Source organism: Ictalurus punctatus, chromosome 11 (genome assembly GCF_001660625.3).
Source record: "Ictalurus punctatus breed USDA103 chromosome 11, Coco_2.0, whole genome shotgun sequence".
Classification (NCBI taxonomy): domain Eukaryota; kingdom Metazoa; phylum Chordata; class Actinopteri; order Siluriformes; family Ictaluridae; genus Ictalurus; species Ictalurus punctatus.
Window position 1 is genome coordinate 21892586 of NC_030426.2, and position 72089 is coordinate 21964674.

At 36.5% G+C, this 72089-nt stretch overlaps 2 protein-coding genes across 2 annotated transcripts; both read right to left on the bottom strand.

The window, feature by feature from the left end:
- Nucleotides 1-18810: 18810 nt before the first annotated feature.
- rgs16 (regulator of G protein signaling 16) lies at nucleotides 18811-20552 on the bottom strand. Its single transcript, XM_017479304.3, has 5 exons — nucleotides 20437-20552; nucleotides 20228-20317; nucleotides 20044-20105; nucleotides 19625-19791; nucleotides 18811-19515 (listed from the first exon to the last, which is right to left on the bottom strand). The coding sequence occupies exons 1-5, from the start codon at nucleotides 20535-20537 to the stop codon at nucleotides 19312-19314; spliced, it is 624 nt and encodes a 207-aa protein (XP_017334793.2). The 5' UTR covers nucleotides 20538-20552; the 3' UTR covers nucleotides 18811-19311.
- An 11642-nt stretch (nucleotides 20553-32194) lies between these two features.
- On the bottom strand, nucleotides 32195-56124 carry rgs8 (regulator of G protein signaling 8). Its single transcript, XM_017479391.3, has 5 exons — nucleotides 55892-56124; nucleotides 46443-46553; nucleotides 46264-46325; nucleotides 33469-33635; nucleotides 32195-33211 (listed from the first exon to the last, which is right to left on the bottom strand). Exons 2-5 carry the CDS (start codon nucleotides 46541-46543, stop codon nucleotides 33017-33019), a joined length of 525 nt encoding a protein of 174 aa, XP_017334880.1. The 5' UTR covers nucleotides 46544-46553; nucleotides 55892-56124; the 3' UTR covers nucleotides 32195-33016.
- Between the last annotated feature and the right edge of the window lie 15965 nt (nucleotides 56125-72089).

The window sequence follows — 72089 nt, forward strand, 5'->3', positions numbered from 1 at the left end:
CCGTTTAACGTGCTGTGAAAAATGTCCCGGTGTGAACAGGCCTTAAGACAGTGCTACAGGGAGACAACTGATTGTCCTTGTAGTGTGAAATTACATGTAACCATATGTCCCCCCAGACATTATCGAGAACTTGCAAATGTCTTGGTGGAAGAGTGGAATAACATCTCACAGCAAGAAGTGACAAATCTGGTGCAGTCCATGAGGATGAGATGCACTGTAGTACTTAAAGCAGCTGGAGGCCACCAGATACTGACTGTTACTTTTGATATTGAACTCCCCTTTGTTCAGGGACTCATTATTCCATTTCTGTTCGTCAAATGTCTGTGAAACTCAGTTGTTGAATCTTTTTATGTTATGTTATGTTTGAGTGTAATTTACATTTTTTTTCTATAATAGATTAATATATACTATAGTTTAAGATTAGTTATATAGATTTATTCCTTATTATTTACTATATTACCAAACACAGTCGTGCGTGTTCCCAGGTCACATGTGCAGTTACTTTGACAATACATGTCCTCATAAAACCTGCTACAGATTCAATCTTGTTTGTGTAACTGCAGTGTTGGAACAACCCCAAATATGGTCCTGAGCTGTCAAGACTTTAACTTGTGATTTTAAAACAATGATGTCAATTATTTGCGAAAATGAGTGTGTACCAAAATTACCATCTTGTCTGCAGCTAAATAAAACACAGACCTATCAGATATGATACCAGGCCAGAAAAAGAAGGCTGCCAAAACATTATTCTAATGTGTCTTCAGGAATTCCAGCTTCAGACCATTCCAACAGCTTTACCTCCTTGTTTCATTTGATCCTTTGACCTTATACTTCTTCAGAAACCAAACGTAAACAAAAGTTCTTTGAGTAAAGCCTTGTTATTGTTAAGCCAGAGTTTATTAGCATTAGTTGTAGGAATATATCAAGCATATTTTTAGGATATAAACACAAAGGCTGTCAAACGTAAATTAAAGCCCCAGGCCAGACATCTGACAGGAAAGCTCCAAGAAAGTGGATAGTTGCAAAACCGAGACTAAAGATAGTTGTTTGTTTCAGGAACAAAAAACCCCCAAAACCTATTACTAGTTTTAAAGGATGTTCATATATTATATATGCTAATGTCACTTTTTTGTCTATTTAACTGGCTCCACTTAAATTTGTATCTCTAATTCAAGTATACTTGCACATGAACTATACATATGCAATACATACAGTATATGATGGTCTGGGAAGACCTGTTGGATGTCACTGTGCTGCTTGTTTCTGGCAAGCAGCCAAAAAATTGACACATCAACCAAGTATGATGTGTATATACAAAGTATTATACTTTGTATAAGTATGTGGTATGTTTGAAGAAGCGTTCCAAAAAAAAGTATGAAGTCAGCTTTCTTAAAAATACATTTGGAAGCAAAACATGAAAACCTGGCCATAAAACCAAACAAACAATGTTGTATAAATCAGTGACAGTAGCTGTAAACAAGTAAACAAAAACTTACTCAACACGTAAAAGCAGACATCCCAACCTGCAAAAACTCAATTCAGGGAGGTGGATTCAAACAAACATAGCCACCCAACATATATGAACAAGAACATGACAGTTTATTATGACAGAACACAACTATTTATTTAACAGAATATTGCAACTATTTAGACACACTATTTACACACGCTAATGCTTTTCTGTCTGTTATATACAGAAAATGTGACATTAAAATATGTACTTAAATTGTTTTGTATTATACTATATTATATTACTGTATTATTCAACTCGTGGAGTCATTTTTTTATTCAATTACTACTTTACACATGTCTACAGGGAGTTTGGCCTTATCACCTAGACATCAATACAGTAGCTCCTTATAGCAGATAGTTAAAATAGCTTTAGCTATGCTAATGGACGAATGACACCTATTCAACTCACCTCAACATGTCTTTTACAGTCATCTAACCCACCATGGGCAATTGAGAAATCACTGCCACGAGCTACACTGTCATTGGTTTTTTTTTTTTTTTTTTTACTCCTATAATGCATAGGTACACTTTAGTGTTGTCTGGGGTGAATGCGTTTTTATACTTTTATTTAATTTTATTTGGACACTCTGCAGACACAAAACTGAACTGAACTGATGGGTGAATTAGAGAGAGAAGTTGACTGTAAAGCCTTCTGAGAAAACTGATGAAAACACAAAGATATTGTATACAGTGGGGAAATAAGTATTGAACACGTCAACATTTTTTCCAGTAAATATATTTTCAATGAGGTTATTCACATGAAATTTTCACCAGACATCAGTATTAACTCAAGAAATCCACAAATATAAAGAATTCACAACATTAAAGTCCATAAATAAAGTTATGTGTGATAAAGTGGAATTACACAGCAAAAAAGTATTGAACACGCAAATAAGAAACAGTTCTCCAAGGCAAGGTAGGCAAGGAACCAGCTGAAATCTGTAAGCAGTTAGAAAGTAATTATATAAGTAATGAGTTTGCTACAACTCATTTGGACAAGCCTATGAAATACTGAGAGAGTGTAGTCTGGTCAGACGAGAGCATAATTTAACTTTTATACTATAGCTGTTATACTACACACCACGTTTGGAGAAGAAATGGCACTCCACATCTACCTTAAAACTCTATTCCAACAGTGAAGTTTGGAGGTGGAAGCATCATGGTGTGGGGCTGTTTTTCAACGCATGGTACTGGCAGACTTCATATAATTGAAGGAACGATGAATGGAGCACTTTACAAGGAGATTCTTGAGAAGAATCTACTGCCATCCACCAGGATGATGAAGGTGAGATGTGGATGGACCTTCCAGCAGGACAACGATCCAAAGCATACAGCAAAGGAAACTCTCAATTGGTTTCAGAGAAAAAAAAATCCAGTCAATCACCTGACTCGAACTGAACAAGATTTCAAGACAATATATTTAGAAGAATGGACCAAAATCACACCATTCATACAGGAATTGTCTTAAAGCTGTCATTACAAACAAAGGCTTCTCCACTAAGTATTAAATAAATTTCAGTTAGCGTGTTCAATACTTTTTTCTCCATGTCATCCCACTTTATTACACATAACTGTATTTATGAACTTTAATGTTTGGACTTTTTTTTTTATATGTGTGGATTGAAACTTTCATGTGAATTGCCTCACTGGAAATATATTTACTGAAAAAAAATGTTGCCAGGTACAATATTTATCTCCCTCACTGTATAATTTGCGGGAGTCAGGGAGCCACTATTAAAATGGAGGAGACTCCCAGAACTTCTAGGAGAGTTGGGATGTCTGTAAAAGATCCACTTAATATTATCCTGCTTAGCATCTCCAGGGGGTACTTGAGGCAAATAATTTAGGTAGAAGGTGTTCAGATGGCAAAAAACGGTGGTGAGGAACCCCTGCTGTAACAAATGCCAAAGATTGGAATTGGATTTGGAAATGTATTTTTGTGACTGGAAATGTTTCCATATGAAGAGATATGGCTGTTTCCTTATTTTGTTACAATATTTATTATTGCTACATTATTATAGTTAATATATTTGCAATACATGCGAAGTTTATGTGAAAGAGTTTTACTATGAAATGCTTCAGTTAAAAAAAAACATTTTTAAGCTTAGTAGTTTTTAAAGAAAACAATATTGGATCGGTATCAGCTTATAATTAAGGTTTCAGTATCAATATTAGAAAATAATTAGTGTTATCATGCCATCTCTAAAAAAAAAACAAACAAAAAAAAAAACCACGCACCCACTGGTTTTTTGCTGCATGTGCCATAGACTGTCACGTCAACTTCCCAGAAACCCCTGCTACAAGTGTTATTATCTGATCGGATCTCTTTTACTACTGATCTTGACGCTACAATAGTCTGTTTTTCTGCCCAAATTGCATGATGTTGAGTATTGAGTCAATAGTTTCCGCTCTGTCCTGGCTATATTATTTAGTGCGCACTATCCTGTGTATTTATTGTACTATTGTATATTATTTTGCACTTGTTTCACAATGTCATGTATTTGTATTTTATGTAGTCCTCTGTACTGTGATACTGCGTTGTTATCATCCTGAAGACATGATATTTTGTTCCAATGTATACGGGGATGAATATAAAAAAACCCCCAGAAAATCCAAATGACTTGATTGATCACATGACTCATTAGCTTACTCTTCAATAAACCTGCATTTGCATTCAAACCTTTCTATTCATGTTGGCTCTGCATGTTGCAATGAGGAAATGTGGAATAAATGATTAGGCTCAAGAGCATTTAACTGTGTTTAAGTGAAAATGATGCACTCACTCTGATTCACATTCTTTAAAAGAGGCCTTGTGCTCAGTAAAGCAGCTAAGTGGATATAAAGCGCTGTCATTGAACAGACTGTGATGATCTATCCCCCTTTTCATCATCATAAACTTTATAGAATGAGGGTCCAGATTCACTGCTGGATGTGTTTGAGAACGTCTGTGTTCACAAACACACAAGTCACTTGGAGGAAATTAAAATTATTCTCCCACAGTGCTATTAATTGCCTCCATTTAGTAGTTTATTTGCTATGGCTGTTTTTTGGATCCTATACTAATAAAGAAATAATTGTGTCCATAAATAATTTGTTCTGTATTGAATGGCATTATATAACAATAAATAAATAAATGAAGAGGAAATAAGCTTGGTTCCATTGGATACAGAAACAAATTAATTCCAATGGGGGGGGGGGGGGGGGGGGGGGGGGGGGGGGGGGCACGGCTCACAACGGTTTTTTTTGCTTTTTTTTGTGTGGGTGTGGGTGTGTGTGTGTGATAGCAGCTATAAACAATCATTCTCTCATCAGACTCTCTTATTTTTTCTCTCTCCTGAAGTTAATAACACGAAAAAGAGGTTATTGTCATGTTACTGAGGAACCTGAAACCTTTCAACTGTCCTGTCCAGTTTTCCTCTGTCCTGGAAACTTCCTCATGGCAGAAACCATACATCTTTTACAAAGTCCTGACACTCGAGACTCCTTCTGTAAATGTTATATAAATGTCTCCTAAGGGAAGGCTTATCATATAAATGATGTAATGTTTTCCGTTGTTAAATAACAATGCATATTTTTTAAAATAATTTGCTTAAATTTGCTTATTATTAACTTGATAATATTTGGAGCATCTACCTTTGTACACTGTCACTATAGAAAGAACAATGTATTAGTATTAGAATGAGTTGATTAATATAAATCTGTTGTCAGAGCACATCACAAAGTCGCCCCCGCCCCCCAATCTTCTACTACAATAAGGTTTGCAATTTTAGTTGACATTTACAAAGAATGATACATTCATTCGAACTGTGATTTGAATTACAGCCAACAACATTGTCAGAGCTGATGCTATAGATAAGATAAGACAAGACAAGATACCAATTGATTCCACACTGGGGAAATTCCCTCATTACAGCAGCTCAATTACACAAAAAACAGATAGGAAAGAATACACATTAAATAGGAATGTAATTGAAATAAATTTATATATATATATAGAAAAATAAGAATTCGAGTAGTAAAAAATAATAATAATGGTAATATGTACACTACGGACACCTCAATTTATGTACAGATGAATACAAATTTGAATATATACAGACGTGTAACACCTTGTTTATATACATGAGTGGATAAATGGATTATTGCTAAGGTAACAATAGAGGGGTGAGCAACAAATAATAATAATGTGTGGGTTGATGTTGCAAAAAAACAGCTAGCAGTGTTACATTATGTTGTTGCATTAAAGAGTCTGACTGCTGTAGGGGTGAAGGATCTACGGTAGCAGTCTTTTTTGCACTGAGGGTCTGCTGCTGAAGTAGCTGCTCACGGACCCCAGTATCTCACACAGGGGGTGAGAGGAATTGCTCATGATAGACGCCATCTTAGCGTGCATCCTCCTCTCCCCCACCACCTCTATGCTGTCCAGAGGGTAGACCAGGACAGAGCTAGCCATCTTAACCAGTTTGTTGAGACATTTCCTGTCCCTCTCTGTGCTCCCCAGGAAACTACTGCATATACTGTACGATAGCAGATTCTACCACGGTGTCATAGAAAGTTTTAAGCAGGGTCCTGCACACACCAAAAGACCTCAGTCTCCTCAGCAGGTGGAGACGACTTTGGACCTTTTTGTATAGGTCATCTGTGTTTGTGGACCAGTCCAGTTTATTGTTGAGGTGAACACTCAGGAATTTATACGTCTCTACCCTCTCGATGTACATACCCTGGATGCTTACCGGCGTAGACCGGGTTGGCCTCCTGCGGAGGTCGACTACCATCTCCTTTGTCTTGCTGGCGTTGAGGCAAAGGTATATAGAATAATCAACATATCTATCTATATATATATATATATATATATATATATATATATATATATATATATATATATATATATATATATATATATATATAGACAATTAATCAACACAATTCTTAATTAATCAATTTAATTAATCAACTTAATTAATCAAATTAATCAACACAATTCTTAATTAATTCTGACTAATCAGATTCGAGGGTTAAACAACACAGTGACACAAATAGTTATTAATAATATCATGCATCAATATTATTGTTAGCATCAATTACTGGCATTTATTTCAGAGTATTTAGCATAATCTACTTACATTTTTATATTGTAAAATATGCACCAAATATTACTTGGTGCAGAAATATACAATTTTGAGTAAGTAAAACACTGTTGGCAAATTGCTGTTGAATAAGAGAAATAAAACACTTTGATATATGCTGAAAAATAGTCACTTACAGCAGGGGTTCCCGAACTTTTCCACTGCAAGGCCCCCCAAATGGCATTAACATTTGACCGAGGCCCCCCTTTTGCAAGATGTCTTTAAAACACATTAAAAATACAGACTTCTGAATATATTCCCCTTTTTTTTATTAATAATTAAATTTTACATCTTTACATTAGGAATTGATTGTGTGTGTGTGGTTGTCTGAGACAACAATTTTTCACACCAAATTGTTGAGGCCCCCCGGCAGCCCCAAGGGGACCGCGGCCCTCACTTTGAAAACCACTGACTTACAGCATTGGGGAAAGCAACTTACAAGCAACTCAGCAGTTGAGGGTTAAGGGCCTAGAGCTCAGCAGTGACAACTGGGGGCTGCTGGGATTTGAACTCATGAACTTCTGAGCAGAAAACCAACATCGTAACCACCGAGCTACAACTGTCCTAGAAAACCCTAACTGACTTTATGGTTGTAACAATACAGTACATATGCCATGTCTGCTGTGACATATTTGCCATAACTTGTGGTGCTATTTAACTGTGTTCATGGATACTTTTGGTAATTTGATTGGATCATTGGTTTGTAAATAGATAATAGTGCTCTAGTATGTATGCTCACAATCCAATATTTTGTCAGTCATCATGCTTAAATAAATCTTTAATGGTTTCCAAAGTAAAAGCCTAGACAATGGATTATTAATTTACACCAACGTTAATCCACTAGTATTCATTAGATTGAGTTGATGAAGGCGGAAGTCTTATCTTTGTCCAGCAGCCCTTCTGTGGGAAACATAAAATATCTCTCACCCCATGGACCTAACTAATCTTTAATCTTTGGCTGGAATTGAAGGAAGTGGAGAATAAAAGCAGTGACTCACTTATTTATATATATATATATATATATATATATATATATATATATATATATATATATATATATATATAAAAACACAAAAAGTGTCTCAACTGATTGCATTGTGATTGCCTACAGACACTACACTTTCTTTTCTGCAGCTGTGATGGATCATTATTTTTTATGGACTTTTTAGTGTTCCATTATTTATTCTTAAAATCACAAAGTTATGTACGTGTTGTACTCATATTTTTTTGGAACATTTAAGTACAGTAATAAATATTAACCATGGAACACATTGTTGATTTTGGAAATCATATATCTACTTCTTTGAGGTCAGAGTGGACATAGCTTTATATTGAAACCGGGCCTCTTGATACAGTACCTGAGGCTTAGGAGATACGTGCTTTCTGGACATACATGTGGTTTCACCCTTGTCCTGTACAACCTGAAAACACTCGAGGCCTGCTCATGCTTTTTATAGTAATGAGGCATGCACTCAAAGCCTTTGTTTTTCAATAACATACGTTCTCAATTACACTGCCTGCAACCAGCAGGTCAGACATTCCTCAATGTCAGATCTTTCCTGGATTTTTTCTGAGACCATTTTATCACCATCCAAAATCTAAGATGCTGTTATTTGATTCACTGTGTATACCAGAGTTCGGCATGTCGAATCGGCAATATAAATGTGATGCTCCGTGTTGGCTGTATTCAGCAGAAATCATGGTGTTTTGCATTCATAAGTATAAAGTGTTGTAAGGGAAAATTACAATTTAATTAGCTAGAAGCTGAGGCAATTAGAGAAAAAAATCATTTACAAAAAAGTCTGGAAACATTTAAAATATCAAAGGAATTCATGACAATTATTGATTGAAGCCTGTATACATGTAGGAGACTTTGCAGATGGACTCCAGTGTGCTGAGAAACAATTGCTTTAAAGTTAAATTGCTTTACTCCATCAAGCAGCACTGATTTCTAAAAGGATGTCATCAGCCAGACCAGTCAATAGACACTTCACACATCTTACCACGTTATTACTCAGAATGAGAACCATGCTGTGACAATGTTTGTGACAACTTTTGTGACAATTTTCATTCAACCGTTTTTTAAAAAAAAATGAATCATATCATGTCACGTGACCAGATGCCCCCCTTTTCTGCACATGTCCTCTTTTTGACTATAGACACATGCTCACAATGGCAGTGTGCAGAGATTTGCCTTGAGTTGCTCTTATACATTTTTAGTACTGGTTTATCTCCGTGTCTGAATGGGTGTGTGAACGTGTGTGCTATTATGCCCTGTGATTGGTTGGCTCCCTGTCCAGGGTGTCCCCTGACTTGTGCCCCAAGTTCCCTGGGATAGACTCCAGGCTCCCTGCACCCTGAGTAGGATAAGTGGTATGGAAAATGGATGGAAGGATGGATGGATGGATGGATAGTATTGGGTTGTAAAACCATGACTAGTCTCTATTCCATATTACCCAACGTGAATGACTAAAACCTTGCTCCTATTGGTTGACAGCAAGTTCTGTTAAAATTCCAGCAGATGACGTATCATTTACACTGAAATTAAAGACTCAGGATTACTCAGGCTGTGTAAGTGAACCTTGGCTAAATGTACCATATATATATCTAATGGATGTCTTATATACTTTTTATATATGCTTCAATATTAGTACAGAGATTTTCATGTTTCTGTGTGTATTTCCAGGTTCTTAGGTTTCTTCCTATCTCCCAAAAGCATGCCAGTAGGTGCACTGGCTAAGATAAACTACCACTAGGTGTGAATGATTGTGTATATATACTGCATATAAGAAAGTCTAAAAAAAACAAGGATTGTTATTGCTTTCTTTGGAAAGCCAAAATACGACCACTCAAGAATTCTATGTGTAATTAACTGTTTTCTTTTAGTAATATAAACTTGTAAGTAGGTGCCCTGAGTTAATTTATGTTACAACTTGTGAAGTCTAAAGTGGGATCCTAACATCAAGAAAATGCCAGACCAAAACATGAAACTGAAAATGCTGGTAAAGATTTTTCTTCTTAAATGACAAAACGCTGAGTTTATGAAGAGTTTATTAGCATCACGAGTGAGTTGGAGTGCTGGGATGTTGCCAGAAAGGGTAAAATAAAAAAAATAAAAAAAATAAAATAGTTATTAAACATTAAATAGTCTATAAAAAGCGTATTCAGCCCCTACAAGTGGGCTAATTTACATGGAGAATTTCTTTAGTTAACGGATCACAACTGCACTAGAGGTCAAGATTAGCGGGTTGGTACACATGCAGACAGCAGACGCCCTTTTCCTGTTGACCTTCAACTCTTTAAACACATTCCTTCCAGACAATACAGCCAATCAAACTAACCAAATAGACCATAAATATCAAGAATTGTACTAATACATTGGTTACGCCCTGTTAAGCTTTCAAGCTGTCACTGTGAAGGGTGTAGCCTTCACCTACAGGGGTATAGGAGTGTTCACACATTCATTCAGTTTCTAGCTCATGCTCAGCTTGTATTTTGAATTTTCTTGTGAAGATATTCATGAATACTTCATGAATCATTGGCAACAGCTGATGAATAGGTAAGAATTTCGCTGTCACAAATCCACTACCATCACTCCAAACTCCCAGACGTGAGTGAAAAATCCATACCTTACCACACTGCAGTGGTATATGCTATGACGCTATAAGAGAAGTGACAAATAGAAATTAAGGTTGGAAATGTGACTGCGAACACAGTAATCCACACGAGACCAAGTCTCCAAAGGCCTCAGGATCAGGGTCATTGCATAACACGGTTTTCCTCAATCGCAAGGGACTAACAGTGGGCCTTTTCCCACGCTTCCCAGTGCGGGATACAGTAGACTCTGTCCCCTGTATGCTGCTTTGATTAGATTATAGATTCTCTTGTACCCTTGTTTTGTACACATGATCTCCAAGAGTTGCTTTGCAGATCGGTATGATGATGTGACGTACACTGTAACACACGCTGTTATGGACAGGAGGGTGTGCGCAATCTTAGGAACAAATGTGACATAACAGAGCAGAGAGTGTGCAATTTTTAAGGTCAGGCTGGAATGCTCTTCTTCCTGTGTTAAGGCCATGTTGGATTTTCTTGAACAATTTGTACTTCACAGCTTGCACCCAGGGGTCAATTTAAGGAGTGCTTGCATACATTCATCATCAACCCCTGCTGGACTGCTTCTGTATGACTGATGTTATATTTATGTCTTTGTAGTGTTCTGAATCATTGGTTAGTAATTAAATATGATGGGGAATGCTATTACATGGAAAATAATCAATGAATGGGTGGTGTCAAGTGGCCGAACGCAAAGCAGAGTTAACCACCCAAACTTAATTATTTTCCAATAACTGCACATCCTTCAGTGTTTTATTCCTCTTATACCATAACAATTTGCCAAATTATATTTGTTAATGAACAAAAAGCCATACTTTTAACCATTTCTTTTTACATTTATTGTTGTGGGACATCCACTTAACAAGTTAGTTCCTGTTATCACTCATGTTATAGCAGGTATAAACAGTCGTTTCCTCACAATTTTCCCCCTTTTGAAGTTACTAAAACAAACAAACAAACAAACAAACAAAAAGACAGCTTATCGTGTTACCAAGATACTGTAACAGAGAAAGTTCTCAGTCCTGAAGACTCTCCAGTGCTTGCAAACATGCTGACACTGGAGACTCCTTCCATAAATATTAAATAAACCTCACCAAATCAACAATTATATGTTTTTCTTTGTTAAAGGAAAATAAACACATTTTTAATCTGTTCATAATCTATTTTAGCCATTTGGTTTCTGTTGAGAATCTGCCCTGTGAATAAACTGTTACTATAGAAACAATAACATTGAAACGACACATTAAGATAACTATTGTCGGCGCTACTGTTATAGATAATGAATCAACACCTCCTGACCAATCTGATTCAAGAATTCAACAGTGCCGTAGTATAATACAAATAACTACAACTTTGACCATACAGTTTCACACATATATAATGTGATCCAAGATTAATATTCACCGTGGATCAGTGGAAATCCTATGAGATACTGGATGACAGTGAGTTCTGACAAGTTTATCTCTGTAACATTTAATGATCTCCAATGTCAAAAACACTATATCATAGAGTCACTATTGGGGTTAAAAATTGACACAGGATGACACAAGCAGGGGATGTATGGAATGGCAGCTTCCATACCCTGTCACCCCATTCATCTCCTGTTTATGTCATCCTGTGGCAATTTTTCACCCCAATAGTCATAAACCAGGGACAAGCCAAATGTATGCTTCCTGTACCTTATGACATTATCCACCATAACTTTTTTGTAACATTATTATAAGCATAAACCTGTCACCATTCATCTTTTTTATGTCTCTATCTGATCAATGCCCTGATTCTCTGATATATGTGCTTTTTGTTTACACACACACACACGCACACACACACACACACACACACACACACACACACACACACACACACACACACACACACACACAATGTGGGGAGTAGATGATCCAATCTATAAAATGTAATAATATTTAGCTAGTTGTATTATGTATGGATCTGATTATGGCATGATGATGAGCGGATAATTAGTTTAATAATCTTTTAAGCCCTAGCTATGAACTGCTGGACAGCTGCACAGGGACATCCTGTCCCTAAAGAGCACTAATAGTACGAAATGTCCATCCCGTTAAGAGTACTGTATGGTCCAAGCATTCAAGCTAGCATTTTTCTTTTTGGTTCTACTCTTCTAAACTTTAATCTGAAATCCAATTGCAATAGAATACCATTTGCAGCTGTAGGAATCAGAATATGTTGCTGTTATGTGCATATATAATAGGACAAAAATGAAAATCATAGTTCTTGGTTGTTTTTGCGATCGCTTTTTCATTTGTATCCCAGGAGGCTGCTTATATGCATATAACATCACCTGTATTTTTGACTGTTATTACAACTTAGACAACACAATATTCACTATATAGCACTATGTAGAGGTCAGTTCATTCCAATCTAAAGCTTAGTGCCCAGAGAATTGATTTCTGCAACATTTGGTGCCCCCTAGTGTCAAAAGAAATCATTACATGCAAGTCATTGCAAAATAAAATATTTAAAAGAAACGTGTTTTGAAAGACTAATTAATACTTTTTAAAACTTCACTAAAATGAAAACATAATTCTATACTATGCTAGTCAGAAATAATACCATTATTCCCATTGCCATTGCCATTTCATGATATCTACCATATCTACAGGTACAATAGCTGGGTAGCAAACCTTTTTATGGGACAATTCATTCTGAAGATAAATGAATGAATGAATGAATTTGTTGGGTGTTGTCAGTGGTAATATTGTGAGATCAAGATAGCTAGAATGAAATGATTAAATTAGATTAGTTTATTTTATTTCTGTCCAGTTACACAAGCAGCTCAGAACACTCTGACCATATACAAGCATATTCAATCTCAAGGCCTCATTTATAACCCATTTAAAGTAATGTCTAGGTGAAGCACACTAGACACTTTACCACCAGGATACTGTGCCATGTCTAGGATACAATAAACATAATAGACATTTAAGTATTCCTTTATTTGACATTTGTTACATCAGGCATTTATATTTTATTGCTGTAATCTAAATGACTACTGAGTTTATATACACTTGAACCAGGAAATAAACCGGAAGTGAACGAGGGAGCTAAACTCAGCAGATGGCGACATCTGCTGGCATGGAGGAGTAGCAGGCAGAGCTCCTGTGTGTTATACTATATATTCATTTTCCATGAACAAGAACAATAACATGCTTCATGTATTGGGGGGAAAAATGGAAACTATAAATATTTAAAAAGAGCTAATATGGAACAGGAAAAGTACAGTCATTACATTCCAACAATAAATAAACAACAATACATTAAATACAGTCTTCTGTGTATATATATACGTGTGTGTGTTAATTTGGCTTGAAATCTGCTGAGTGTAAAGACCACAGCATGATCTACACCGTTTTCATCCTCATCGAGCTATTCAGTAAGCCCTTGTACCCTGTGGATGTGGGATGGTTCATCCTGAAAGAGACCACTCTCATAAATTTGATCAGTTAGAATGTATGAGCTACATCATCGTGCCATATTACTGGTCTCTCACTGGGTGGCGATGTAGGTCTGTGCTTGAAAAAACAACATGCAATCATACTCCAACCTTTAAGAGATAGTTTCAACTAGTAATATTTTATATGGATGCACAGTGACTTAGTGGTTAGCCTCACACCTCCAGTGTTGGGGCTTCGATTCCTGCCGCTGCCCTGTATGTGTAGAGTTTGCATGTTCTCTCCATACTGCGGGGGCTTCCTCTGGGTACTCGGGTTTCCTCCCCCAGTCTGCGACCCTGCAGGATAAGTGTCATAGAAAATGGATGGATGGATGGAATGTTTTATATGTTGCAGTATTTCAATCACTGTATTTTGGAGCTATTACTTAAATACAATTTATAGCCAGTGAGTTAAATACACATCAAATTTATATAAAATTAATACATTTAACCATAGGTTTATATGACTGTGCTTGTTCGAATAGATTATCATTTCCATAGTAACTTTACAAGGACTTACACTGCAAAATGCCAATAAACAGGTTAAAAAACTTGCTATTTAGCAAAGAAAAACATAATTGATGGTCTCCAGTATTAGTGCTTTGTAACAGTCAGTATGTTTTTTCACAATAAGAAAAGCTTATATCACAATCTTTTTATGCTGTTTTTTACAGACGGCCTGAACATGCAAGTTATGTACAATGTCATTATTTCATATATGTCATTATGTCATTATCAATGTCATTATTTCATATATGTCATTATTTCAACTTAAGAATTAGTTTTGTTTCAAGATATTATGTAATTAGTGCAACAATAATATTTAACAAATTTCATCTGTCCATTGTCCATTCTGCTTATCCCATACAGGGTCATGGGAGAGCCTGTAGCCAAGGCAGGGGACACCCTGGACATAGTGGCATCCAATCCCAAGGCACAATCATACACACATTCACACACTTCAAACAATTTGGAAATGCCAAGCAGCCTACAACGCATCTCTTTGGACTGGGGGAGGAAGCTGGAGAACCCAGAGGAAACCCTCAAAGCACAGGGAGAACATTCAGGGTGCACACACACAGGGCGAAGGCGGGATTCCATACGCCAACCCTGGAGATGCGAGGCAAACATGCTAAGCCCTTGTTTTGTTGTATATCTTGTTATGCTGACTTTATAGATTGTTATGTTGAGAAAATATGATGTTATTTAAACATAATTTGTTATTATTACTTAATATCTCATTATTTCAAGAAGATAATACAATTATATTTATTAAATAATTAATTAATAATAATAATATAATTATTTCAAATAAACTAATTACATACAATCCCCTCCGAAACTATTGGAACAGCAAGACCAATTCATTTGTTTGTACTATACACCAATGCCATTTGGGTTTGAGATCAAAAGATGGATTTGAGACGAAAGCTTAGGATTTCAGTTTTTATGTCCTGTTATTTACATACAGATGTGTTAAACAATATAAAACATTGAACCTTTTGTATCAGACCACCCAATGTTTTAGGCAAGCAAAAGTATAGGAACAGATAAGTCTTGAAGTAAATTAAAGTTAATAACATTTAATATTTGGTTGCTAGCTTGCAACCAATTTGTTATTGTTGTTGTTGTTGTTGTTGGTCTTGTTTTGTCATGCTTTTCCATGCTTCTTCCACAGCCTTTTTAAGTTGTTGTTTGTTTCGGGTGGTTTCTCCCTTCAGTCTCCTCTTCAGGAGGTAAAATGCTGGTCAGTTGGGTTAAAGTCTGGTGTTTGACTTGACCAGTCTAAAACCGTCCACTTTTCCCACCCGATAAAGTCCTTTGTTGAGTTGGCAGTGTGTTTTTGGATCATTTTCTTGCTGCATGATAAAGTTCATCCTGATTAGCTTGGATGCATTTCTCTGTAAATTGGCGGACAGAATGTTCTTGTAAACTTCTGAATTCATGCTGCTGCTACCATCATGAGTTACGTCATCAGTAAATACTACTGAGCCTGTTCAAGAAGCAGCCACACAAGCCCAAGCCATGACACTACAGTACATCCATCATGTTTCACAGATGAGCTTGTATGTTTTGGATCATGAGCAGATCCTTTCTTTCTCCACACTTTGGCCTTTCCATCACTTGATAGAGGTTAATCTTGGTGCCAGAACTTTTGTGTTCTCTGTATTTCTTTGAAAATTCCAATCTGGCTTCCCAGTTCCTACTGCTGATGAGTGGTTTGTATCTTGTGGTCTGGCCTCTACATTGTGATACCTTCACCCCTGACCTGTGCAGGTTGTCGATGTCACTGACTGTTGTTTTGGGGTTTTTCTTCACAGCTCTCACAATGTTTCTGTCATCAGCTGTTGTTGTTTTTCTTGGCTGACCCATTCGGTGTTTGTTGCTCAGTACACCAGCAATTTCTTTCTTTTTCAGGACATTCCAAATTGTTGTATTGATTATGCCTAGTGCTTGTGCAATGTCTCTGATTGATTTTCCCTCTTTTCTCAGCTTCAAAATGGCTTGCTTTCGCCCCTAGACTGCTCTGTGGTCATCATGTTGACTTATCCTTTCTAACACCAAATGCAGTCATCATAGGTGAAACTGAATGCTAAAACAAAAAAGTAGATATTCAGAGCTATTGTTTAAACAGTCAATATAACAATACACACCTGGCTAAGAAGAAACACCTGTCAGTCACATGTTCCAATAATTTTGCTCACTTACAAATCTGTGCTATGTTCTATGATGTTTAACACATCTACATATAAATAACAGGATATAAATGCTGAAATTGTAAACTCTTCTCATATTCATCGTTTGATCACAAAACCCAAATGTCTTCAGTCTACAGCAAAAAAAACTACAAAAATAAAGTATTGGCCTTGGAAATGTTGTGTCAAAAACGACTAGTGGTGGTAATTACCTTTTTCCATAAGTGATCATACTCAAAAGCACATGAAAGTATAAATCTAGAACACGTTGGATGAGAGAAGCAAAAATCCAGTTTATTGTACACAAAACAACATATGATCCAATCAGTGAGACGTCCCAAAGTGATCTGAATCTATGCACAGACTCAATATCCTATTTGCACAGTCTTATCTTTAGGTTATGCCCAATTATCTCATTCTTTTGAAATCCCAATCGTATCATATCGTATCATTCCCTCGGTGACCTATACTCAAGCTTCTACTCAAACTGAGGCTCAACTGTGTTCCCATAACCTCTGTGGAGGGCCCGTTTATTCTTTCCTCTGATGATGATAAACGCACCATATTATTACCCATCACCTACTGATTATTCTCTGACAATTCTTGTTCCCTCCTCAGTGTGTGATGTGTATGATAGTGATTCTCAATAAACCACATACTCTGTTACCCTTGTGTTATCCTGTGTCTTGAATTTATTACTACAGAAGAACAACAAGAACAAGATTTGATAACTTATAATTTGAGGTATTTTGACTTAAAAACTTGTTAGTTCAAGATAACGTAAATTTTTTTGTCATTGTTTTTCTCACTGTTTATTTTGTCTTAATATCTCATTACAATGACATAGTACATCAAGATATGTACTTGAAATGTGGTTGAAATAAGTTTTATGTTGAAAGTGCCTACCAAGTTATTTAGTCAAAATAACTACTTATTATGCCATTATTTCAAGAAATTAAGTGAAAATAGTGGTACAATATTTTGAAATAATGAGATAAAATTAGTTAGTTTTAAATTAGCGAGAGTATTTTTTTTCACAATGTATAGTTCGGGTTGTCCGTAGCTTATGTAGTTTGGATATATGTCCATTTGTATTGTGTAAGTAATTTGTAAAATAAACCCACTACAAACCCACTATTTAACCCGAAGATGGATTTGAACTAAACGAACGTCGTTTAGTTCCTCAACAATTTCATAATTTTATAATGCTTTTGTTTGACAGGAGGCATCAGCGACTTTTCCTGAATCTGCTGAAACTTGATGCTGAATCTGAAATGCCTCTGTAAGTCTGGTGTTACATAACTTGTGTTAACTCTTAGCTAATACATTCTGAAATCGTTTCATATTCAATGCCATTTTTAGTGATTGAATTTCTCAGAGAGAATCTGATCTGCAACTCTACAACTCATGTATACAGTATGTGTGTGTGTGTGTGTGTGTGTGTGTGTGTGTGTGTGTGTGCAGTTTAATCTGTTGGAACATCTGAATTGTGGTAGACATGGCTTAGAAAGATACCCACATATAATACACATCTAGACCAGAGTGTGCGTGTTCTCAGGGTGGTGAATGCTGAATATTACAAAAATGTCTACTGTACCATCTGTCACTGGCCTCTTAGCTGATGAAATTGAAATATTTACCAATTCTGATTCGAAATGGCTTAAACATTTTACCTTTGTGATATGTCTGTTGTAGGCAGAAATGATGTTGTGCATATTAACTGTATTACATGAACATGAAAACAACTGATGTGATTTGATCCCTGTTTTTTTTTTTTTTTTTTTTTTTTTGGAAGTAAAGACTCATAGTCAGCTCTCATCACAGCGTGTTTACTTTTAGACAAGCCCTGGAAATGACAGCTTTATCATGCTAATTCCATGTGAGTTATAGTTTGAGCAAACACAGAGACAGTGGATACGCTTTCAAATACGCAAATGGCTTATCAGACGCATTTTCTTTTTCTAAGAATCAGCATTCATTTACAGCTTGGTGTAAATCTTTTCCTGACACAGGAGAGATGACAAGAAAAGAAAAACAGTGAGGAAATTGTCTATGTGTTTTTCAGGCTTTGGTGCCAGGCTCAAACGGTTCTGTTTCCTTGGTGATTTTTTAAATCCATGATTATTTGTTTACTTTATTCATTTTTTATTTTAGTGAACAATGGGTATTTAATATCAAAGAAGCTAGTAGTTAATCAGCACAGACTTGTTTATCACAGGATGGGAAGTCTGATATGTAGGCGTAAGCATTAAAACTACTTAAAAAAATACACAATATGTGTGGTAATTCGAAGAAAACTGTAATAGTATGCAGTGCACATAATCAGGACAATGTGGTCTGTATTTATTTATTTATTTATTTATTTATTCACTTCAGAGAGTATTGTCATTCAAGAAAATATTGCACACATCCTCAAAAGAGAAATATAGTTTATTATTCAAGAAATACAGCTTATTAGGTAAAAGGTAAATAAATATATCAATAAATATAGAAATAAATAATCGCCATTAATTAGCCTCCTTGTGAGAATGTAAGTGTTAAAAAATACAAAATATTCATCATAATTTAAAGCGCTTATTTGTTTATCCAAATTGTGGATGGTTTCTCCCAGCATGTTGGTGTGGCTATGGTGGAGGTGCTACATAATTCATTTCCGTGATGTTCTCTTTCATCCCATTAAAGGGACACGATGTAGACGTCTTCTTCCACTCTAGGCTGCTACAGTTTATGATCTGAAGCTGCCATCTTCCCCGTCTTCCTCAGTTACAGGCCTGCTCACCTATGTCAGGATCAGTACAGGGGCCACCTCAAAAAGTCTGGCTCCCGTCCATCAGAGGTTCAGTACTTCTGTCATTCCTTGAGCTTCTTTTAATGTTTGGGGAAAAGCTGCTCAGGCTTTCTTGGTAGCAGCTTTGGTATTCTTTTTGGTTAGCTGGCTCACCAGGTCACGGTAAGTGCTGGAGCGGAGGAATCGTGGGTAGCAGTCCTTTTCCATCAGGATGTAGATTCGGTACTGAGCTTGATCGAAGCAGGTTGCTGTAGGGACCTTGATGTTGGCTTGGGTAATGTCTCGAGTCTCATGGTCAATGTTGACCTGAAAGAAAGAATGAACTGAGTATGTGCGAACCTAAATTTCAATCTAAATACAATTTTGTCATATAGTATACTATACGCAAATATAATATAGGCAGAACACTCATCACCTCTCTTGGAGCTTCACTTCCAATGAACTCATTATAAATCCTCTGAGCTTTGGCCTGGAGTTTGGCTTCAGACTTTGTGTTTTTATAATCCTTACAGGCCAGGTAGAAGGCGATGTTCTCCTCACTAAATTCAGACACCAGAAAAGCTCTAAAGGCATATAATCCATCTGTTGAAGAGAGAGAACAGATTAATTGTATAACATGCTGCATTAGCTTGCACCATCCCACACAGATTACACATCTGTACACTACACTTCCATTACTATGATTATAATTTCATACACACTCCAGTAAACCCTTCATCATCCCCATGCCCCATTTTAGTGCTGTCGTATTACTCCTTCACTTAGAGGTCATTTAATCTGCTCTGTTTTTATTTTTAATAAAATTTTATTTCATTTTTTTTTTAGGTCACTTACGTTTGCTAGATAGCAGATTTTCAAAAGACTCCTTCCACATCAAGCATTCCTCCAAAGTCAGTCTGCAGAAAGAGGCATAATACTAGGTCACTGCATGCATACACAGCCTTACCGTCCTAATTTATGCACAACACACATTATAATAAGTGTAACACACAAGTGTAAATGCAAATAGCATATCTACCTTGGTTTTCTCAGCTTGAAAGCATAGCACAGAAGCTTCCAGTCTTGCTTTTGCAGAAAGCTGCTCATGCGTGCTTTTAATCCTTTAGCCCTGCCGAGTACACATAACAATTCTGTTATAATACAAATACGTATACTTAATCATTGTCTTCATTATACAACATATATTAAAAATAGTGTAATAGTGAGAGGTTAGGATTAATTCTGTACCTTTCCAGGCAGTTATTTGGGAGTGCTGCTAGTCCTCTGCACATTGTGTGTCCAAGGATGGTAGAAATATCCAGATAAATGAAGTGGGATTTTATCAGCATTCTGGCAAAGGAGGAGCAGTCAGGAGTTTATATAGAGCAGGAAGCAAATCGTCATTCTTGCTCTCAACCACTCACACTGTGGCTCACACTGCCCCTCTTTCTCACTCTCTCTGACTGTATACTGTGTGTGTTTGTGTGTGTGTGTGTGTGTGTGTGTGTGTGTGTGTGTGTGTGTGGTAAAACTGAGAAATGGAATTAAAAATGTCTGGTACCATATCAATGTTGTGTAACATTAATCGTTGGAAGAAGAATTAAATGTTTGCTTTTGGATTCTCTTTGCTACTTATGGTTGAAAATGAAAAAAAGAATAAAATAAAGATTTTATCTAGCAGAGAAAGTGGTCCATGTGAAAAGTGTTCTACCATTTAACAATGATCTTTTTGCTGCAATGCATTTGGGTAATGTATATTTTATTACTGTGCTGTTTCTTGAGGTTGGTGTGATGCAGCCCACTGCAACGCAGGTTTACTCTTACCACCACAAAGTTGATTATTTTCCAATCACAGTGTGGCATGAGGGAAAGGTTATTGGTGAGCTTTTAGGCTGTAAACAAAAGGGAAACTATGCCACTTGGAGAATTCCATCCAGTGAAATATTTGCTAAAAATTCACTCAGGTTCGAGAAGTTTGTTTTGATACAAAAAAAGAGTGGAAAAAAAAACACATTATTGTTAAACGTAGACAATTAATTTGTCTAGAGTAATCATAATATCATTCAAGACAATATAATATAACCAGTTTAGTCAGGGATACAGGTAAGGTGATTGAATCCAGTTACTTAGTCTTGTGTAACTGACTAGGGCTGCAACCCCAACAAACAAACAAACAAATTACGTAGCAATATACGGTATATACAATATATCAATACTTACACCATATGTGCTGATTATCCAATCCCCAAGCTGAAAATAAATTTCAACAGGGAATAGCGATTAAGAGGCAAAATGCCTAACCTGCCCAAACAGCATGTCCCCAAATTTTTTTCGTGTACCACAAGAATTTTCCAATGAATAATTTCTTCTACTATTTAAACAATAAGAGGTACTTTTATCAGTTTATAGTTACATTTACTGTTATAGAACATGCATGAAACAAGTTCCTGTTTGCACGTATTTTATAACACCTATAAACAGTACTCCCGTCATCAGTCTCTCTTCTTTCTCATTCCTAAAGTTAATAAGAGGAAAGAAAAACACACAGCTTGGCATGTTCCCAAGAAACCAGAATGTGCAACCCCTTCCTACATGAAGAATCTCCCATGACAGAAAATGTAAACTTACCTGACACTGTAGCCTCCTTCTGGAAATGTTAAATACACCTTACAGAAAACATCACCTATCAACAATGATACATTTTTCTTTGCTCATTTTGTTAAAAACATGCAAATCTCGGAATAATCTGTTAGTACAGTAAGAACATTGTTTTAAAAGTGCTTGAATATAATAAACCTTTGATTTGAATTACAGCCAAAATTGCTGTAAGAGCTGCTGTTATAGAAAATGAATCAACATCTTCTGTCCAATGAAAATTCAACAGTGCTATGATATATTAATAATATAAATGACTGTTGTGCTCCTTTGGTATTGCACACATTCTTAATACATTATTATCAAAATAATGGGATCTTAGGACAGTGATTTGTGGTAAGGGACTAATGGTTTAGCATTCATATGAATCAAACAACATAGAAGAACATTGCCCTTGCTTGTTCAAATTGGTAAACATTTTTCATAATAGAAGCACAAATATTACATAAATATAAAATGAAGACAATTCTGAGTATAGCTATAAAATATATAAATTATCACATGAACTCTGAAACTCAGTTCCTATTTCCCAGCACAGAAAGGAATAGGGGATCCGATCAATCATTTTGTACTCACAGTATGGAACATTTGATTAACTTTAATGTGTCACAATAAAAAGAGCCTTGGAAATCCCACCTACATCCTGTGACGTCACTGGACATGAAAGGCCTATTGCCTTTAAACACACTTTAAGGTGCATCAAACAGGGTTATGGAGGGATAAATGGTTTTATAAGGAAGGGGCACTTCTGCAGATGTTGGCCTTGCAATGCGGTGTGTGTCATCGTCACCCCTCTGTCTAACTCTTTAACATGGCGAGAGGGACTGTGGAGTGGGACAATAACCCTGTTGTTTCCTCTTTCAAAGGCTCGATGGATGGACGCCCTAGAACAGGACAATCACCCTAACATACTGAAGTCATGTTAAGGAAAGACGACAGGAGGTTTTTTTCTGCTTATATCCTCAAAACAAGATTGGAGTGGACCACCTACAGTTTCTCTTCAAGTACTGGAAATGAAGATGGCGGCTTTGTGAGTTGCAGTATTGAAGGAAAGAGATTATTCAGACCATGTGAGGATAAATCTTGCGTGTCCTTATATATGTTCCCCGCCACCCACTTCTATCTGGAGGTTTTAGATATATTTGAATAACCACAGTCACAGATAACTCTATAGTATCATCAGTTTTGTAGGCCTGGTGGGTGATATACTGCAGGCCATAATTCAATTCAAATCAATTAGGTTTTATAGTTTATTTACAAATAAAAATATAATGGGTATGGCTGCATGTGTACCACCCCTGTTGCTGAATTAAGGTGCCAACTGACCTCTGCATAAATACACCTATCTATGAAAGGCCCCAGAGTTTGTTAGCAAACTTAGCTAAACAAATAGCATCTTGAAGACCAAGGAGCCATTGAAACAAATTGTGGAAAAGGGATAATCAGGGTTTGGTTAAATGGCGCACTTATATAGCACTTTCATCCAAAGTGCTTTACACTGTGTCTCATTCACCCATACACACCAATTGTAGCAGAGCTGCCATGCAAGGCGCTAACTTGCCATCAGGAGCAACTTGGGGTTCAGTGTCTTGCCCAAGGACACTTCTGTATGTGGAGTCATGTGGGCCAGGAATCAAACCGCCAACCCTACGATTAGTGGATAACCCACTCTACCAACTGAGCCACAGCCACCCCTTTCACCCCTTTAGAATGAAAATATTCCACAAAGCACCATTAAATCCATTCTTAACAAATTGAAAGCCTATGGCACAACTTGGACTGTAGCTAGTAAAGGCTGTTCACCAAAAGTCACTGACCGGATATGGGGGAATTAAGCAGAGAAGCAGGAGGACAAGAGTACCTCTGAAGGGTAACTCTGCAGCTCAGATGGGAGAAGCTGCTTACCAGACAACCTGGATGCTGGGCTTAATGGCAAGAAAAAGATATATGAAATTCCATTTGGAGACTCAGCAAACATATTAGTAAAGGTTCTATGGACTGAGGACACCAAATTGAGCTTTTCCTGGCATAACGTGCAACATTTGGCAGAAGCATGGTGGTGGTAGTATCATGTTGTAGGGATCAATGTCATCAGCAGGGACTACGAAACTCATAAGATTTAAGGGCAAGATGGATGAAGCTAAATACTGTGCAATCCTAGAAGAATCTCTCAGAAATTTAAGATAAAAGGTTCACCTTCCAACAGGACATTGTCACTAATTATACAGCCAATGCTACACTAGAGTTGTGATTGTGATTGCAACTCCTGTGCAACTGTCCAAGTACCATGTACTGTAAGTCTGAGATGTGAATACAGATGCCAGTACTATCTCCTCATTAAGCATGCATAACTCAACTCTGAATATGACCTGCTAAGAAGAATGGTTTTGAAACAGAACACTGTGTCTTCTAGGGACTGCATAGTCGGCTTGCCATTTCCTGATCTTGTGAGATTTATGCCTGCAGCACATTCTGATTTTAGATAAACTTTATACAACTGAGCATTTTTCATGGCTCTCTTGAGCTTATACAACACAAACACACAAAAAGCTCTTTCTCACTGCATTGCATTGAGTACATTTTCCTTTTGGACTTCTGTCACACATCTTATTAATTTACTGACGTGAGTTATATAAATGTGGATATTTTGGGTGAATCATTTCTTATTTGTTCATGGAATGACTCTGTGCATCGCAAAATAAATAAATAAAAATCACAAAGAAAGTAGAGAAGCAAAAGTCTATCCAGGAATAGAAAGCACAAACCCAACTCTCTGGAATTGACATGGGAAAACGGCAACACCTTGCAAAGATTAGTGATAAGTGAACTGGATTTGGATGTCTCGTGGATCAGTGGTGGATTTGTATATTACATCCTGAAGAGCTTTTGAGTGCTAGATATTTGTTGGCGCCACAGAGAATTATAAACACCATAAATTTTACTGTTCTTATTGCAGTATATTATTACGTAAACTAAATAAATAAATTAATCACGTGAAAAATAAATCAGTTGTTATTATCGAAAGCTTCTTTAGAGAATTGAAAAGCATTCTTTACAGAGCAAAAAAACAAAACAAAAAAAAACAAAACAAAACAAAAAAAGGTTTCCTCTAAAAACCCTCTATGACACCATTGTTTCTAATAGTGTGTCACAGTGCTTGGTTCACTGTACATTAAATTCACAGCATTTTAGGCGTAGGTGAGGTTCAGACCCGTTTCCCCCAAGAATATTTTGATTCAAGAACTGGGAAACACTTTTATGAAAGCTTTTATGATTGTGTACACTATATTAATGATACACTCATAAATCCCTAATCTAAAATCTCTATACATGACAGAACACACATTATATTATAATAATAATATAATCTGTTTTACATGATTTCAACTTTAGAGCTTGTTTAACTTGGTGTGTAAATTCAAATATGCAGAAATGGGCACAACATAATTGTCAGCTTATTTTTCTGCCATGTCTCTTGTTTCCTAGCAATGTGGAAAAAAAACAGCTGAGTGCTAAGCCCCATCTCAAGGTCACTGTCTGCTCTAATGCCTGTTAAATGGTGTGAATTAGCAGAGAAAGCGGGTGAGCAAGAACACATCCGGGAATCAGCTGTTAAAGGCGTTACTGATTCCCAGCACAGTTGTTTGGGGAGTGTTGGTTTGGGGCTACCCCAGGAGCAAACACTTCATTTACAGGATGTCAATTTAATATGTTTTCTGCTTAAATGATTTAAATATTAGCATTGTTTCTTGTACTTTATTAATGTATGTATTATTACAGTATGAGATTAATTGCCATGGATTTATCTTGAAAATGAAATTTTTTTTGGATTCAGTATTGGTTTAATGAGCAACATGTTTACCAGAAGGCCATTTAATGACCCACATGTATCAATCTTTCAGTACATTTGTGTGTAAATGCTTTTGAAGACCAAATTGAACTAAAAATTCCTGCCAGATTTACACAAGTTGTGGTAATGGAAATGTTCTTTGTACTCACGTGCACACGATGATAAATCACCCATAAAATATCAAGTGCATTCATGGTACAGCTGTTTTACATTTACTGGAGTAACAAAAGAAAACCTAGCCTAAGATTTAAATGGAAGATTTAACAGTATGCTCTAAATCGTCCACTAATGCAGCTCAGCCACTGCAGTGCATCAGCTACCAAATACACTCTTCCTATTTTCATAGGGTGCCATTTCTTTAATCCTAACTGAATGGGATATTCTTTTTTTTTTATTTTTTTTTTTATATATATATTTTTTTATATATGGCGCTGTTTTCTTTCAGGTTATTAATCTGAAAAGATGGCGTTTCACAGCATTGCACAATTTTTGCATGAAACTGAAATAAATAAGCAATTTAAACTTAGTGTAATCCATAAATAAAATGGCAGTAACTCAGGTCAGTTTGACCAATTTGAAACCTATCAATCAAGGTTCTCATGAAGGTAAATTTACACATCTCAGGAGCTAACTGGATTGTCATGAATACCACATTTAATATATAAATACTCCTACGAATGATTTACTGCTAGTGAGTTTGATAAATGAGGCTAACTTACACAAATGTCATACCTATTGACCTCATTTTAGCATTTTGCTCGTCATCAGAGATGGACCTCGTGGCCTGTGGGGAATTTTGGAAAAATTGCTATTAAGCAATTCGAACAGTTCACTTCCCAGCTGCACCGAAAGCACTTAATGTCTCAATATCACTAGTCCAGCTTAGCAACCAAGCGAGGGATCTTCCCAGAGACAGAGCTGTGAACTGCACACTCATCTGTGATAAGTGGTAAATAACACCGTTCATGAAATGTGTGAGCTGGGCATTGGGATAATGTACGGAAATGTACTAACTCAACAATTTAAAATGAAGGAAAGCATTATTAGAAAAAAAGGTTAATGCTATGCAAACAGGTTACACCTATGTCTGAGAAGAGGGTTAATGCTAAATCAAAGAAAAACACCTATGCTATTCTGACTTATATTTTGCCATCTGTATTTAATGATAAACGGTCTTCAGTTACATAGCACTTTTATCCAAAGTGCTTTACACTCTGTCTCATTCACCCATTCACACACCAATGGTAGCAGAGCTGCCATGCAAGGTGCTAGCTTGCCATCGGGCGCAACTTGGGGTTCAGTGTCTTGCCCAAGGACACTGCGGTATGTGGAGTCATGTGGGTCAGGAATCAAACCACCAACCCTACGATTAGTGGACAACCCGCTCTACCACCTGAGCCATAGCCGTCCCTTTGTCTACTGATTGTTGAGTCAAAATCCCATCCATTTTTAAGATGGCATGCCATATCAATAAAAGAATGGAATGGCTGGATAAATGTGTTTTACTAGAAGTAGTCAAGTGAGTTAAAAGGAAAATATAAATAAAGGATAAATATCCAACCAAGGAATTTTGTGTTACCATGCTTGCTCAAAAGATGCTTCGGTTCAGTTAAATTTTATTTGAAAGCACTTTTAACAATATACATTTTCACACAGCAGCTTTACTGAAATCTGGATGTAGATTTAGATCCTAATAAGCAAATCAGAAGTTCCTGTGACACTCACAAAAAAAAAAAAGACAATATGAGGAAGAAACCTTGAGAGGAACTGGACTCAAAATGGAACCCATTCTCTTTTGAGTGACATTGAATAGTGTGATTATAAATAATTTCTTCATACATATTTAGAAGATTAAAAAATAAACAATTCTAAGAGCATTGAAATGATATTTAGTATGAGTAAATTCTGAATAGGTGTCCTGGAACCAAAACTCAACCACGCATGAGTCATGTTGGTTTTTTCCTCGTTATTTAACGTCAGACTTATAAATCAATGTTCAATAAATGTTTCAGCCTGTTTTCGTTTTAGCTTTCTTGATTTATTGTATGTTGTTATACTAAGTAATGTTGTTGTGGATCAAACGTAGGGTCAGTGGACAGCCCATTTTTTTTCGCAGCATGCCTGAATAGCAAAATAAATTAAAATAGCACATACACTCTTCATTTAAATGTGGTTTGTTTTAGAGAACTCTCAATAACTCTCAAGAGTAGCAGCCAAAATCTCAGGGCACAAGGCAGGGGACACCTTGGATGGAGTACCAACCCATGACAGGGCACAATTGCACACACACACTATGGACAATTTAGACATGACACTCAGCCTACAATAAATTTCTTTGGACTGGGGGAGGACACCGGAGTACTCAGAGGAAGCCCCCAAAGTATGGGGAGAACTGGCAAGCTCCATGCACAAAGTGCATAGGCGGGAATCAAACACGCTGCCCTGGAGGTGCAAGGCAATCATGCTAACCACTAAGCCACCGTGCTGTTTTTGTAGCTAAATCAGTATTTGTAATATAATTTTTAAATAAATGAAACAAAAATTCAACAACTCCTAGTTTAGGAACTCCTGCTTTTGAGTGACACTATAGAAGAAACTTTTTATGGCTTTATATGTGATAAAGTGGAAGCAGTTTGAGGAGGAAGAGTCCTGGGATGACAGCCATTATGATTGTAGTTGTTATTAAGCACAAATTTTCAGTCCAGTTTAGATTATCTATGGAAGCAAGAGTGAGACTTGGGTAAAAACAGTTTTTGGGAAGTACAGTCTACTTTTGGTGCCTGATGCTGACACACTTCTACAGCTGTGGCTCAGACTTGCCTGATTCATCCTGATACCTCTTCTGCTTGGAGTTTCTGCACTTGTGACTCACTATTGACTGTGTTGATGGTCCCATGAGGATACCCTATAGATACTTAGCTTTCAAGTGTCACCCAGAAGAGGATGGATTCCCTTTTGAGTCGAGTTCCTCTCAAGGTTTCTTCCTCATGTTGCCTCAGGGAGTTTATCCTTACCACTGTCACCATCGGCTTGCTCATTAGAAGTATAAGTATGAATCTACATCCAGATTGCTGTATATCTGCTTTGTTACAATGTCTATTATTAAAATTACTACACAAATAAAATTTAATGGAATTCAACTGAGCTATTTCTTGCCAAACATATTTTTAACCAATACTGTCAGTCTGTAGATCTTACAGACATCATATTGACTTTATAGTCCTTACTGGTGACCTTTATTCCAGACATAATCATAAAAAAACACTGTCAAGGTCTGTTTTTATGATTTTCTTTTTATTCCTCTTTCTGAAATAAATTTGGCAAGCATTTCCAATCTTCTGAGTGATCTATTAAATCTGAAATATCCAACAGCTAATCGGTTACCGCTTATTACTACGATGAAAAGCTGATCCAGCCAGATGAGGTGTAGCCAATTTTGTCAATCTATTTTCCTTTTATAGCATTGTTCTTGTTTGTGCATGTCTCAGGGCCCAGAATAATGCTTGACTTTAACATATTATGTTTTTTTAGCTTTCCGACCTGTACATGAAATGATCGATTTGCAACAAGATTTGAACTCTGTTTAGTTGGTTATTTATAGGATCTTATACCAATCCGCCTGTACATGACAAAGAGAAGGTCAGACTAGTTTAGAGATTATTTATGCAATATTTAATGTCAGACATTGCCTATAGGTGTTCAACATTTTGATAGTTATCCTCTGTGACAAATGAGGTAATGTTAACTAGCCTATTGATAATTTACTAGCTAGATACTTTGGTTGTGAGTAGTCTGGTGTTGACTGACAGAATCAGGAGCCTATCCTTTCCTAGGTACAAGTGCAAATACTACAGTAGAGGCTTTACAGTAAAGGAATACACCCTGGATAGGATGCCAGTCTACTGCATGGCACCATTCACACACCCATTCATACACCCATTCTTACTTAAGGAGAATTTAGTGTAGTTAAGCCACCTGTTTTTTTTTTTTTTTTTTTTTTGATGTTGTTGTTGTTTTTTTTACTTGGAAAGAAACTGGTGACCCTGAAGGAAACTCACATGGGCAAGGGGAGTACTTTTGAAAGTCCACAAATAAAATAACGAGCTCAAGATTGAACAGGGAGCTTAGTCCTGTGAAGCAACAGTACCATAGGCTTACTGTATTTTTTCTAGGCTTCTTACTAGTTCTTGTCAGGGATTCGGAGGGAGATGCAAGTTTATTAATGAAAAGCACAAACAAAACCAGCCATATGGAAACAAGGATCATTCACAAACAAAAAAACAAGCATGAGAGCAAGAACAGTGTGGTAGAATATACAGAAGCACATCCGAGCTGAGTTGCAGCAACACATGACAAATGCCTGACACTAAATGCAAAGAAACCAAAATTGAAACAGTGACACTAATGAAACAGAAAATAGGGCTGATGGGTGATGTAGTTCTTGTCGTCCATTTTGTGGGAAATTCAGCAATGACGTGATGGTCTGTTTAACCTTTGTGACCAGTCTATTCTGGGTAAGCTTTATGTTTTTTAATCCTTTAATGCCATACAGATTATTTTATGAACTAAAGTTTTTAAAATAGAGCTGTGGCTGTGAAAGCAGCAATACATGGTAAGAAACAATGATGTCTAAAATGGGGAATCACTTTGAAAAAGCATTTCCTATCAATGTAGGTAGCTAAAAATGTAACTATCCAGTGACAAATCCTGCATCATACATAGTGAATTTTGTAATGACGAGGGAATCAACGCAATTCCTTTTTCATGTAGACCCAACAAAGGTGGAGCTGAACACTACATCTTACTGGACATGTATTTATGTACAGATAAGAAATAAGAGATATAATGTTGTTAGGAAAAGCATCATGATTTCACAAGTTTGCCATCCATTTTCTCCTTCTCTATGTCATGGGGTATTACCTGAGTATCACCTAAGTACATTACTAACTATTGCACACTACAAAACTTACACAACAACTTACTTACAATATACAATGTACCACTTGAACTACTCCACACTTTGACTTGGAATTTGAAGTAGATTTTTACTATTGTCTGTCACAGAAACAGACATTTATTAATTACATAAATATTCACTCCCTGGTTAAATACTTGGTTAAAACACCTCTGGCTGCAAATACAGATGCAAGGCTTTTCGTGTAACTTTATATCAGCTTTTCACATTTGGAGAATGACATTGTTGCCCATTTTTCTAAGCAAAATTGCTCAAGCTCTCTGTGATCAGATGGAGACTGTTTCTCACTAGGATTGATGTTTGGGCTTTGACTGGTCCATTATATATAAACATTTAGGTTCTTGGTTTTTAACCACTCCAGTAGAACTTTAGCAGTATGCTTAGGGCCTTTGTCCTGTCTCTTGCATACTGGAGCAGGTTTTCTTCGAGGATTGCCCTGAATTTGGCTCCATACATGTTGCCTTTTTGTAAACTCCAATTGGAATATCATATGGTTTTTTTTTGTTTTTTTTTTAAAGTAATGGCTTTCCTCTGACCATTCTTCCATAAAGCCCAGGTTTGTAGGGGTCTGGGCTATGGTTGTTCTGTGAACAGGTTCTCCCATCTGAGCTGTCAATCTCCCAGTCTCCTTAAGCATTACCCTTCACCTCTTGCTTGTTTCTCTGACTACTGTTCTCTTTACCCAGTCACTGAATTTTGGTGGACAGGCCTCTCTAGGCAAAGTTGTGTTTGTGCCATGTATTCCCCCCCCCATTTTAAATAATGAATTTAATAGCACCTCACAGAATGTATAAATGTTTTTATTTATTTATTTATTCATTTATTTTTATTTATTTATTTTTATAAACAAACCATAATTGATATTTTCTAGAACATTGTCCTGGACTTGTTTTAATAACTCTTTAGTCTTCACGTTGATGTTTGCTATTTTATTTTATATAACAACTGTTTGATGTTCTATAACTTTAACTGCAGCCAGGTCAATTCCATTCAACTCATTTTTTGACTTGTAATGTCGCAGGTTGTTCCAGAACTAATTTCATGGGTTTCACAGCCACAAGAGATGCAATCATAACTTTCACATTGTTTAAAAATATTTATATAAATGTATATATTTTCTTCTCTCTACTCCAGTATTATTGGCTTTTTTTGCGTAGCTCCATCACATAATTCCACTGAAGTTCATTTTAGTTCCAGGTTTACAAAATGTGAACAAATTCAAGGGGGTGAATACTTATGGAAGGCAATCTGATTTTTAACAGTTGATGGAAAGTCCATTTGAGAATATAATCAGCCTAAAATCCTGTAGCAACCGTCTAGACTAAGATAAGGCTTAGGGCTCAGATGCAATTTTCTTTCTTTCACCTGGGCTTCAGTAATTCTGATTATTTGATTTTCACTCTTCATATATATATATATATATATATATATATATATATATATATATATATATATATATATTCTTGAACACTTTCTTCATAATAAAAAAAGAAATTTGGTCTGAACTGTTCTGAGAGTACGAAAACTGTCAACTGTTTACAGTTAACTGACCTACATTCAGTGCCATCTGCTGAAAGGAAACCCGATTTGTTTGTTCCATATTTAGACAGTGCTTTTCATGGGTGAAAATGACACATTAGTATGTGACATACATAACTGATTTTATGAGAGTACTGAAGTTCATTCTCTCTTTATTCTGGTCATGTTATTTTTTCATGATTGCAGAAATGAGGACAATGTTTTAACTGTCTGGGAAGCTTAATATTCTACAGTTTCAACAAGTAACATGTCATTCATCAGATAAACTATCACAATGACTGTGGAAACATTTTGTATTTTTCACCAATCAGAGGCTCGGTAATGAGTCAAACCTCATGACAAAACTATGGAAGAATATTAATCGATGAATGTTCTGATTCTTGAATAATTGTTCTTGAATGTGTTGGGCTGTTATTCTTTTTTTTTTTTTGTTCTATTTGTGTTTTTGTAAGACATCTGATCAACTCACTACTATTTTTTAATTATAAACTCAAAGAAATAAATAAATGTAAATAACTAGCAAACCACAAACCTGTAAATTGATTTCAAATTGTTACACCCAAAATGAAGCTGTGATCAATTTTTATCCACATGCTTTTACAAACATAAATTCATCTGTGTTAGTATTGGGAAGGAGGTCACTTCAAATAGGAGCACAGTAACATGTTATATACTCTATACAAGTGCAAACAAGCTTCACAGTTCTACAATGCATATTCAGTCAAACTCAATATGTATAACAGTAAAGGTCTGCTCTAACATCTCTATAGGTTTTAACTACACAAGCAAAACAACATAGAGATTCCTCTTTAAACAGACTTCCTCTGACAGTGCATCTGTGTCCTGTTCACAATCTGTTGATACATTTTTGATTGAAGAAACCTAGGATAGGAGTCTTTCTCCATGAGGCTGTAGACCTTGGTTTGGATCTCATTGAGACTGGAGGATGTTGGTTCCAGAAGTTTCTGTCTGGTCTCTTCCCTGGTCCTGAAGTCTATGTTAACCTGTAAAGAAGATAAAGAGACACAATGGCTTTATTCATTTGTGTATAAAAATTCCATTCAGCAGAATATCTTTTGGAAGAACAGTGTTAATCTCTCCAGTACAGTTCCATAGACTTGTAGAATGTACAGTGCCCTCCACTAATATTGGCACCCTTGGTAAATATGAGCAAAGAAGGCTTAATGTAAACATGTCTTCTCATTAAAGAGTGATGTGAGATGTTGTTAAGGTTATTCTTGTTAACTATATCCCGACTTACTTCTCTTGGTGCTTGAACATCAATATATTCCTTGTAGATCTTGTTGGCTTTTGACACCAGCTTTGCAGGTGATTTGATCTTTTTGTAGTCTTCACAAGCTAACCAGAACTCGATGTTCTCATCACTGAACTCTGTTTTAAGGAATGCTCTGAAGGCCACCAATCCATCTATGAAACAAACACAGAATTCATTAAGAAAATATGTCTCTTTTTACCATACAATAAAGCAGAAGATAGACCCCATAGACACCTTCAGCTCTATCTATGTACATATGTAGATATTATATATATACAGTGTATACTATGTCACCTTAATAAAGCAGACATTTAATTCAAATAATGTTTGCATTAACTCTAAATGGCAATTTGGTTCTCTATTCATTCACTCATCGATAAACCCTTTATCCTAATCACTGTCATGGTGCAAATTATTGGTCTATGATTCAATATATGGAGTAAATAAGTTAATCTAAGAAGTACATAAAAACACTATGTTTGTCTGATTACTCCTGCTTTAATAACAATCTTTTTTGTCTGTGGCCCTATACGATATAAAGTACAGTAAAAGCCTTAGGTACCATCATTTAATACAGTTTAATAAAAATGTTGCATGTGGCAAATCTCTACATACATCACTAGTGAGTCAGTGTGAATCACTGACCAAAATTCAAAACATGTTGCACTGTGGCTGAACCTAGCATTACTGCGAAATGTATTGGAAATGCAGCATTTTAAACCTGTCAATCTTTATGAGACTGAGAGTCTGTACCTAGACTAGACCTGCGTCCAATGATGGTTCTTACAAACTGTTTGGAAGTAACCATCAAACTGGTGAGCCACCAACCAGATGTTTGTGTGTTTTGGGGAGGGCCATAAAAAAGTTTGGTGTCTACAGACAAGTTAGCCCACTGAGTAAAGGAAGTGATTGTGCAGATATAACACAGTCAGGAGATGCCTTCTTCCATTACATACTATTCAACATACAGAATGATCACCTCCTGGGTGACACTTATAAGAATGCCACTGGTGGACATTGGTGGAAGACTCGAGATGCAGTTCAACATCCACCTTCATCACATTCTACAAATGTATATCTAAATGTTGCATCATCACACCCAACATGTTATTTGATGGATTAGATTGATCGATTTGAATCAGGAACAGTATCTAACCCTGAGTAAGTTCTCATCTTCAGCTGAGTACCATATTAATACACTGAGTGATTCTCATCCTCAGTTGAATACAGGACTAATAGCTTGAGTGATACTCATACTCAGTAGAGTACAGTATTAAAAAATGAACTGATTCTTATTCTCAGTAGAGTACGGGATTAATAGATTGACTGATTCTTATCCTCAGTAGAACACAAGATTAATACATTGAGTGATTATCATCAATAGAGAGCAGTATACTTTAGTGATAGAGAGTCTAGAAAATTACAGTCCTGAACATAAGGAAATAATACAGTATGTTGCTTAAATAAACCTTGGTTCTATGCCTGGAGGTGGAGGACCATAGGCCACCTGAATACCTTTGGTTGATGACATGGCCAAAGAATGAGTTTTGCATAGTCTGGGCCTTTTAAAAGCTATTCAATTGAGGTCACATTCATGAGGTAAAGACCCTGATACATCAGTAGTATATGAGCACATGGAAACCCTTTACTATAACCAGAAGGAAACCACCCTTCTGGTCCTCCACTTAGTTGATATATACATTAACACATGTAATCAAAGGAAGTGTGATTAGACCAAATATGGATATGTTACATATACATTACTATATATAGGTAACAACTCTTATATGTAGGTACAGATAATGTATTTGTAATACATTATAAATATTGTTATAATGTCCATCAATCCATCCATCCATCCATCTTCTACCGCTTACTCCGTCTTCAGGGTCACGGGGGAACCTGGAGCCTATCCCAGGGAACATCGGGCACAGGGCGGGGTACACCCTGGACAGGGTATTGTTATAATGTGTCATTTATAATTATTGCTATACACATAACAATTCATAAAGCATGAGAATATGACCTCGTAACATAAGGTTAAATAACTATTTATAATATATGTTAATAAAAACATTACTGTCCTGAAACTCTTATATCTAGCCTAATCAGCACTGCTTGTATGTAAAATGTTATCTGACATGATTTATTCTTATGGTACATGGTTCAGCAAATCTTCTAGTAAAGATTTGTACAACAAGTTTTTCTCAAAATTGTTCATGTTCATAAGATCATGAAAAACTTCATAAGGCATTTTATTTTGAATGCCCTCCTATTATGTTGCCTTCAGACCTGCAAGTTAAGAAATGCTCACAGGGCACAGTTGTTGTTGTTGTTCTCATTTATCTCTGTGACATTTCAGGAGGTCATGTTGTGCAACTTGAATTCCTGGCGTTTTGTTATTTCCGTTCCATGCTTCCATACTTGGGAGGTTGTTTATTTAGTGGCAGTATCTCAGCATGTGGTATGTTGATTAATTCTTATTATCCAGGGGAGTGGTACACCAACAATCATCAAATATAGATTTTTTTTTTTGGCCCAGAATGTACCTGACAAACACTTATCTAACAGTGTCACAAATCAGACAAAGATTTAACACAATCTAGTAATACATGTTACTGTTGTAAATTGAGCAACAACTCTGAATCATACAATAAAGGCCAAAAAAAGGTATAAGCTGTACTAACATTATACTAACACTCTATAATGTCCATAAAAACATCATGAAAGAAAAATCTATATTTATTAATATGTTGAAGCTTTCAGTAAGGAGGCAGTTATGTAACATTTATGGAAGGAGTCTCCAGTGTCAGAACTTTCTAGCAGTCTTCCACCAAGGGAAAGTGTTCAGGACAGAGAATTTTCACACTTTTTTTTTCTGTGACCGTGAACATGAAAAGTTGGAGTGTTTTTTTTTTGTCATATTAATTTCAAGCAGAGAAACCTGAGAGGCTGGTGAGGGTTAGTGAGAATGAGAGCAGTGTAGTTTCTGTAGGGGAAAGTCTGGATGCCTTAGGCGGAGATAGCAATCCCCCAACTCCAGCATTAGAGCCCTCACAGTGGGGCAAACGGGTGATGACTCGGCAACATAGCTAACGCAATGGCTCGCCCACAGGAGCACCATTTCTCTTCGCTTCACATGTCCAACAGGTTTGCTCTTCTCAGTGAAACACCCACTAAGAAACCTGAAAGAGCTTTGGTTATAGGATACTCTAGCTACACGTGAAATTAACTAGGCTGTTAGGGGATCCTGCAGCTTTAGTTAGGTTTATACTGGGAGCCAGGGTGCCAGACACAGCAGATAATATTATGGTCTTAGATAAACACAGGTTTTCAAAGATAGCTATTCATGTACTAAGAGTAACATTGTAGAGGTGTGTAAATTAGTGAAGGCGATGACCGATGCAGTAGTATGCTCTGGCCCCATAGCAATAAGGCTTGGCGATGTAGCTTACAGCAGGTTATGGTCGCTGAACTACTGGATGTCCAGGTGGTGCTCTGATAACAATGTAGGCTTTATAGATAATTGGAGTAGTTTTGAGGGTAAGGCTTCTCTGTTAGGCTGGGACAGTATCCATGTCGCGTGGCTCTCATTTCTTGCAGCATAGCACATTATCTCAACAATTGTTGACAATCCAGATCCAAGGCCAGGGAGCAGACAAGCAGGCTAAACCGAGCATATGCTTGCTGGACTGAGTCGTCAACAAGGTTCCACAGTATCGGCACTTTGTCTGTTGGCTTAGCTAAACAAAAATGTAGAAACACTACACAGAAAGTTTGTTTTAGTAACCTAATTAATATAAAATTAGATCATACTGAATGCACAACCAGCACCTTTGATATGAAGCTAGGACTGGTAAATATTACATCTCTTACATTTAAAGCACTTATTGTAAATGAAACCATTACTGATCAGGAGTTTAATTTCATGTGTTTAACAGAAATATGGATTGAGCCAAGTGAGTACTTAAGATTGAATGAAGCTAGCTGTGGATACAATTTCATACATCAACCCCGTGTAACTGGCAGAGGAGATGTCACATTTATTTATAATGATAATCTAGGCGTCACACAAAAACCTATTCATAAACTCAACTCCTTCGAAGTTCGTCATACTAGTGTAACATATGTAGCCACAAAAAATAAGTCTACTGAGTCGTTTCGGCTAATTATTATTTATAGACACCCAGGGCCATCCCTTGGTGAATTTGCAGATTTTATCTTGAACCTGGTTGTTTCTCTAGACAAAGCAATAATTGTTGGTGGCTTTAATATTCATTTTGATAACCCTGAAGACCCTCTGAGAAGAGAGGATTTGTCTATTCTAGATTCAATAGGGGTAAATCAAAATGTAATAGGACCACTCGTAATGGTAGTCAAACTCTTGACCTTATACTAATAGACAGATTAAATATAGAAAATATAATCACATTTCTGCAGTCTGAAGCTATCTCAGATCATTATCTCATCTCTTTTAAATTGCATATTGATCATAATATAGTCACCTTGCCATGCTACCACATCAAATGTACATTCACGTCAGCTACAGCACAGAGTTTTATCAGTAACCTCCCAGAGATATCCGCTATGATTTAATCACCATCTGATCCCAAAGAACTTGATCATGAGACTGAATGCTTAGAGTCAACGTTCCACTGCACACTAGATAAGGTAACTCCACTGAAAAGAAAAATATTTAGAGAGAAAAAGCTAGCCCGCTGGAATAACAATCACACACACCTTATAACAGACCAGTCGACAACTAGATCATAAATAGTGTCAAACCAAATTAGTGGTATTTCAAACAGCATGGAAGAAGAACCTCCTGAACTATAGAAAATCTCTGTGCTGCAAGATCAGTCTCTCTCCACCCTAATTGAAATAATAAAAATAATGTAGATTCTTATTCAATACTGTAGCAAAATTAACTAGGAATAAGACCACCACAGAAACATGCACACAATCATTATATCAGTGATGATTCCATGATTTTTTTCATTGGCAAAATTTAAAATATTAGACAAAAATTCAGACTATTAATTTAAAACCAGGCAGTCGTATAACTAGCCCTGTAGATAATAATACAGCAATATCAGATCAATAATTAGAATGTTTTACTCCTCTTAGAAAGACTGAACTAATTAAATTTATTTCTTCATCAAAATCATTAATTTGTATACTAGATCCCTTACCTACATGTTTCTTTAAACACATTATTCCAGAACTAATGCTCTCCCTTTTAGTTATGCTGTCATAGCTAGACTTGCCGGAGTCCCTGCTTGAGCTCATTCAAAGTACATTGTCCTTAACCATTACAGGGCAATAAGCATACCTAATTATTTCTCCCTCTCTTTTCCTCTCTCTCCCTCTCTCTTTATGTAGAGCTACACATTATACTTCTAAGATAGCAGTGATCCTGACCCCTTCTGCTCTCCAGATTTGCCTGATCCATCTTGATGCCCTACTTCTGGTTGGAGTTCGCATCAATTGGAAGTCACATGCTGCTGCTGAGGATGGCCTCACATGGTGCAGCCTAAAGACCATTGAGATTACTGAGGATGGTACCACTTAAAAACTACAAAGATGGCTTTGGACCTCAATTCATATGAACAGTTATGCTATGACAGCTTTAGGACTACAACTGACACAAACAGATTTGCATTCAAGTCTCCATCAGTGAAACATGTAGTAAAGCGGTACAAAAAGGGAAGTGGTACCTCAGCAGTTAAAATGTTGGACTTCTGATTGGAAAGTTGTGAGTTCAAATCACAGCACTACCAAACTGCTGCTGTTAGGCCCTTGAGCAAGACTCTTAACCCTCAACTGCCCAGTCGTATAAAAATGAGATAATTGTAAGTTGCTCTGGATAAGAGTGTCTGCCAAATGCTATGCTCTGCTGTAGTATTAGCATGTTTATCAAAGGCATTTAGTTATATATAATGTTGTTTGTCTGTTGTTACCCAGATGAGGACGTGCTCCCTTTTGAGTCTCGTTCCTCTCAAGGTTTCTTCCTCATATTGTCTCAGGGAGTTTCTCCTTGCCACTGTTGCCTCTGGCTTGTTCATTATGGATAAATTCATACAAAATATATATCCTGAATTTATATGTTTCTGTAAAGCTGCTTTGGGATAATGGTCATTGTTAAAAGCACCATACAAATAAAACTGAATTGAATTGAGTATATTGCACACAAATTGACACTTTTGAAAAGACATTTTTCTGTCTTTAAGCTAATTGTCAATGAACATGTGTGTTGATTGTTGGAAAGTTGAACATTTTCTAATGTGATTCATGCGATATACAGTATACTGTAAATATAAATACAAATACATATTCTTGTATATGTCATGGGTTTCATGCCTTCTGTCAATTCAAGATTTCAAGCTCTGGGCCTCTGAACGTGAGAAGCAGCTAGTGCAGATAGAATTAAACTGTATACAAATGGCCCTGCTGGTAAATGCAATTATAGTGTTGTTCAGGAAATTCAATAAAAGAACAGTCAAGAGGTGAGGACAACAGCACTGTGTCCCCTGGCTATACAAGGAACAAATAATTCTGTTTTCTGTAGCCAGTGAGACACCATGACTGGCACATCTTTACATGTCCAACAAATAGCAACTCACAAAACCTATGTCTTCCGTACCCGCTTCTCCACAGAAAAAAATACATTATATATTTATATATTACCTATCTGGACTACACATAAATTGGTATACAGGACTGTGAAAAAGTATTTGCTACGTAATAAATCCAGATTTCTTCTGTTTTTGTGTATATTTCATATTAAATTGTTTCAGAAATTAAAACAAAATATAAGAAAACAAAGGCAACTTGATTAGGCAACAAAATACAGTTTTTAAACGATAGTTATTTATTGAATCAAAAAGGTTATCCAATACCAACTGGTCCTGAGTGAAAATGTATTTGCCCCCGTAGTCATGTATCAGAGAAGGAACTCTGAACTACAGTTCCCAGCAGCCACTGCACTTCACTGCGCTGCACTACATCAGTCACATGACCACCTGCACCTGACTCACGTTCTTGTTAATGAGCACTTGTGTATATAGCCACAGTTTGCACTGCACTCCGTGTCTTACGTTTGTCTTTGTTGCTGTGTTTATGTCTTTGGTTTATGTTTAGTCTTTGCCATAGTGTTTTGCCACAAGGTCTTTGTGTCTTTTGTGATGTTGTTTTGGAATTTATTAAACTTATCTGCACTTGCATCTCTCTCCAAATTGTGACACTATGAAACTGCATTCATAATGGGGTTCAACTGGACTAGACGTGACCAGGCCTGATTACTTTAAACCCTGTTCAATCAAATCAACAGCTAAATAGAACTTTTCAATAGCATGAAGTTGTTTAAAAGGTCTTACCTAGTAACACACTATGCCAAAGTTTAAAGAAATTCCAGAAATGATGAGGATGAAGGTGATTGAAAAACATCAGTCTGGGAAGGTTTACAAAGGCAATGGAAAAACTCGGGACAGTAATGAACCTTCCCAGAAGTGGCCAACCTTCTAAAAATCCTCCAAGAGCACAGCAACAACTCCTCCAGGAAGTCACAAAAGCGCCAAGGACAACATCAAAGGAGCTACAGGCCTCTCTTGCATCAAGAAATGTCACGGTTCATGACTCCACTACCAGAAGTACACTGGGAACAAATGGTATCCACGGAAGAGTGGTGAGGTGAAGACCAATGCTAACCCAGAAGAACATTAAGGCTCATCTGAATTTTGCTAAAATACACGATCAAACATGATCAAATCTTCTGGGAGAATGTTCTGTAGATTGATGGGTTGAAGGTGGAACTGTTTGCAAGACAGGGGTCCTGTCACATCTGGCATAAACCAAATACTGAATTCCACAAAAAGAACATCATACCTACGTTCAAGCATGGTGGTGGAAGTGTAATGGTGTGGGGATGCTTTGCTGCTTCAGGGCCTAGGCAACTTGCAATAATTGAGGGAAACATGAATCCTGCTCTCTACCAGAAAATCCTACAGGAGAATGTCCGGTCTTCAGTCCGTAAGTTGAAACTCAAGTGCAATTGGATTATGCAACAAGACAAAGATCAAAAGCATAGGAGTAAGACCACCTCTAAATGACTAAAAAAAAGCCAAATTAAAGTTTTGGAGTGACCTACTCAAAGTTCTGACTTGAACCCACCTGAGATGCTGTGGCAGGACCTTAAGCAGGAAGTTCAAGCTCAAAACCGCTCCAGTGTGGCTGAAATAAAGCAGTTCTGCAAAGAAGCGTGGGCCAAAATTCCATCACAGTGCTGTAAAAGACTGTTCTCTAGTTATCAGAAGTGTTTGGTTACAGTTATTGCTACTTAAGGTGGCACAACCAGATTTTAATCTGGTTAATCTTTTATAAGGTCTTTATTCACAACTGTCATTCACAATTGTTGCTACTTGACAAGGCATAGTTCCATTGATTTGCTCGCCTTTCTAAATTGCTCAATCTTGTGGCAGTGTGCTTACTGTTCCCATTTATTATTGCACCTAGTGGTCAAAATTAGGAACTACAACATAGAGGCCAGTGGGGCAGGAAATACGCTTTCCTATGCTCATGTCAGTTTAATAATAATAATAACTCCTTTGATTTAAATAGTGCTTTTCCAGGTACTCAAAACGCTGTACATTGAATGGAGGGAAATCTCCTCAACCACCACCAGTGAGTAGCATCCACCTGGATGATGCATCGGCAGAATATGTACCAGAATGTACCAGAATACCCACCACACACCAGCTATTGGAAGAGAGGAGAGTGATGTAGCAAATTCAGCGATGGAGATTATTAGGGGTCATGATAGATAAGGGCTAATGACAGCAATGAATTTTTAATGACCAAAGAGAGTCACGACCTCATTTTAACATCCTATCCAAAAGACAGTGCTGTTTTTACAGTATAGTGTCCCCGTCACTATACGGGGGCATTAGGACAGACCACAGGGTGAGTGCCCACACAGACCACAGGGTGAGTGTCCCCTGCTGGCCTCCCTAAGACCACTTCCAGCAGCAAACTAGTTTTTCCCCAGAAGCTCTCCCATCCATCCATCTGGATTGGCACCCTGTCCAGGGTGTACCCCGCCTTGTGCCTGATGCTCCCTGGGATAGGCTCCAGGTTCCCCGTGACCCTGAAAAGGAGTAAGCGGTAGAAGATGGATGGATGGATGGATGGATGGATGGATGGATGGCTCTCCCATCCAGGTACTGGCCAGACTCAACCCTGCTTAGTATCTGTCGGGAACCAGGCAAGAACTGCAGGGTGATATGGGTCTTGCAAATAAATTAAAATACTCCATGGTTGTCATGATCTTATTTTATAGCAAACAATATGAAATAAAAAAAAAATACCACACACATAAGTGCAGACAGTTTATCTTTGATGAACAGAATAGTTTCTATTGTAAAATTTATTGCAAAATTTGGGCGAGGGAAAAGGGGATTATGGGCTGCATAATGTACATATATCAGAAATACATGTGTACCATGGTGACACTGTTTCCCACCAAAGGTAGAGAAAAAGTTTTTCAAAAGAAAAAACTGTTTCCCTACTAGTTTCAGATTCTTTTGTGTGGTTTTTGAGATGTATACGGGGCTGGAAATTTTGCTGTAACCCTGTTTGCACCTCGCTGGTGACAGGAAACACACCTGTTGTATCAAACCTGTTGTATCACACCTGTTGTATCAAACAAAGGTACAGCTATGACTGCTCAAAATGACCTGCTAGCCTGTATGCTTCATAATTAAATGCTTTCAACTCTTAACTGCCTATCACAGATAGTAGCTTACACACTAAATAATGCTGTGTCATTTTTTCTACCCAAACATTGGGTTAAGCCTTTTGGGTCATTTAATTGGGTTGTTTTCTTTTTGGGTAGTTTTGTGTAACAACCGTTGGATTAGTGACTGGATCATTTTCACTGACAGTTGAATCAATGCACCCCTCACCCACCCCGACACCTCAGCCTAGTTCCTTGGGTCAAATCAACTCAGCACGGACTGTTTGAATTCGCCTCAGTTGGAGGTAGCGGTTTTTGAGGTGGGGAAACCAAATGAACATGCCTGGCCGAGTTTGTGATATTTAGGCAGGATGCACTCGAAGATGTATTCATTGGGAAACAGTAACTCCGCGAGTGATAATTAACTTTACCTTTCGTGGTGGCTTCAAAAGTGAATATCATGTACTGCCACATCAGTGTTGCCCTACTGGTGTTGTGTGTTTATGTTGACTGTGAAATATGGACTGAGGTTATTTTATAAATCTCTGGGTCTGCTTCTTATCTGAGGCTCTGAGTTAGGATTAGCTAGCTGGATGCTGTCACCAGGAGGAATGAGTGATGCTAACCCTAAGATGATAACATTACTTTAGCATACAGCTCACAGTAATGTTATATGTTCTGATTCCCTTTTTGAAAGTTAACAATAACAGCATTACAACTGTTCACCATGATGTAATACAGCGAGTGGGTTAATGTTATTTACATTTAGCAAGAGTTTTGGAAAGGCAAGCTGCAGTAATTACCATTAGGAGGATGGGTTAGAACTATGTTTCTTCATGTATTTGGTGAATGATAATGCTGGTTAACAGGTGCAGACAGTCAGTGGCTAACGGAACTTAGCTAGTTCAATAATTTTGAGGACAAAAGTTCTTCACAAGGTTAATGTGACAAAAAGAAAGGATGGGGTTACAGTAAGTTGTAATGCTTTCCACTGCCTCTGTAATGTTGGCTGACTTAATTATGCTGTGCAAAAAATTGAGGCGCTAAATGCAGGAAAATAAATATTCGCAAGTTAGCTAGATTTTCCTGGTGAGGCTACAGCACCATTTTATTCATTAGGAGAGTCGAGGTAACATTTCCAAAATTACATTTGGGATTCTGTAACACATTCTCTCAGTGATTTGTCCATATTTTATAGCTAACAACTAACCAACACTCTTTTTGCTTTTGTACAGGTTTTCAAATGGAAGGAAGTGGGACTCATGTCTTCCCAGATGGCAGGGAGATGTGTAAGAAGATGCGGCATCTCCAATTCTTAAACAGTCTGTCAATTGTTTAAATTATTTTAATAAATGTCACCTGAATTTCATGCAATTGTTTGTTTATTTTCTGAGCATTTTAGTAGAATTTTAGCATACAAACAAAATGCATTTTAGGATAATTTTTAGGGATTAAAGTATAAACAACACATCTCTGTGTTATTTGTGTATTTTTAAACCATATTTGTGTGGAAATGTTTAACATACAGCATGTGTTACATGTACTAACACACTGATTGTGTTAAAAGCAACACAAAATGTGTTGTCCTTAACTGGACACACAGGTGTTTTAAAATTTAACACAAGATTGAGTGAAGATTTGTATCAATATATTTATCCATCAAACCATCACTGTACACTAGAAAAAGCAAAAATGTGCGATAACAGTCCAGTTCACATGACACTAAATGCACCGCTATCTTCGTTCTCTTTGCCTTACTTGTCCCACTGGATTGTAAGTTGGTTACTCAGTTTTTTGGATGTTTTAAACCTCTTCTTTAATCAAAATCTGATGTTTTCATCTTAAAAAATATGACTTATTTGAGTCATTTGCTTCAAAGTTTATATATAAACACCACGTTAGCGGCTCTAGCAATAGATTTCTGAACACCTTCTTGTGTATAAATAAAGGTGATACCATGTTGACATATTTGTTTATGATGTGGTATATTTGACATTTTCAATGGGTAAAAATAACACTGAAAATAATAACTCTTTCATGAAATAAAATTAACCCAGCATTTTTATAAAAATTAAACCATCCTTTGGGTTGAAAAACAACCCATTTGCTGGGTTAAAATTAACAACCCAACTTGATAGGTTAGTTTAACCCAAAATGTGTTCTGTCCAATATTTACCCAGCTGTTGGGTAATAACTCAATTTGAGTTGTTTTTAACCCAGTGTTTTTAAGAGTGTATATGAAAAGTCAAGTGACTTAATTTGGTTTGAAGCTATGCTGTTAGTAATGTCGTCCTCTCCCACCAAAATCAAGGGTCACGTGTCACTTCGATAAAGATGTAACTCTGCTTATTACATACCTTCTAACATGGACTGCTTTACAATTGTACTGTCATTGCTTGGTTTAGTTTTTGAGAGACTCTAAGCTGTCATTTGGTGTCATCTTGATTTCTTGCTTACATTGCCACAGGCTATTTGTGGATGTCTGCAGTGTGCAGAAAGCATACAAAGCATAGACATGCTGGCAGCACTGATGCAGACAGACTATGCAAAGGAAATCTCTCATTTTTTTGAGTGTATATAATTTAATATGATAAAAACAATAAATAGTATATGTATAGAAAGCAATGCCAGAGTAATGGTGAATACATCCATCCATTTTCCATATTGCCTAGGGCCTATACCAGGGGACTTGCCCATTGCAAGACAGAATTGCACTCTATGGACAATTGAGAAATACCAGTAAGCCTACAACTCATATCTTTGGACTGGGAGAGGAAACGGGAGTACCCAGAGGAAACCTCCAAAGCATGGGGAGAACATGCACACTCTGCGCACACAGGGTGGGTGGAGGTGAGATTTGAACTTCCAACCCTTGAGGTGTGAGGGAAATGTGTTAACCACTTAGCCACCATGCCCCCTATGGTTAATACATATGTTTATAATTTTAAACATGATCTAATATGGACGTGAACAAATAAATAAATGCATTGAAATGGATGGTTGGTGCTTCCACCTCACAATTCTCCCACAGTTTTTTTCACTCAACTTACACTTGTTTGACAGAAGAATATCAAACGAATCTGTCCATTTGGCCACCTCATCTGTGGATAACCTGAAAACATTAGAGAAATGTTTAAGTACAATTCTACATATGGTACAATGCATGGAAATGCAAATGTTATTTATTTTTTATTTGATTTTAATTTGTTTAAAGAAAGACATCACTTACTTCAGGTATCGTATGGATCTTTCTGGTCCAGATGGTAAAAATTCTGAAACGTCACTGCATGAGTCAGATTTGTTGGATAGGCAACCAAGTCTCGTTTTCATGGTTGTATGTCTGAAACAAAAAGGAAATATTGTTAGGGTATAGGAGAAGAGAGAAACACACTAGAGGACACAGAGGATCAAATCATTGGGAAAATGAAAAGATCTCATCTCTGACCTTTAACTTGTACACTTGTGGGAAGGGACAGAGTAAGTAATACATTACTGACAATATCATTCAATCATATTATTTACTTTGCGGTCATTAGTTACAATTCTTCACAGCACTGAGTTCATACAACCACAAATTTATACCCCAGGGAAACAGGAAATGTCGTACTATCTTTGTAACAAATTCCCATTGCCATAATTGTTAATGTACCTCATTAATTCTAAGCTACACCTAAATCTAACAGTGACCTTAATCTCAGTAACCAAAAAGGCAAGCTTTAGGCTGTTTTATTATTATTTTTCCCCTCATAGGAACCACCTGGAGATCAAAACCCAGATATTTGGTCCTAACCAATATGTAAAAATATGCACACACACACACACACACACACACACACACACACACACACACACACACACACACACACACACACACAAACAAACAGGACCTATATACTTTTAAGGTAGATATAATTCATACTTATTTATATTTTTGTTTTGTTACATAATATGTAACATTCTTGCGATTATATTTTAATTAACCATGATATAGACTGAATTTAAATGAGTTTGTAGAATGGCAGTCTAAAATTACACACAGCTATAAGAAGTGATAGAATAATTTTCTTTATTATTTGAAATCTTGAATGCTTTCAAGTAATACCTTCTTATTTTTTCTCTGTGAGCTATATATTTTAGGCGGAGGCATCTTACCCCTATACTCAGGACACGTGCTGGGCTATTTATAAAATCCTCAAACAAATCAGTCTAGTCAGAAGGAAGCCAGTGCATGTACAATTAAGCAACTATACGGCAAAAATAGGTCCTGGTAGGGCTTCTAAAAAAAGCTTAATGTTTTATACTTATAATATTCTCATGAAAAATGTAATTCCTCTTAAGATTTCCTCTGCTTCATTTTCAGAGCAATCCTGCTTGCCAGCAACTAAATAGTCTAAAATTCTCTTTGATGTGTGCATTGCAGTTTGGCGCATTAGCTGGATGGCAACGCTAAAGCTTTGGTTTTGTAACATGCAAATTGCCTGTGGGCTCTGTCCTAGATTTCCATTTTACATCAATGCTTTTCTTTATGTGTGTTCAGACAGCAGCTCCATCTATTTTATATATTAATCTCAAATCTCTATCTCTAAAAATCCTCGAGGACAGGCACTAAAGCACAGTGTGCAGGTAAATTAAAAATAGCCTGTAATTATAATAGCTGGTAGCTCCATAGAGTCCACAGAAATAAAAACACACACAAAAAAATTTAAATGATAGACTTGTCCAGGGCTAGATTTTTTTATAGCCCAGAGAAGGTGACAAAGGATACTTGATGCATGAATTGCACACTCATTGAAGGGATCCTTCACAGTTAACTCATCCTCTCAGAAGTACAGCACATTTTTCAGTGAATGCTGGGTGTGAATGGCCTGCTGCTGTACGGCTCTTTGACAGCTTTTCTTGTGAGATTGCTTCCTGCTGTGCTTCTACTGCCTACAGTTAATATGCCTTGCCATCTGATCTCCTTCCTTCACTCGGGCTATTTTTTGCATTCAAGGCTGCCTGCTTTGCTGAGGGGAAACTCAAGGCTGAGAGTTTATTTACTCTGGACAACAAGAGAGTCAGATGACGACCGATTAATCCTAGTTAAGATTTTGGAAATTAATCATGCATCAGAGTGTCATGCTCTAGCAGGCAACTATACAGTTAAATGCTCATATTGCATATACAATTTACATATTAGAATATGTACATTTTCAGATAATGCATATTTATCAATCACGTATGTGCCTGGGGGTCAAGGGTCTGAAAGCACATTGAAGATCTTATTATGTTTTATTTCCATCTGGAAATAAACAGCACGTTTTAGAATTTTACAATAAAACAATAATAAAAAAAGGAAATGTGCATCATCTTGAATGTTGAATAGTCAAGATGTTGCACAATTCCTTTTTTTTTTCCAGGTCAGTATTTGAATTTAAGCCAATTTGTGATATTGTCCATATTAGGAGTCTTATCCCTTCTATTGAAGTGCATGCTCAGACGACATGCTGATGGATTTGATCTAAAATGGATCATCAGGTTTTACACAAACTTGTGGTGTCTGTGCCAGCTCAAGTGCACACTGTCGTTCAAGCAAAAAGGGGACATAACGAATACTAAAATATTCTGAAATTCATGTAAATATTTCTGAGATGATACTTTTCACAAGTTGTTGCTGATAATATTATTTGTAATGAAAACCTTTATGTAAAATTGAAAGAATGCCAAACAGAAGCATTTTTACTAGTGCTCTCAAACTTTTGGACCCCACTCTACATTACTCATATTGCACATCTATCAGATTCCTAAACTGGATGTTTTTTTTTTTTTTTTAATTAAACATCACACCCATCACCATGCCCTCCAAAACACTGGCAAAACCCCAGAGGTACTGTAAATGTGCCAGCAGTGTCAACACGGTCCATAAATTCTCCTCCCACAGTTTTTCTCACCTCATTACTCAAGTTCATAATTTGTCTTAACTAGAGATGCGTACTGGAATGTTTGTTTTCTTTCTTAAATGTGCTCTTTATTTGAGCCTCTTATGTGACAGCTCACTTGCACCCACATGTATGCAAAAACCAACCTCTTATGTCACATTTTTGTCTTTTATAGTCTGTGGGATTCCTGTCCTGATGTACACTTCTAGTTTCAAGAAGATGTCCTTTGAACCTTTCTGGATAGCTTTCTAAAAAACAAAAACAAAAACAAAGCCTGCCATCCATACTTATAACTGTAACACCCGTGTAACTGTAATATATAAAAGGCTTATGTCCAAATGCAAGATGACATTGGAAATTCTATGTAATTTTGTCTTTACTTGGCAGATAGAACAACAGCTATCAATTATAATTACGAGTTGACTGAAACAATGTGTTACTATATTTTTTATAAGCAAAATCTTACAAGTTATTTATAGAGCGTGTTTTTACTAAAGCACATCCATGACACTTTTAGAAAGTTGTAGAAGATACACATAGTGCTTAATAAGAGTGTTATAAACATGCTGTGCAATGACAATGACAAAAAAGTGTCATGAATAGGTGAATAACTTAAATAAAAATCCATCCATCCATCCATCAGTCCATCCCTCCACTTATAGTGCTCAAGCATGTTCAGTCATGTTGTGGCTTAATGTTCTAACATGCATACACTTTTTATTTATTTATTTATTTATTTTTACCAGCACATCCATGCTATTTCTCACTTATGTGGCTGTGATTGTGTCAGAAAGGATAGACTGCAGGAAGCATCATGTACCATTACAAAACCATTCACAGTTGTATTAATCCAACTGAGATTTCCTGCCTGACCTCATCCTGACTCTGTGCACAGGAAGTGTGAATTGGTCTGGTCTCAAGCCAAATGGTCTTAGTGACACGATAGATAGATAGATAGATAGATAGATAGATAGATAGATAGATAGATAAATAGATGGATGGCTGGATGTGGAAATCCTAAATAAAAAAGTAAAAAGAATAATGAGCTTTTAACTTCATGATACTTATTCAGTTGTACATCTTAACACATATTCAAGAACTACAGTGAAACTAAATGGTCGATGCAGCAAATCTCCCCTCAACAGTAATGCATGAAGCATAACACATGTCTCATCACTATTACATTAAGTTCCTAAGACTTAACTGTGCAAATATTATCACACAAATTCGTTTAAATAAGATTGAAAATGATCGTTTTGGTTAATTTACTGTTTGGTTGGATTTCATGCTGCACACAATTTGATGACTCAAAAGAAGGTTTACTGAGAGGAGTGTAGGGCTGAAAATGTCATTTATTTATTGGTCAATTTTTAATTCACTGTTCAGAAATTAGCAATGGAAAAAGGTAAACAAAGCATTAAAAACTGCATGTATAAATCACAAAAATCACCTCAAAAATTCATTATAGAGCATACAAAACATATCAAATGTTTAAACTGAGGAAATATACACACATATGCTTTCATCCAGTTTCCATCCCATCTTTACTTCTGAGAGACTCAATAATGTTATTGACCTGTTGCCAATTAAACTAATAAATGTTCCTCCAGCTGTTTCTTATTAGTAACGCTTTTCCTCAGTTTGAACATTTGCTATTTTTTCTATGTTCTATTTGCAAATGATTGCATTCTGTTTTTATTCACATTTATACCCAACATCCTTATATATATATATATATATATATATATATATATATATATATATATATATATATATATATATATATATATATATATATATATATAGTGAAATTGAATCCTGTTGTGTTGGTTCATGTAGTTAGTTGAGAACACAGCAGTCAGGTGGAGTTAATTTAATCCAGTCCAAGACCATTTGAGTCTCAGTCCAGTTTGAACTAAAAGTTCTGGGTTTGGTCCACTCAGTCTTTAGTGTAGCAGTTTGATTGCCACCTTTGAGGTAACGTTCCTGCCAAAAATGTATATACACAGACCATCTCCACTGGGAACAGGTCTTCTCTTACATCACCTTTTTCCATTATCCAGACACAGATTTCAGAGCCGAGGGCTGCCTTCACACCATGTATCACACTCTGGCATGACAGGACTAGTGCACCACTGGGTCACTGCCCTCACATGCTGCTTCTTCTGTCTATTTCTGGAACTGCCCTTTCCTCATGAAGCCCTCCTATGCACCATGACAGCTACTGCTACATCAAATCATATTTCGTTCATTGAAATGTTACAACCAAGGTCAGCTGTGCTATATTTAGAAATCACAATGCTCTGAGTTCTATGCTTTGCTGCAGTGACATCATTGGGCTTGTTTTTGAGCTTGATGAAAATCACATGCTATTTGAAAATGCTCTTCTGTATGAGGCGCTTGTATTTGGTAATTACTAGAGGCATGCAGTATTAAACGCTTGGAATACATGCAAAGAATTTGACTGGAATTCCCTTTTTCTTGGCTATGTACTCCAACACATTGGATTTGTATTGAAATAAAGATAATTAGCTTTCAGTTGATGGTATTTCATACAGGATAAACATTATGGGAATCAGAGCCCTCACTTTAAAAGGGCCTTCCATTTGGGGGGCCCATATAATATTGTCTAATACTGTGTAGGCCCCCTCCCATCAAAACAGCTCTGACCCGTCGAGGCATGGACAGCACAAGATCTCTGAAGGTGTGCTGTGGTATCTGACACCAAGACATAAGCAGCAGATCTTTTAAGTCCTATAAGTTGCAAGATGGGGCCTCCATGGATAGGACTTGTTTGTTTAACACATTGCACAGATGCTGGATCAGCTCTGGAATTTGGATCTAGGGAATTTGGAGGCCAAGTCAACACCTTGAATACTTTGTCATATTCCTTAAACCATTCCTGAACAATTTTTGCAGTGTAGCAGGGTACATTATGTTGCTGAAAGAGGCCACTGTCATGAGGGAATACCATTGTTATGAAGGGGTGTAGTTGGTCTGCAACAATGTTTGGGTAGGTGGTATGTCTCAAAGTAACATACAAATGAATGCAAAGACTCAAGGTTTTACAGCAAAACATTGCCCAGAGCATCAAACTTCCTCCGCCAGCTTGCCTTTTCCCCATAGTGCATCCTGGTGCCATCTCTTGCTCAGGTAAGTGATGCACATTTACCATGTCACCTTCTTTAATTGCTCCATGGCCACTTGCCTATTGTAGGCACTTTTGGAGGTGGACAGGAGTCAGCATGTACACTCTGACCGGTCTGCGGTTATATACACAGCAAGCTGCAGTACTTTCTGTGTTCTGACACCTTTCTATCATAGCCAGCATTAACATTTTTCAGCAATTGGTGCTACAGTAGCTCTTTTGTGGGATCAGATCAGACGGGCTAGCCTTTGGTCCCCACAGGCATCAGTGAGCCTTGGGCCACTGCTGTGAAAAAGGCATTTGCCTCGATCCTGATTTCTTCTGTTTTGTGTATGTCAAAATAAATTGTTTTAGAAACAACATCTAAGATAAAAGAAAGGCAAGCTGAGTTAACACACAATGCAGTTTTTTTAATGGAGCAAAAAGGTGATCCAACAACTATCGCCCATGTAAAAAACTAATTTCCCCCATAAACTTAAAATCTGGTTGTGCCACCTATAGCAGCAACAACTGCAACCAAATGCTGGAGATCAGCCTTTTACACTGCTGTGGTTGAATTTTGGCTCAGTCTTCCCTGCAGAACTGCTTTATTTTGCCACACTGGTGGGTTTTCGAGGATGAAATGCCTGTGTAAGGTCCTGCCACAGCATCTCAATTGGTTTAAGTCAGGACTTACTCTGGTGGATTTACTCCGATGCTTTAGATCATTGCCTTGCTGCATAATCCAGTTGTGTCTGAGTTTCAATTTATGTACTGAAGACCGAATATTCTAATTTAGGATTTTCTGGTAAAGAGCAGAATTCATGTTTCCCTCAATTATTGCAAGTTGCCCAGACCCTGAAGCAGCAAAGCATCTACACACCATCACAATTACACCACCATGCTTGACCATAGGTATGATGCTCTTTTTGTGGAATTCATTGTTTGATTTATGCCAGATGTAACAGGACCGCTGTCTTCCAAACAGTTCCACTTTCAACTTATCAGTCCACATAACATTCTCCCAAAAGTTTTTAGGATCATCAATATATGTTTTGGCACAATTCACCCACCATCGTGGTTAAAACTACATACTGCTCTCTCCACATGAAAAAAGAAAACCCTGAAATGAAGAAACTATCCTAAAGTAAAAAAAAAAAAAAAAAAAATCCATTCGATGGCAAATATTCAACAGGAAGCTGCATCATCTGAAATTCTTCATCATAGGTAGAAGAAAACGAAGTTCTCTCTTAATAACTTAAGAACTTAATAAAAATAATGATTCCAAGTAAATTATTAGAATGTCTTTAAGGTCCTCATGCCCTTAGCATGCATGCTAGTTACCTACATTTTGTGTATTTGCTAAATCTATGTTTAAAAAACCTCCACCCAAAATACAAGCATTTGAAATTGTTCTCTCAGATGTGTTAACACATTATCGAATGGTTAACGTGAATCAAAATTTAACTCTTTTTAAAGAGATACAAGGGATAAATGGCACCAAATCATAGAATCATCCTGCTAAGTTCCAAAGAGCATAACCAATCCTTTTTATCAACTTGATTCAAATTGAAAAGATCATTTCCAAGGCCTTTTCGTGTTAGAGCCAAGCAAAGGTAATGATGGTAACAATGATAAAAATTTCAAAGTTCTCAAGTTAAAGTGTAAGTAATCATTTGGATAAATTCTCTGATAAAGGATGAAGTACATACTTCACTCAAGTTAAAGTAGAGAAATATAATCTTTTACATTTGCTTAAAGTATCAAAGCAAATTTAGAATCATCAGTGCATTCACAAATAAATAATAAAAAAAAACATATCTTATTCAAATCACACACTTATTTCAGTTACTGCTGCTAAATTAGTTACCTTTCACCAAAGAACATGGGGGGGGGGACCCATTAGTTAAGGCTAACTAGCAACAGATTTATTCATAATCTCTCAAAGACCAGCTAGCATTATAATAAAGCTGACAATATAAGCTAGCTGAATGCTAATAGCTAACAGTCACAATATAAACTGCATTAATAAATAGAAAGTGCATGTAGCAGCCGATAGAGAACAGTAATAGGAATTTTATTCTCACTGTCACATCTGTTAAAGTGTAGATCGGTTAGGAATAAACGAAGATCCACAAAGCTGCCTGGTGCTATGAAGTCATGATATATATGATTATAGAGCAATGCAATGGCGTTTAGTGGGAAGTAAAGATTTTTTAAAAAAGTCAAAAGTGTTAACTGAAATAAAAACAATGTGCAGATGGTGTCTATGCCATGAAAGAGCACACCTTACTTGTTTCTTAATAAATTAGGAATTATTTGCTGTACAGACTTACTTTTATTTGTATCTAATCACAGATATAATATTTTTTTTGAGAGAGAGACTGATTAGATCGAGATAAGAAATTCTAGAAAGACAGCATTATGTATCAGGAGGAGAGATGTGTGGCAGGACAAAAGTCCAACAGTTCTAGCCATCAGACAAAATTAATAAATCAGAAGACTCAATCTTTATGGGAAAAGAAATAGAAAAAAACAAACAAACAACAACACAATTAATTTTATGTCATTACATGCTGTATAGGGGAACAATAAATGTACAATGTGATTACAGGGTAAAAATAATGAGTGCAAATATATTCATTGCATCACATCATTCACAGCATTGACATTAGAAAAATTGGATAATATGTACGTAGACAAGAACGTTGTGACCATTTTATATAATTATTTATTTGCTGTTCAATTTTAAACTCTGAAGAACTATAAATATAAACAGTGGGCCAACAGACCAATCGTGTTTTGTTTTTTGGTCTCTACACCAATTATAAATCTGGTTAGAAATCTGAGGTATGTGTGCATCATCAACCTCAATCAATTTCTGCTGACCCTACATATCAAAAACTAGTCATCGACCTCCTGCGAGGTTTAAAATCCAGAATCAGCTACAGTAACTATGGTAAATCATACCAAGTAACAAAGTAAATCATATCAAATTACATCAAATCTCAAAATAAAACCCGTTTAAAATAACAATTGTGTAACATGTTTGCATGCACAACATTCCTCATTATTAAAGGGTGGAGCAGTTATCATGTATACACTAGGAAATAAAAAGTGCCCCCCTGCCAGGCTAAAAAAAGCTGTGGGTGGCATGAGTGGGTGCATCAAAGGCGAACCTGATCTCTGCCACTTCCTTTTACTGACATTTACTATTCCCACTAATCTTTGAGCTCGTCACGCAAATGTGCATTTGATATTCAATACCCAAAAAGAACTTTAAAAAAATAAAGATTGCAATTAACAAGACATATTAATTGGTGATACATTATGCAACCAACATTAGTAATAATTCATGCCGGATCATCTTAAAGAGATAAGAGAACATCTTAAAAAGGTCATATGTACTATATATACTGTATTGCATTTCTGAATATTACTTGAATTTCAAGAAAATATAATGAATTGCAGATTTTATTTATAAAATTACTGAACACATGATGTGGTATCAGTGCAGATAACAGCAGATTATTATTTAATCATTTGCAGACAAAACAAAACAAAAAAAAAGAGAATGAAGAGCAGCCACCCTTCTGCACAAGCCAGTCAACGTGACGAATATGGAGTCCTTACCTTAATCCGCGTGCTGTTGTGCAGGGTTTGGTGTCTTTTAAATTTCAGATGGATTTACTCTGGTTGGTTTCTGGAGCTGTGGATGCACTGATACTTTGGCGTGCTGTCTGCTGAAGCCCACATGTAGCAGCTAGCACTTGGCGTGTTCAACAGTGTGAAAACATGGGGAAGTGAAAGCAGCGAGAGGAGGGAGAGATGAGAGAGGAGTGGGGAAAATAACAGAGAGTGAGATGCTCAGCAAGCATGCCAGGCTCTTCAGAAATTCAAATGGCAATGCTGTGCTGGGGCTGTTTACAACACTGAAAAGAGCGATGCGTTCAATTTACCTGATGCAAATTCGCACATGAAAAAGCACCCTGCTCTGCACATCACAGTCGATGAGGCAGACTTTTTGTTCTGTGGATTATAAAGTACACGTGTTCACGTGTGTACAGATGAATAATATTGCACTGAGGCACATGTATATGGAATAGCCACTGTAATCCACAATAATTCTGCGTCAAACAGTGACATGGGATAAACCACAAAAAAGCAAGTTGTCAAATCTGATCGGTTGTTGATTAATTTTCTATAACAGCAATTCATACAGTAGTCCCGGCTGTTAGACAGATCATAGGTTTATATGAATGCACTCAATCTAATATGTTATATACTCTATGTTTAGTAAGCATTTCTGGAAGGAGTCTCCAGTGTCAGACAGAAGTTAAGCTGTTCCTTTATATTTTCACATAAAGGGAAATTTTCAGATAGCTTTCAGATTGCAGTTTTTCTATAACATAAAAGGATGCATAATTTTTTGTGTCTTTTTAATGTTAAAAAAGAACAAAAGAAAGTCTGGTAAGGGAACATCTTTTACAGCTTCTATAAAATACTGTAAGTGATTAACAGGAAGTTTCTTGTTTTGCAACATTGGATATTGCAACAAGCTGGATATTAACAGATTTATTAATAAATTGTTTGTGCGAGAGTTTACACAGGAATTTGGTATTCATGAAAATCTGGTAATTTCTGAATAAGTTTCATGTCCTACTCATACTCCTGAGTGATTAAATTTTTACTCATTTATTCAGTAATTTACACATAAGAAGACTAACTAATGTAACACTGGCCTGATCTTCTTCAAATCATATCATTTGCCTGGATTATTGCACTTTTAAATATGGAATATTCTGTCAAGTTTAGGTTTGTATTTTTATTACGTTTACAACATTTAGAAGTGCTGTAGAGTCTCTATCAAAAACACATCCATGTTAGTTCTCTAAGGGATTAATACCATTGAGAAAATTTATAAAAACCAGTCATTATTATTAGGTTACTGCCATTAAATAATGAATAGAAAACATCTAGAAAGTGAGCCAATACAACTCATAAATTAAAACAAATAAAACTAATCATTCAGATATGACAAAAGAAATGGTAAGCAGCCATATAAGCAGAGTACAGGCTGGTCTGTCTGCTCATAGCCGTAAGCTGTAAGCAATTGCCTCAGCTGATGGAAGATTAAGGTCACACTTATGAGGGAAAGGATGCTTAAAGACCACTATGATTTTATTTTTTGGAGGATAAAAGCTATCTTAGAATTTGGTTCAGTTTACCATGACATCATCCTTTAATACTATGGAACACTTCCAACACATTGGCTGAGACACTTTTCCCTGTGTGACGTGCTCGGTGTGCTTGATCACCTGGGTAGATCTTTTTTTCTCCTCCGCATTTATGTCACACCATTTTCTTTTCACCTTATTCAGTTCATACCTAATTCAACTTTTCTGTCATTTCTTTCAAGAGTTTGACCTTTTAAGGTGCTGTTAAATTGATAAAAAAAACAACAAAAAAACCAAAAACAAACATTCATTTGCATATACAGTAATTGCATATACAGTCAAAAAATAAGAATACCCCATAGAAATTGTTTTGACATATTGGGACAATCAAACATTTGATCCTGTTTGGAACAATGCCTACAAATAAAGTTGATACACTCTTATCAAATGACACATAAAATTGACCTTTTGTACTAATTTTCACAATTTAAATTAACAACAACAAGAAAACAAAAAACAAACAAACAAACAAACAAACAAAAAAAAACAGATCAGTCACATGTAAAAGGTAAGTACACCCCTACATTTATCACACCTTCAAATCCATAAAATTAGAATCAGGTGTTCTAGATTGGGTGCCAGTGATTAGAACCTGCTTAGGCAGTGCAGGTGGAACCTGTCTTATTTAAACCCTTCTCATATCTAGTGTCTGGTTTCATCATGCCAAGATCTAGAGAGTTCTGTAAGGCCTTCAGAAAAAAAGGTTGTGGATGTCTATGAGTCTGGGAAGGGATGTAAAAATTATTTGAAATACGCTATTCCACTATAAGGAAAATCATCTACAAATGATGCAGATTCTAAATGACTGCCAATTTGTCAAGGACTTGACAGAAATACTGATGCAAAAAGAAGTAGAACCCCAAAATTTCATCACCGGATCTGCAAGTAAGTGAATGCTTCTACAATCAGAAAGAGATCGCACAAATTTGACCTGTATGGGAGGCACACCTGGAAAAAACCTTTGCGGGACTACATTTTTCCAATGAGCATATACTTTAGGCAAAGACCAGGCCTTTTGGAATAATGTGCTCCAGACAGACAAATCAAAAATAGAGTTGTTTGGCCACAGTAACAGCAGATATGTTTGGTGCAGAACAAAGACAGCTTTTCAGGAGACGCATACCAACTGTGAAGCACGGTGGTGGAAATGTTATGGTTTGGGGTTGCTTCACTGTCTCAGGGACTGGACATTTTGCATTCATTGATTCAACTATGAATTCTGCATCAAATCAAAGACTGCTTGAAGATAATGTGAGGCCATCTGTCCAAAAGTTGAAGTTGAACAGAAAGTGGACTTTTCAACAGGATAATAATCCTAAGCACACTAGCAAATCCACCAAGGAATGGCTCAAAAAGAAGAAATGAAGGGTTACTGAATGGCCTAGTCAAAGCCCGGATTTGAATCATATTGTGGGGGGATTTGAAACAGGCAGTACACGCAAGAAAACACGCAAGAAGTCTTGCAACTGAAAGATTATTGCATGAAAAAGTGGTCAAAAATTCCAGCAAGCCGATGTCAGAGACTGGTGGACAATTATGAAAAACACCTATAAGAAGTTATTTCTGCTAAATGGGGCAATTCTAGCATCCGAGGCCAAGGGTGTACTTACATTTTCCAGAGAAGAATATCACATCTATTGAAAAAGTTCATTTTTCTTGTTGGTTTTGTTCAAGTATATCAACTTTATTAATAGGCACTGTTTCAAAGATGATCAAATATTTGCTTGTCTAAATATGTCAAAAAAGAAAACAATTTCCATGAGGTGTACTTATTTTTTCACATGACTCCGCTTCTGCCTTTCTGCATTTTATTTTTTGCCATTGTAATTTTTTTCCAGCATTCTGTGTGCTTGACCTTTTATGGAGTTTTGTGGGCATCACTAAATGCAAATGAGCTGTAGGAAACACACTTTGCACTTTACCCATGATTAACATATGAGTGCAAGTATGAAGAAAATCATACTCTTTTGTTCGTTTTGTAAATCAGACAGAAAATTGTAGTTTGGTTTCGTTTAGGCAAACAATTACACGCTAATTTATTAACAGATTGATAAATGAGGCCCATTAACTGAAACTATAAATGGATACAACGCATGGCAAGTCATTGTTGAATTAACTGTAAAAAAAAAAAAAAATACTGTGGTTTGAAAGGAATAAATAACATTGCGATGTCCTTTTATTTAAAAACTTCATGGTGGAACATTTACATCGCAAAAAAAAAAAAAGAAAGAAAAAAAGTGTGATAAACATTGCTTTGCAAACATTTGAGCTTTCAGCTTTCTTCAATTCTCCAAAATAAGTTCTCAGCTAATCAGTCTTAATGCAAGCCTTTGGAGTGATAATCTCCTAGCAACAGAGCAAATTCTCCAGCTTGCCTCTGAAATGTGTACATCATGTCAGCCACAGTGTGGGTGGAATGATATTTTAGACATGGATTGTTTTTCTTGCTGTATGCTGCAGAGTAAGACATACTGCTTTCCAAAATGTAAATCTATGCCACCATTCCATAGCTCTTTGCCATTTAAAAATGTCTTAGCTCTTAGATTATTAAAAAATAATTACATGGCACTAGAATTTTGCTCTGGCATGTTCTTTTAAATCATTTGAATTCTTGGCCATCACATGAATAGAGCTGCTAAATAACCACCTGTCACCCATGTTATTGAAAATATTGCAAAAGAATAATAATAACAACAACAATAATAATAATAATAATAATAATAATAATAATAATAATAATAATAATAATATATACAATAATTGGACGCAGTTGAATTGACTGCAGTGTCATTACATAATTATCCTCTGCTTATATAGATTTATATATACTTATCCATCCATCTATCTATCTAATCGATCTATCTGTCATTCACAAGCAATTATGATCAAATGATATATATCACCAATTTTCCATATCCAACATAGATGATTTTGTTTCTCATGCTGTGTGACTGCTGCATTGGCATATGGCTCTAGCTCACATGTCAGAGCCACTTTCCCTCTCTGCATAGGAAGATACTCATGGCTCTATTTGCATGTACATGACGCTTGTCACTGGAGGTTGACAGAATAACTTGAAACTTTGACAGAGAGATATAGAAAAAAAATAGAGAAAGTGAAAAAGTGATTGATGACCCCACTGTATTGACAATAAGCATTTGCTCGTCCTTTGGAAAAGACAGGAGAAAACACAGAGGGCATTAAAATGAGTGAATGACACTCACAGCGAGTTTGACCTCATCCATGAGCTATGGAGACATGACAACTGGTTCCAGCAGATTAATATCTACTCCTACAGTATAACGAATGAGTTGTGTCTTTGCTGTGCACATCTAGTTGGTTGTGCTTTAGAAAGGTTAGAGTAAACCGAGTCAAAGTTAAATTTCAGTGAACTTTGGAAGCAGTGCCAAAGCATCAAATCCACATACTCTTCATCGGAAACAATTTCTTCATAGGCTTATATCAAGGTGTATCATCTGCAGGTGGTGTAATATGGCTTCATACTGCCTCTGCTATATCGACAGCAATTCATCATGTCTGATCTCCGTCCTCCAGTTTCTGCAGCTGTTGAACCATCAGCGTCAATAAGCGGAGTTACACCAGGCACCTTGTCCAGGTGAGATCTTCCTTTCTGCATCCTTAATTATAATTAATAATTAATTAAATAAGGTTACTGATATTACATTCTTAAAATCTTTTAAAAGAAAACAAAAGGCATTGGAATATTCCTGTATACATGGTTGTTGTAGGTATGCCTGAAATGCCATACCTAAATTCCTAGCCTAAAGCTAAGCATCTGTTAGCACCCACAATTCCTTGTGGACTGAGCATGCTCATGTATCTCCTTTCAGTGGATTTTCTGAATAAGGTAAGGAATAATGCAACAATTTTCTGATTAAAACAGGCACATTCCAGGGGTGAGACTCAGAATTTGTGGAATTGTGGCCAATTCATATCGGAATGACAATGTGCATGTAAACGTAGTCATGTGGCTCACTTGGCAGTGGTAATGAATGCAAGAACATTTAAAAACCACCTAGCCAACAATGTTCATTCTGCAGGCTGACCACCACAGGTCTTCAAAAATTAAAGGATTAAATATAGAAGTATTTCTTTTTTATAATTCACATCATAATATCGTCCGTTAGCAAATTTCTCAAGGCACATTTTTTTATGGAACCATGTGCAATAACAACTTGTTATAACTATTAAACTCATTCATCTGTGTGACTTTTGTGATTAATGAACAGCTGGAGCAAATGATTCTCATTATTTAATGGTCCTATAAAATCCTTTAACCCCAGGTATAAACCTGAGGGCTGTACACAAATACCGTGGCAGCAAGTCACACTAAAAATATCAGTAAAGACTCACAGTGTCGCCATGTTTTTAGACACAGGCTGTCAGTCGAGCGGCACTCAGACAGATGAAGGTCTGCTGGGTCATCAGATCAGACTAAACAACTTCCCACTCCAGTCATCATCAGTGGTGTTTTATTTCTAATCCACTTTTTACATTACACAGCTATAAATGAGGCATATATGATACATATAAGAAGCAAATACAATGAAATGAAAAGTCTGTGTCAAGTAATATATCGACCATTTATGATACTATTTATACACATTAGATAAGATAATTTTATATACAAGTATAAATGATAGGCTGGTTGATGACAGTCTCCTGATGTTTTGTTGCATTTTTGACTGGTTGTAGTCTCCAGGTTACTATACAAGTTTGATATAGGATTAGTTCTTACAATGCCTGTAGTGTTTGCAAGCACCCTACTTCGTTAATGTTTTGCTGACAAGCCCTCTACATCTCTAGAGGGTTCGGCAGTGAGACCTGGCATCCCAGGTTCACTCGCTTTAAGGAGGGGTTCTTCTTTTTCATCCAGAGCCAATGGTTTCTTTTTTCAGTGGCTACAAAGATTTTTTTTGTGTGTATGTATATATACTGATAGTTCTGTGTTTTGACCTTGCCTTGACTCTTTGTTTGGATATGTATACCTCTCTGTGTTTAACCATTGCTTACATTATGACTGTGATATTGGATTCTATTTTGGATTTGTCTATACTGTATGCATGTCCTATGTGTTCCAAGATATTTCTTTAACATTATTTTTAATTGATATTGTCTCATTTTGTTACTATGTTCCAAAACTGTGAGACTCAATACCACTTTGAATCAAGCAGTCAGACTCTGTACTTCCCCCTTTGCTCTTTTTTCTTATTTACAGTTTCATTTTGTTTTTATTGAATTATTTTAAAATTCTCAAAATTATTTTATTCTTTATATATTTTATTATAATTTTATGTACATTTCATTTTCTTTTCTATAGTTGTGTACTTTTTATCTCCTTATGCTTGTTCTTGTACTTATATTTTCACTTCATCTGTTATAATTATGCGCATGTTTGATTTTATCCTTCCACTGCTTATCATCTATTTTTAACTACTTAATTTTTAAGCATTTTTGCAACCACACATGAAATGTGCTCTATAAATAGTTATTATTATTATTATTATTATTATTATTATTATTAGTAGTAGTAGTAGTAATATTATTATAATTATTAGTTAACAATTATTACTATTATAAGTGCGTCACTCTATCTAATCATAAGCCTGTCAAAAGTCAAAATAATCTGTAATCCAATTTGCTCAAGATGCTCAACACGCTCTGTCTTTATACTAAAGGAAATGGGCTCTGTATACCAATGTCACGACCATCTCGTGCTCAAGCTATTTAAACCCAGCTGTTCTTGTGACATTCTATATAATATAGCAAAGCCTGTTATATAACAACATACTCCTCTATCACGACTCTCACCCTTCAATTAACCCACAGATCTTTAACTTCCTATTACCCTCTCCTTTAATTTCGGGTTACACCATACGACTATCTATAATTAATCTAAGCACAGGGGCAGTACAATAGCTCTGAGTGTGAGGTTTATTTTAGTCCGAGAATACCAGCAGGTCTGTACACAATAACATAAAGTTACATATAAGTGTGTGGGCCACTGGGAATATCATATTGTGTATAATGAAGGTAAGAGTAAATTTCTCATCCACATACACAATGTAAAAATAAAGTAAAAATAAAATGACTAGGGACTCCTTTTATCCATTGTGTATGATTTCCTATCAAAGATAGACATACCATAATTGTTCGTTCTCCTTTTTTTCTTCCTGTGCAAATGTTACTTTTATGTACACTTTATGGAGATTTTCAATGAGTACATGAAGCAAAACTCTTAATAATATGTATCTTTATGCCAGATGCCATAAATACAAATGCTGTTCCACTTGCACGTTAAGATTACACGTTAATAAAAATTGTATGTGGCAAGAGTCATACTCCCTGCTTCCCAGGTTGTAGGTTTATTTAGTATGTTTTTAGTAATATATATATATATATATATATATATATATATATATATATATATATATATATATATATATATATATATATATATATATATATATATAAATATTATAATATAATATTAGAATATATAATATAATATAATATTATATTATAATATAATATTAATATTATTTGTTGAAACTCCAAATGAGGATCACAAGCAGATTACTGTTTAACTGTGTCTCAAGCAACCTGAAGAACATTACATACAGTGAGGGAAAAAAGTATTTGATCCCCTGCTGATTTTGTACGTTTGCCCACTGACAAAGAAATGATCAGTCTATAATTTTAATGGTAGTTGTATTTGAACAGTGAGAGACAGAATAACAACAAAAAAATCCAGAAAATCGCACATCAAAAATTTTATAAATTAATTTGCATTTTAATGAGGGAAAAAAGTATTTGACCCCCTCTCAATCAGAAAGATTTCTGGCTCCCAGGTGTCTTTTATACAGGTAACGAGCTGAGATTAGGAGCACACTCTTAAAGGGAGTGCTCCTAATATCAGTTTGTTACCTGTATAAAAGACACCTGTCCACAGAAGCAATCAATCAATCAGATTCCAAACTCTCCACCATGGCCAAGAGCAAAGAGCTCTCCAAAGATGTCAGGGACAGGATTATAGACCTACACAAGTCTGGAATGGGCTACAAGACCATTGCCAAGCAGCTTGGTGAGAAGGGGACAACAGTTGGTGCGATTATTCGCAAATGGAAGAAGCACAAAAGAACTGTCAATCTCCCTCGGCCTGGGGCTCCATGCAAGATCTCACCTCGTGGAGTTGCATTGATCATGAGAACAGTGAGGAATCAGCCCAGAACTACGCGGTAGGATCTTGTCAATGATCTCAAGGCAGCTGGGACCATAGTCACCAAGAAAACAACTGGTAACATTGGTAACTCCTGCAGCACGCGCAAGGTCCGCTGCTCAAGAAAGCACATATACATGCCCGTCTGAAGTTTGCCACTGAACATCTGAATGATTCAGAGGACAACTGGGTGAAAGTGTTGTGGTCAGATGAGACCAAAATGGAGCTCTTTGGCATCAACTCCACTCGCCGTGTTTGGAGGAGGATGAATGCTGCCTATGACCCCTGGAACACCATCCTCACCGTCAAACATGGAGGTGGAAACATTATGCTTTGGGGTTTTTTTTCTGCTAAGGGGACAGGACAACTTCACCGCATCAAAGGGACGATGGACGGGGCCATGTACCGTCAAATCTTGGGTGAAAACCTCCTTCCCTCAGACAGGGCATTGAAAATGGGTCGTGGATGGATATTCCAGCATGACAATGACCCAAAACACACGGCCAAGGCAACAAAGGAGTGGCTCAAGAAGAAGCACATTAAGGTCCTGGAGTGGCCTAGCCAGTCTCCAGACCTAAATCCCATAGAAAATCTGTGGAGAGAGCTGAAGGTTCGAGTTGCCAAAAGTCAGCCTTGAAACCTTAATGATTTGGAGAAGATCTGCATAGAGGAGTGGGACAAAATCCCTCCTGAGATGTGTGCAAACCTGGTGGCCAACTACAAGAAACGTCTGACCTCTGTGATTGCCAACAAGGGTTTTTAAACCAAGTACTAAGTCATGTTTTGCAGAGGGGGTCAAATACTTATTTCCCTCATTAAAATGCAAATAAATTTATAACATTTTTGACATGCGTTTTTCTGGATTTTTTTGTTGTTATTCTGTCTCTCACTGTTCAAATACAACTACCATTAAAATTATAGAATGATCATTTCTTTGTCAGTGGGCAAACGTACAAAATCAGCAGGGGATCAAATACTTTTTTCCCTCACTGTATACGAATGTATATTACATATACATATATTCACTCAAATGTATACAAAGATAAAATGTGAGTGGGGGGGGGGATTAATTAAATGGACTGTTCCAAATAGATATATCTTGGCCATTAAATGACTTACTGTAAATGAGTCTGAAGGAAGAATTCAATTCATTGATTTATCTATTTTGTACATTTGACAGTGATAATGTATATTACAGCAGCTTTTCGACTGTATGAGTGAATCTTTACAGCCCCAAATTTAGTTTTTTGGTTGTAAGTCTCAAAGCGAAAGAAACAAAAATTTACTACTGCGAAATTGCCAAATGAAACCTATGGCCACCAATTAAAGCAGCTTTAAATTACAGAATTGTGCTTCATATGCTTCAAACAGCTACAAAAATATAAATATAAATATAAATGAATAAAAAAAAATAAATATAGTCACAAGCAGTGATCTGTGGGGTCCAAGTACCTTTTTGCAAGTGCTGCCCCAAATATCCAGTTCTTGCCAAGTTGCATTGAGCAATAAAGAGACAACACATAAATATACTGCTCAAGATTTGTTACAGTCTCTCAATTCTAACCCTACCCTAGCAAATTGTGGCCATGTTGCTGAAGTAATTAATTTGTCATTAGACAGTCAAGGATCCAGTATGCCAAATTTCAGTTGAAATGGACGTATGGTTCCTCAGAAACAGTTTTGTGAATGTTACAGCTCCTCAGGATACAACTGAGCAGATTTAGGTTAAGTGTCTTGCTCAAAGACCCAACCATGGCAGATTGATAGTGCCAGGATTTGAATTCACTTATTTTTGACCTGTACTGCAAAACCATAACCACTGAGCCACCATTTCAACCAACCATTTACAGAGTTACAGCTGTTTGAGTAAATCAAGCTCTGCCATGCTAGGACTGATTGCCATGTGAGCCATATTGGTAACAAATCTCAACATTTTGATGTTTATTAAGATGGCATAATAAAGATTTTTTTTTAAGATATGTGAAAAATTCTAAGACAACAGTATGTAGGTTTCACGTATGCAAATTAGCACACAATCTAAGTGGCCTGAGTTTATGGTTTCTTCAGGCTTTGTAATTTGCCAAGGGTTCTTGCTCTATGCTTCATGGTTTAAGAGTTATGAGCTGAAAGGTAAAATTCTGCACTGCCCCTTTCAGCCCAATTGGGCTCATCTTGTACAAATAAGTAGCAAGTATAATGTCTTTAGGACTTACAGTTTGGCCTGCTCAATTCATTTTAGTGGCATAAAAGAAGAAAAATCCCAAGAACAATATTGTTTCAGGTCTAGTGCTTGGACCCCTAACAACAACAACAACAACAACAACAACAACAACAACAACAATAATAATAATAATAATAATAATAATAATAATAATAATAATAATAATAATAATAAGAGGAAGAAGAAGAAGAAGAAGAAGAAGAGGAAGAAGAAGATCCCAACAATTCCAGTTAGGATTACAAGCATATTTGGATTCCTCTGGAACAGCCACAAACACTGGTCTTTTGATGTTGGCAGGAGCACATCAGTATTCATTACTGTTCACACAACAAACTGTATTGCCATGTGTCCCTGACCACCTCTGCAAGTGGTTTGAGTGATTGGATCATAAAACACATTTGGCCCTATTCAAAGCTGTCCACTTGTGATCAGATCACCTCAGATGGACGGTAATGCCAAGTCTGAACAGGCTGCAGCTTTTTAAATATGCATTATCTTTTGCTGAGCTTCTTTTAAAATTTTAACTATACAGACACCCAATGATCAGCTATTCTGTTCAATAAAAAAATTGTTCCATACTCCAGTGCAGAAGATCTGGAAGTGAATGAAGAGAATACAGGGAAGACTTTATATTGAAGATAGTGTAGTCTGCCTCCTGGGGCTGTTGGGTGCATCAACCTGTTATGAGCCATGGTACTTGTACACCCACAGACGGAGAATTATGTGTAAAGCATGACTGTATATAATCAGCACACTGCTTACCTTTACACATCCTCTATTCCCTCAAGCACGTGGCAGATATATTGCCTTGATAAGTATTAACTGCAATCAAAGGAGAAACAGAGACATGAGAAGAGTATGAATGCAATTAATTGGCTTATTGTTATGATATGAGATTTTATTCATTTTATGAGTCTTAATGCCTTAAACGTTTAGATTAAAAATGTAGACTTATTCTACAAAGAAAAACAAATACTTTTTGATATGGGGAAGCTTTTTGTAAGGAGATGCTTATTTGACATTTATGGGAGGAGTCTCCGATGACAGAGTTTAGTAACAGTCTTTCCACCATGGGAAAGTCTTCAGGATAATCTGCATTATCTTGTCTTATTAACTTTGAACACTTATTAACTTTATAGCTGCTACAAGTGATAAAAGGAACTAACCTATTTCCTGGATGTTCCATAATATGAAACATAACCATAAAGAGTTAAAAATATATTGTGTTCTTCATTACTGAATTTAAAATTATAGGCCAATTTACTGTTTGTTGTGGAACAAATAGGACAGGAATGTTATAGTCTACAGAAATAACTTGGCTCTTGAAGCAGTGACAAGACACAAAAGACTCCTCATTCCTCTAAGTGAACATCTCAGTGTACAAAGCAAGGATTCTGGTGTTGGATGCTTTCCCACTGAATCTCTGACAGCTGAGAGCTTTATGAAACATGCCTCAGATCCTCCATTCAAAATCCAAGCATCATTACATGAGACAATTTGTCATGTCATGGCAAACCAGCGACTCCGTTTCCCAGAATGCACCACGGACCACAAACATGGCCAATGACTACAACTCCCAATGGAACACACAGACACAACATCTTCTCCTGGGGATTAATCCTTCTCCTGAGGACACACACTACACTACTTAAGAGACTCTCACATACACAGCCATTGTGAAGTATTATGCTCAGTTAACTTCTCGCTGGCGGTTTCCAAGCCTATACCTTGTGTTGTTGAACTGTTTTTTTTTTTTTTTTTTTACTTTGTTATTCCCTCGACTTTGATTCTCTGCCTTGCCTAGTTTGGACTGTTTACATGATTGTTTGATCGTTTGTCTATAGTCATTGATTTCTGTCTAACCCTGTGGATATGTCTTCTCATTAAACTGCCTTACCTGCACTAGCTTCTGTCTCAGCCTCCATTATGTGACACAATCCATGGAGAAAAATACCTGTTGCAAGTATTTATACATAATTTACTGTATATACAGTGCTGTTTTGTGAGGTACTATATATAAGAAATAATACACAGAGCGGGTTGTCCACTAATCGTAGGGTTGGCGGTTCGATTCCCGGCCTGCATGACTTCACATGCTGAAGTGTACTTGGGCAAGACACTGAACCCCAAGTTGCTCCCGATATCAAGTTAGCGCCTTGCATGGCAGCTCTGCTACCATTGGTGTGTGTGTGAATGGGTGAATGAGACACAGTGTAAAGTGCTTTGGATAAAAGCGCTATATAAGTACACCATTTATTATGTATCAGCTGTACATCTGACTCTTATAAAGCGCTGATACTGGAGACTCCTTCCAAAAATATTAAATAAATGTCTTCTTACGGAAAACTTCACACTATCAACAATCACACACAGGTTTTTTTTTAATTTTTTTTTTTAAAGCTGTTTCTGTTGAGCATCCCTTTCTACATGTTTTTACTATAAACACCATCATGTAGTTATTGTAACTTACTTTTACAATGATTCAACACCTTCTGATTAATCAGAATCCAGACTTCAACAGCACTATGGTAAAAGCAAGGAATAAAACATGAAGGGACATGCTGCAAAATAATTAACCATTTATAATTACATTTAATTGCATGAAATAATTTAGTTGTTGTTATAGCAGATGTCATTCCAGCCCAAAGACCAACCTGGCTGTTTTCTTTCTCACGAAGTTAGTAAGACAAAAAAACAACAACAAATTGTCATGTTACTAAGACACTAGAAAGCCCTCTGTAATGAAGAATTTAGTGTCGTGGGGGGGTGGGGGTGGGGGGTTATGTTTATGTGCAGCATCTGCCATACAATTCATTGTGGAACTTGTTAATATAGAAATGATAACATATTCGTATGAGCACATTATTATGAACATGTGATTTGCCTTGCAGCTGGAACTACTGCCAGAGCTGCTGTTATAGAAAAAGTAATCAACATCTTCTGTCCAATCAGATCCAAGACTTCAGCATCAACAGGAGAAAAGGAATATATCTTGTTCTTGCTGAACATACTGATTTGGAGCTTACTGGCATTTGGCAGGCAGATACCTGTATATTTGTAAAGCTGCTCTGCACTCTTGTGGGTACATGAGGAAATTGCATTAGACATGACTGCAGCTGTACTATATACATTATTATACTGTATGTTGCTGAGTAGTATGTGTCTCTCTATGTAAGTCTTCTGCAGAAACACATTAGTTTTGACATTCTCCTATATGATGTACAATTTTGCTGGCCAGAGGTCTATATCTATGGTCAAGATTCAATAAAAATAAACTTCTTGTCAACACAAGGATAGGAATATAGTTTTTATTTAAAAAACAAATGGACAAAAAAAAAAAAATCCCTTTCATCAGTGAAGTTAAAGATAGATTTAGTTGTATTATATTTATCTGCGGTTAATTCTGCAGCTGAATGCACTTAGCTGTTTACTTTTGTATAGTTGACCTGACAGATGTCTACGGCATAAAAATCACAATGCTTTTCTGAACACACAGCCTGAAGTAAACTATCTTTTCTGTCCATGTGATATGACACATCCTAAATAAAGCCCTAAAGACAAAAAACAAACAAACAACAAACAAACAAACAAAAAAACAACAACAACATGATCTTGTAATAATACAGATATAGACAGGAACAAATTAAAGGAAAACTTACATAAAGCATCTCATAATGGTGTTGGACACCCCAAGAGCAGCTTCAGAGAGCCATTGCTATAGATTCATCACATCTCTGGAACTGAACTGGAGTGATGTACACCATGCTTCCTAAAGATATTCCCTTAGTTAAGAGCACGGTCTAAAACATTATGCCAAAATCTTCCATCAGTGTTTAATGGGGTTGAGGTCTAGTGAGTGTAAAGACCATGTCATATGATTTACATTATTTTCATTCTAATCAAATCATTCATGAGTCTTTGTGCATTGTGTATGGGTGTGGAGTCATCCTCGAAGAGACCACGCCCATAAGGTTAAAAGAGATCTGAAGATCGGAAGAGCTTTATTCATCGTATTGATTTGCAGTGACACTTTACTTTAAGGGGACAAGTGGACCCATACTACAATAACAGAGCCTCCAGACTTTTATATACAATGTACTGCATTTGTATATATCATGTTTGGAATTTTTGCTTCAAGAGCGTATTGGAACTTTTTCTCCCTAAAGAAACTTTTGGATTATGTATTTTAACCAGTTTTATTGGTGCCATAGAAAACTAAAAGAGAAAAAAATATTCATGCCAGAAAATGATTATTCTGATTATTATAGCAAAAACAAAAACGGTTAAAGAATTATGGACAAACAAACCAAGAATGGTTCTTTTATGGAATCTAAAAAAGAACCTTTATTGGCATATTTATTTTTAAGAGTGAATGCCGAATTCATAGGAATTCCAACCAACAAAATGAATGTTATTTCATTTTGTATTAAAATATGAGAAAAACAAACTTATGACCATTGTGCCTGCCCCTGCCCTGACCTAAACATCAATGTCGTCAAGTCAAGTGGGTTTTTGTCATTCCTCCATATATATCTTGTATAAATTGGCATGAAATTACATTTCTTCAGGACCATGGTTCAACACGGAACAGTATGCAGACTACATAAAGTCTAAAGTTACAACAGTGTGAGATGAGTGCAAAACAGCAACAAAGAACCCACCCCACAAAAATACCCCCAATCAATTCAGAAACATAGAAGCATTAACTCAGGGTAGGTCATAAGTGAACACCACATATTTATTGCTGATTGGCTACAACATTTGTCTGTCTGAGAAACTGCAGAAATGGAGGATGTTTAGCATGAAAGGAAATATGAGTCTAAATGAATCTACTGATGTTTTTATTCATGCTTATTTTTATGGTAGCGTTACATAAATGAAGAAGGGTTATTCAGAAGAAAGATTTATTTCTCACATTACAAATTCACATTACATTTCTCTCACTGGACTAACTAGATAGCAGACCAAAAAAGGTGCTATTATTTTTCCTTATGATAGTCACATACTGTGTCCAAGCAAGCATGTGACCTGCCTTTTGAATTTATATTATGGTGGTGTCTTTCTAATTTTACTGTTGTATGATTGGTTTTATTGTGCAATTGGGCAGTGGTTGCTCAGTGGTTAAGATGTTGG

Excerpts from the sequence above, each read along its gene's own strand:
- rgs16 (XM_017479304.3), bottom strand. The coding sequence starts at position 20,537 with ATGCTGATAAAATCCCACTTCATTTATCTGGATATTTCTACCATCCTT. Across the intron at positions 20,318-20,436 it reads CCAAATAACTGCCTGGAAAG|GGCTAAAGGATTAAAAGCAC; the intron begins GTACAGAATTAA and ends TGTACTCGGCAG. Across the intron at positions 20,106-20,227 it reads TTCAAGCTGAGAAAACCAAG|ACTGACTTTGGAGGAATGCT; the intron begins GTAGATATGCTA and ends CTCTTTCTGCAG.
- rgs8 (XM_017479391.3), bottom strand. The coding sequence starts at position 46,543 with ATGAAAACGAGACTTGGTTGCCTATCCAACAAATCTGACTCATGCAGT. Across the intron at positions 46,326-46,442 it reads AGATCCATACGATACCTGAA|GTTATCCACAGATGAGGTGG; the intron begins GTAAGTGATGTC and ends TAATGTTTTCAG. Across the intron at positions 33,212-33,468 it reads ATGTTCAAGCACCAAGAGAA|GTTAACATAGACTTCAGGAC; the intron begins GTAAGTCGGGAT and ends TCTTCTTTACAG.